Source organism: Cebidichthys violaceus, unplaced genomic scaffold (genome assembly GCF_023349555.1).
Source record: "Cebidichthys violaceus isolate CVI_PGR_0920_01 unplaced genomic scaffold, fCebVio1.0.p SCAF_6, whole genome shotgun sequence".
NCBI classification, from domain to species: domain Eukaryota; kingdom Metazoa; phylum Chordata; class Actinopteri; order Perciformes; family Stichaeidae; genus Cebidichthys; species Cebidichthys violaceus.
In genome coordinates this window covers 15,855,989-15,928,077 of record NW_027176816.1, presented here as the reverse complement: position 1 = coordinate 15,928,077, position 72,089 = coordinate 15,855,989, and the positions used below count along the sequence as shown (strand labels likewise).

The following is a 72,089-nucleotide window of genomic DNA, read 5'->3' as shown; positions in this document are numbered from 1 at the left end:
TCAGTCTGGGTGTGATGTGCCGCTCTTTGAGTAAAGGGGTTCTTCTGGGACGATGGCCCTGAAGCCCACCACGATGGAGAGCCCTCACAACTGTGTTCCTTGAAACATCAACTCCAGAAGAGGCCAGGTCAGCAACAATCATCTTGGCAGATGTCCGGGGCTTCTTGCTGACATCTCTGACTATTTTCCTCTCAAGAGTTCTTGAAATCTTGCGCTTACGACCACGCCCAGGTTTGTTTCTTACAGAATTTGTCTCCTTGTACTTGGCAATGATGCAACATACAACAGGTCTAGACACTATACAATGGCAGTATAGCCTTCCCCCTTATCATGAGCCTTCACTATCTTCTTTCTGAGCTCAAGACTGATTTCCTTTGTCTTTGGCATCGTGAGTAAAAGTAGTCCCTCTCAATAATGTGTTCAAGTGCCCTGTTCCTTGGAGTCTTTTTATGCTGATTGAATGCTCAGGTGTTGTTAGGAAGCTAATTGACTGCACAGGTGTGGCTTGAAAGTTGATTGGTTAATTAGGTGTGTTTGAAAGCAGAAATTCACATGGGGGGGTAATATTATTGACCACCCCATCAGGGGGCTAATATTTTTGACCACCCCGTTTTTCACTATATTTGATATAAAGCAAGCCTAAAAATGTATTTTATATTCCAAAATTTACCAAAAGCTACTAAATAGCACTGGTGAATGTTTGATTATATCAAGTTTTATCAATGCTGCAAACATTGAGGAGAATTTTATGAAAATGTTCCATAATTCCTGGTTGGCTAATAATTTTGGCCTCAACTGTATATCAAATATTTGGAAGTGGTACGTTTCATATGAACCTCCTAGAAGATACAAAGTATAATAATTTATTACATTTTATAGATACGGAAATGAAAAAGACAACACAAGAATAGAATTGTAATGACTCTCTAAACGTATTTCGAACCTCCTTGCCAGAAAAAGGATGTACTGGTGGGACGAAGAAAGTTATGACAACATATATTACCTGCTTTTAATATGGTGTCGAATAACTATTTTTAAATGTTGGTTTTATGAAAGCATCTCTGGTACCTCCCGGTCCACTCTTTCCTAACGTATAATGTATAATATCTGAGGTCTCATTTATAAAACAGTGGCACACTATATGTTGTCATAATGTTGCAGCAAAGTACTGTCCCATTCGTATTTACACAATTTCAAGCCCTCATTCTCTCACACTCAACCAGTTAACAGGTGACGTCAGTAAGTCTCTGAGGGTTCAGGGTTTCAGGCCTTGGGGGGGGGGGGGGTCTTCTGTCTGCACAAGATTAGAAAAAAGCGGTGTGCACGTGTGTTCATGTGATGGCACGAGCCAGACTCCGCCCAAGTGTTTTGGTTCAGCTGTCACGTGGCATTTTTTTTTTTTTAGCAATAATAAGTCCTCATATTCGTAATAAAACACATATTTTGCTCGTGCTCTGTCTCATGCATGAGTATGATTTATTACAATATTATTTCGTCCCTACCTTAATTACCTCTGAGTGCATATTATTTTGAAAGTGCAATGCGGAAATTGTTTTTCCTACTCCAGCAGAGTGTGATTGCAGCCGCGGCGGGGTACTCCAGCAGAGCATGAAGCCGTCTCCCTCCTCTACGGACGGCAATTAAAGATGGAATCGCCCGGTCAGGCAGTCGATGTCGAGGAGGATGCTCCGCCGACCCTCGTGGATGTGGACACTGCGGTGCTGCTGCTGGGAGCGGGAGTAACAGCCTTTACGCACCCGCTGCTGTATGTGAAGCTGCTAATACAGGTAAGTTAGCCGGTGTTAGCTAGCTAACCGCAACTCTTATGACTGTGTCAACGCGTCGACTGCTGTGTCGTTTATGGAGTCCTCCAAATGTCCCCATGTAGTTTTTTTTTTTAATCAACGTATCGGCCAACGACAACCGGCTTGCTGCTCATTACATCCACGGTCGTTAAACGGGCAGAAGAGTCCCGCTGCGGTGCGCTGTTCTTCCGGTAAGAGGAGATGCTGTACGGCAGAGAACCGCCTCTCCGTGGAGCTCCAGTGGGGTTTGAAAGCCCCAGTTTTGCCCTTATTTATAATTTGTCAAACATGAATGCACATTTTCTTCAAAGACTACATAATTGTTCTCATGTCAAATATATCCTCAGTTTTGACTGAGAATCCAGGTGTGTGCTCTGAACCCTTTGGAAAAGATGCTGCATTTAACATTATTGAATACAGAAAACAGTGTCACAGAGAAACAGTGCATGAGATACTACGAGCATGTCTAGGTGTAATGGCTGACTCCATAGCTGCTCCTTTTGCATGTGGATAGACGTTGACACAATGTAGCCAATGTGTATGTCCACATCAGCCCAATGAGGACAGATGTGGCACTACACCTGATCCTGTGTGGTGTGTCATCTGTGAAGCGTCACAGCATCCTGATAAAAAACACTAAGGTGCCAGAATTTCTCGCTGACCAATAGGAGCGCAGAGCACTCAAGTGCAGCAAATCGAAAGAGCAAAGATCCTGCAGCTGTCAGTGGGAACTGGTCCCCGAAAACCTCACCTCACACATGTTGTGAAAGACGGGCGAGCTATTGATTTGTCAGGGTCCAATGTATAGTCGGTCATGTCTCTCAGCCAATTCACAGTGAGATAGTATGACCTTATGATCATCTAATAGGAATAGGACAACATAGTGTACCGGCATACATCTTCTCTGGCCTCTTTTTTTGTTAGCAAACTTATAAAATTGTCGCTCCTAGATTCTGTTAACCATTTATTCCCGAGCTGCTGGGCTCCCCTGATTAATATCATGACTTCATGATCACAACGTCATCTGACAAAAATCATGCAGGCTGGTCTGATAGCTGTGCTGTGTGATCAGCATCTAAAATGATTGATGAGAGGACAGACAGTTGTTGACAGACAGGATACGGTAAAACACTGTTTTTGTTTCAGAAAAGGCCCTACCTTACCACAGATTAAGATAAAATATGATAATCCTTCATTAGTCCCACAGCAGGGACATTTTGCAGGATTACAGCAGCAGAGTGGACAGTGCAACAAGAGACAGCAGTAGGAAACAATACAACAAAAGTAAACAGGTACAAGAAATAAACAGTAAAGGTATAATAAATGAGTAAATCGTAAAAAACAACAAAAGCTAAAAGTACAATATAATCATCGACATTATTGCACATATGAGGTAGGAAATATTGCTCATACATACATTGATATTGTACTTATTTTGCACATGAATGAGTAATTTTCAGTTTTTTAAACTTAATGATGGACACACTGTAAGGGCCGTGGTGTGTTGGCTCAACGTCACCATCACCCTTGTGGCTCGTGTTCAATCTCCGGCTCTGTTGTTTCAGGTGGGACATGAACCGCTCCCCTCAACGGTGGGCACGACTATGTTCGGACGAAGAGTCCTGTACCTGCCCGGCTTCTTCTCCTACGGTGAGCGAGTGAGGCCGGGTTAATCGATGTCGTGTCGCTCGCCGGCGAACAAGTTGACGGCAGTTGACGGTAAATGTACATTGTGCTTCCAGCGCAGCACATCGTGACGGTGGACGGAAAGAGAGGGCTCTTCCGCGGCCTGTCGCCTCGCATCATGTCCAGCGCCATCTCCACTGTGGTCAGGAGCAAAGTTAAACAGGTACACTTTCTGACATGAAGGCTGCTGTGTTTTTGAAAAAATACAATTCTGATTGGATTGTAATTCGATGATTGAAAGGGATGATTGTTTCCTACTCCAATATTTAGGCAATTTTAAGTTAACTTCCCTCGATGTTTTAATTAAAAGCATCTGTAGAGTCTGCAGCCTGCTGGGTGTTAGAGATGGTTGTGGTGGAACAGAATGTCCGCTTTTATCCAAACCACTCTTATCGATTCAGCTCTTTACCGATGTCTGTTCTTTTTCATTACTAAATAACTGCTTTTTAATATATTATTTTTAAAAAACTTACTAAATTAAGAACAGGATTAGAATATGTTTATATTTTAAAAATAACTCAAAATGATTTTAGAGGAGCAACAGTAATGTTTACAACAGCAAAGTCACTATATAAGCTCAATCATGCCTCACTGGAACCAAATGTAGATATTAGATATTTTTAATAAATGTTAATTCAGGTTACTTTAACTGTATTGCTTGCAGAAAGCTTCAGGATTTGATTATTTTAAAGCTCCGTCAATAATATCCCCCAAAACAGCTGTTTTTTAATATATATAATTATAATTAACTTGACTCACACAGGTACGCAATTATTACTCAAATGTCTGTGAGGTTCTCCGACAGCACAGAGCAGCTGTCATCACGCACAGCTGGATATCACGACCTCATCACCTGTAAATCATCATCTGCATGACACAGTCTCTCCATCATTTGGGAAAACGTCAGAAATATCATCAGTGACTGAGTTCATATCAGAATCGTTTATTGTCAATGTATTTTGCACATACAAGGAATTTGTCATGGCGGGTGGTACATAACATTCAACAATCAACACAGTGCGAGAAATAAAAACGTATACAAATTTACAATAGAATATAAAAGAATATAAAATAAAGTGCACAACAAACGGATAACAATACTATAAACAAAGTGTAATGTAAAGTGTCAAGTGTGTTTAAATGAAGGACAGGGGAGTGACCGGTAGGAACTTGTCCTGGGGATGACAGAGTCAGTGGGGGTTCTGGTACTGATGTGTCTCCAGTCAAAACAAACTCTGTAGAGTTCTTCTCAATACAATGAGAAGATTATTTTCACAGATCCGTTCATACAAACACAGTCCTGGTTCTACAGCTCCGCCGGCTAATGTCTACTTTCTGATCAAAGTCTTTTACTGTGAAATTCCCTCTTTTTGTTACCGTGCCTCCATCACACACCAAAAGCACTAGCTGCAGAAAAAAAGGAGGGAATGTTATAACCAAAAGGATTATTATTTACTTGATTTAACAGTGTCATCTTACAGTTTTATTCTATGTTATTTATTTGAGCTTGTTTAACGACCGAACCATTGAGAATCAAGGTATTTGTGTAAATCAAACAACTCTCTCTCAAGAACGAATGGGTTCATATGAGTGGATCTTGAGTTGGGCATAAAAGAAATGTCTTTGGGTAAAAAGGTTGTTTCAAAGATGTGGATATTGTAGAGGGTCGTCACAGTAATGTCACTTCTTTGTTCAGCAGGTGGAGATTCTTTCCAAGAGAGAGGACCTGCAGACTTCACTCAGGAAAGTGGTCAAAGAGGTGAGAGGTCAGCTACTCCTGAGTAACATCCCGACTTATTTCATTCAGAGTCTTAACTGAAGTGACATCCCTGAAGTGACTCGCACTTTCTGTTGGAGTATTTGGTATTTAGCGGGTGTGTTTCCCAGCACCACAGTCCCTTTAAGAAAACTCTAGTTTTGCTGCATCAGGGTCTGACAGTCTGCCCCTCTCAGTCCTGGTTCTGGTTCTCCCGTTGCCTCCCTTCCCTCCAGCGGGCCCAGCGATACGTCCTGGGTCTCTAGCAGCGTGGTGTCGGTGTCGAGAAGCGTCTTCTGAGTGTGTCTGCGGTGGGATGGCCGCTGCTGGAGGCCCCGCTGTTTATAGTGAACCTGCATGCCAAAAATCGCATCATCGGATGTCGCGGTAAATCGTCAGGCATTAAGAATAACGATATAGAAATAACCGATTATCCTTGTTTACTTCTGCAGGTCATATAGAGACATAGAGTCATTGTTAAACAGAGGCTGAATGTTCCATTATGAAATCTATTTGAGTAGCTCTCGAACATGTGCCACATCACGGCTCAAGACCGAGAGTGTAGAAAACTGCAGCAGCAGAAGTTGACAGTATTTGAACAGACGTGTTCTCTTTTCCCATTCTTTGATCTGACACTTTGGGATAAAAAGCAGAAGCTGACATTAGACGGTGTTTTATTTTCTGTACAGTCTCAGCTTGTTAATGTTTTATTCACGTTTACAATTTGAGTTCTTTGGCTTCTGTTGTTAAATGAAAAAAGGGTTTTGTTGAAAACAATGTGTTTATAATCCTCAATGTACCAAAAATGTATATTATGAGGTACTGCATCGGTATCAAAAGATGTGCACTAACTGAAGACACATCAGTCCACCTTAACATAGACAGCTGATGAATCTTCACACCAGGTGGTCTCTTCAAATTGTCTCCTCTCTCCAGACCTCACATGAGATGATCATCCAGTGCCTGTCCAGAGTAGTCACTCATCCGTTTCATGGTACGTCCTCATTACGCCTGTCAAGTAAAACCCAAAGATATTCACTTGAACAGTGACGCATTGCAGAAGGTTCTACTTTTTGTTTTGAAACTATTTGACCATCCGTCCATTTTGGGCTTCCTTCAGTAAATGCCATGTTGTCAGTCCCCTTACAGCTGATCTGGCTGAATGGTAACGTCACAAGAACCAAGTAGTAAACGGCTTGTCGGGCTCATCATCTCTTCTGCTTTCCTTTGGCAGTGATGTCAGTGCGGTGTATGGCCCAGTTTGTTGGCAGAGAGGTGAAGTATGGGTAAGACTTCATACGATGCTGCAGAGATGCCCCAATGCTTTATTTACATTCTCATGACTAAGTAAGCAACCATGAGGTTATTCATAAAATGTATGATCCTCGTAGAGTAACCTCTGTGATAAATACGTTGCATTTCCTGTGGCTGCTTCACAATAAAAGTCCCTCTCTGTAATGTGAAGGAGCAGCAGTGGGAAATGTCTTTTATTTGTCTTTAACAGTAAGTAACCCAGCTCTGATATGTAGCATGTGTGTCGTTAAAAACCACCAAGATCTGAAAAGTGTATCATCATTGAAATGTGGCTTTAAACTGGATAAAAAGTCAAGCAGCTCCTCACAGACAAAATATGTAACAGTTTTTTAAAAAAAATAAAGTTTTCAGAGCTGGTAAAACGTTGTGCCAAACATGAGCTGCTTGCTTGTAGCCGTTTACACTGTAGACATTCTGTTAATGGAGTTTGTGTCACATTTGCAGTGGGATGTTCAGTTGCATGGTCAAGATTTTTAAGGAGGAAGGAGTGGCTGGATTCTATGTGTGAGTCATGACGTCGCTGTTCATCAGTCAAATGTTTTCTACATATTTACCTCGACCTTTGACCTGCATCGGTCTGAGCAGTGTTGTGTGTTGGCAGTGGTCTCATACCCCACGTGGCGGGAGAGCTCCTCTTCCTGTGGGGCTGTAACCTCCTGGCTCACTTCATCAACACCTACGCTGTGGACGAAAGTGTAAGAAAACAAGCTGAGACACTACATCCTATGTTTTTACTCTCTCATTCTTACTGATAAAATGGATTGTATTAATAAGCATTTATAGTTTTAACCTTTTAGAACCATAGGGTTAGAACATATGGGCTGAACCTTTGTGGTCCCAGTTAGCAGACGAGATGTATTCATGTCATATCTGACCCGTTCATTCCTCCCAGAATCTCTTGAATGTATAACGCATATATACATTTTAACTTACTCCTACCTAGAAATACCGGCTTTGAACACATATTTTGGTTTCTTTTCCGACTACATCTCCTCCTGGCTCCATCTGCACTCAAACTCATCTTTACTCCTGGTTCTTCAGAGGGCAGAGCATTATATTCTCTGAAATATGATGTAATTCACTCATTTATTTCTAGTCACTTTGATTTTTGTGGGGTTGCTATCAATTAAATTGAACACTTTTTTTCACAATGAAGCTTTCCAGTAGTCCAAAGGGCATAATTCAGTCTTGTCCTGGAGTGTTTTTAACTTTTTTAAAATTTGACAGAAGTGTTGACTGATGGTAACTTAATGTGTCGTTAGAAAAAAAACTGGAAAAAAACTACCAAGTAGAAGCAACTGGACATGTGTACATGAGTAAATTAAGACAGTACTAGCGTTATAAAGAGTGTTTTTTACACACGTGTAGTATGACATGACTGCTGTAATTGGAATTACTGCTGCAGAAATGGACATTATCTTTCATTAATCTTTAGCATGTTAGCTTTTACAGTACAGGTAGTTCTCAGCCGGCCTCTAGGAGTGAGCAGCTTCTGGTCACCAGCTGTTATTCAACTAAATGATGTCAATCTGATCAGGAAGATTCAAGTTTTTTCTCAGTTTGAATTTGTCAAGCTGCTCTTCTGGATAGTGAAGTTATGCCAGCTATACAGCTATTATAGATGTATCCTTTTTTTAATGTATATATTCCTGTTGCATGCAAACTAATGGAAGTGCTGTTTCACCTCTCTGCTTGTACTTCTGTTGCAGTTCAGTCAGGCCTCAGCCATAAGGAGCTATACTAAGTTTGTGATGGGCGTAAGTTCAACATTGAAACTGTTATTTGAAATGTTTCTCATATGCAACGTTTCTTCATATTCATGGGGCGTGTTCTTCTCTAGATCGCAGTGAGTGTTCTAACATATCCGTTCATGCTGGTGGCAGATCTCATGGCGGTCAACAACTGTGGGTGAGTCATTCTTTCAAACATTGCATTCACGTATTAATAATCAGGGACCAGATGGACATTAACTACGGAAGCCCTGAGAGGCAAGTGAGAAAGCGAAAGCCTGGTGAACCATTTCTGAGTCTGAACTGAATTGGTTTGTTCTCCTGTGTCTCAAGAACAGGTCAAATAAATGTTTTCCCAGGATAATCTATTTTTTAATCAAACATTTTTCTAAGTGAATATTTCTCTGTCACGATCAATTGTTTGTTGTCATATTTATTGTGACCACAATAGGCTCCTCTACCTCCTGTTCTAAATGGGAGTAAAAGTAAGATTAGCGCTGATTTAAAATACATTTTTAGCCAAAAGAAAGACATGACAGTAATGGTATGTAACTTGTTAATACACAATATATAAATATTTATAAACTGCCTTGTATGAAAGCTTTTAGTCCTATTTAGAACATGTGGTAGTGGTGCACTTGAGCCTCTTGTGTTTGAAATGACTATTACAACAAACGCTTGATGCTGACAAAAAAAAACATTTGCGAATTATTTTTACCTGTTTCGCAGATTGTTTTTTAATTTTTTTTTTTAATGAACTTAAAAAGATTATTCTGGCAAAACCATATTTCACCTGTTCTTACATCGTAAACACAGGAGAGAAAACGAGTGAGATCCAACTCAGGAAATGAGTTTTCTCAATTGGCCCTCAGGGCTTCCGTATTTCACTCTCCAGCATGCAGTCAGTTCAGCCTGTTAGCTCGTACCTGAGAGAAACAGGTGGCGTAGTGAACTAAAGGGGGTTTATGTTCTGCAAATAAACTTGGTGGATAGTTTCAAGTTGATACAAGTAGATTTAGAATGGACCTCTTTCAGTTTGACTACGTCTAAGGCTTTGTGCTCGTATCTGTGAAGTCCTGAGGCGGCGGTCTGACTGCTTGTGCTTTGTGTTGTCAGCTTGGCTGCAGGTCTTCCTCCTCGCTCCCCCATCTTCACGTCCTGGCTGCACTGCTGGAATCACCTGAGCAACAAGGTACAGTACAGTCTAGCAAATGCAGTGACAGCACAATGACACAAAAGATCCTCGTAGCTGTAGTTTATTTATCGTGGTTGTGTGCAGCAGTTACAGTACAGGAAGGAGTGCAAAGATGTCCTATAAAATATCAATACGGTGCAAATCCCAAATAGCAAATAAGTTAAAGTAACTTTTGAAAGATTTATTTTTCTGTCTGTCTTGTATCGTCGGCAAAGAGCTGATCGTGTTGCGTTATATAGAGAGGCATGCATGTCTATTGTGTTCAAAGCCGATATTTCTGCACACTAATATTATTATACTCTTTGTACAATTAGATCCCAGTGCTGGCTGCATAGGATTGTGTCCAACTCGTATGATTCAAACATTTCCAATAACTCCAGGGCATTGTAAAGTCTAAATATATTGCAAACAGATGGAGGTAATCATTTCTAAAATTCACACGTTTGTGGCGTTTAGCCCTTAAAAACATTTTCAATGCCGGCACTCCGGCTTGCTGCACACAAAGGTAGGAGTAAGTTAAAGTAACATGTGAAGGATTAGTTTTGTCTCGTATCGTGGACAAACAGCTGATAGTGTTGCTTTATATGTTCGAGAGACAACAACCTCCTTCTAGGGAGGATTAAGACCGAACACCGATCAGATGTGACATGAGTTCTCCTTCCGGTCCTGTCTGCACCGGTTGTTGAGATAAATGGGTTGACCTGTAGTTCAGAACCTCCACATCCACACACAGCCTTTAGCCTGAGCAGGTCTTTTAAAGGCTGATACTCTTCTTGTGTACTGAAGATGTCAGTAGTACGTATTCCAAAGCATTTACAGCTGCTATGTGTCCCCTCCTGTCAGGGACACCTCTTCAGAGGATCCAGCTTCTTCTTCCGCCGGGTTCCTGTGACCTCGCTGCCCGTCATCGAGGACTGACTCGTCATCATCGCCTGCTGTTCCTCCTCCTCCTCCTCCTCCTGCTCACAAACATGTTCCTCCAGATGTAGCAGGAGCAGCAGAGACACAGTTCAAGGAGTGCCAATGAACCTTTCCAGTTAAAACGCAGCTTCTTAAAGCTACAACATCCGTTTTTTGAGTGTGAGGGGAGCAATATTTCCATCTATTTCATCTCCAATCACAGATAACATGACATGAATGCTTTAATGGAGTCTAGTAGCTCTCTGTCCGTGTCCTCTTGACTTGAGCTTTTGGGCGCTCCTCTGAAATGGTTTGTAACACTTATCAGCTGAAACATTAAAATGGATTTATATATATTTACATACATGTATAACTCACTTAAACGGTGCTCTGGTGGTTCTGTGCCTCTGGCAGCAAATATAACCAAATGATTCCAGTGATGACACCAATGCTGTGACACAATATATTACACCCTGAGAAGAATTACGTTTGTCTCCGTCTGGTATCAGAACTTCTGACAGTGATTCTGCTGCTTCCTCTTTATAAAGTAGAGCTATCAGAGCTTTAGTCGGGCCCTGCTAATACAGACATGTGGATTCTACATGTGGCCTGATGTTTTCACTGGGATCAAAGGTTGCTCTTTGCTTTAATATTCATACACTACTGCTTGTTGTGGAGGGAAACGTGTTTGCAGATCAATAGAAGTTTACAGCAGTAATTCCCAAAGACTGGGTCGGGACCCACAGGAGGTTTTATATTATTTATATTAGCAGAATTTCTTTGAATCTTTGATTCAACATTTAAGTCTGCAGTTCACCTTTTGAGCCTGAATATTCAGATTGTTCTGATAATAGCCTACTTCTAACATTGAATCTAATACAAAGACTACATCGTGTTTCCTTTACTGATGAGAGGAAATGAAGAGAATGAGAGAGCCTGTTAACGCTGATAAAGTAACGTGTATATATGCTTTCTATGGAAGCACATTGCATTCATGAAAGAAAAGGATAATTATACACCTTATCTCGTAATGATGAGGTACTAACTAGTAATTACAAGAAAATATCTTATGAGAGATCTCTTTATTATGAGGAGAGACGTCATTATGAGGAGAGATCTCATTATTATGAGGAGAGACGTTATTATGAGGAGAGATGATGTTATTATGAGGAAAGATCTCATTATGAGGAGAGACGTTATGAGGAGAGATGATGTTATTATGAGGAAAGATCTCATTATTATGAGGAGACGTTATAAGGAGAGATGATGTTATTATGAGGAAAGATCTCATTATTATGAGGAGAGACGTTATTATGAGGAAAGATCTCATTATTATGAGGAGAGACGTTATAAGGAGAGATGATGTTATTATGAGGAAAGATCTCATTATTATGAGGAGAGACGTTATTATGAGGAGAGATGATGTTATTATGAGGAAAGATCTCATTATTATGAGGAGAGACATTATGAGGAGAGATGATGTTATTATGAGGAAAGATGTCGTTATGAGAAAAAGGACCTTCTACAAAGTGCAACGTTGAAAGGCACAGTACAAACTCATTCAATAACGTCATTGACATGCAGTGCAGTGCGACCAAATCAGTTCCTATATCAACGGGGACAGAAATAGCCGAACAGAAGCGGATCACATTTGTCCGAAGTGGCCGTGTTTAGGTCCACGAACACAAGGTAAGACTGTCATTCTTTGTTGCTGCTTATAGTGCAACACTTATTTTTGGAAAAATACGCTTTTGGATACTTTTAGTGATTTATAACTTCTCTGTTATAAAATGTAGTCTGACCAAAATCACTTGATGCATCAAACAATGTTTGGAAAGAAAATTAGCTTTAACATGATTTTGGGTCATTTTGCAAAATTATGCAAAAGACAATAATCAAAGGTGGAAATGTCAGTAAAAACGGCCATTTGCGCACTAATTCACTCTCCTCGTGATTTATATACTTTATATAGACTACAGTATAATGTTTATCATCTTTAGAATACTATATTTTTATGATATATTAATTATGAAGAATGATAATGTCGAGATTTAAACGTCATGAAGTGCAGCTGTGTTGACACCGTTCAGTTTGACTTTTAAATTAAATTTAAACCTTGTTTTCAATAACAAAATAAAACCATTAACAGAAATCAAGAAACAATGAATACATAAATATCAAATAATAAGACATATAATATAATAAGATATATTATATATAGAGTGTAAGCTGACGATAGAATGTATAATGAAATGAAATGTGATTTTATAACTGCACCGTTTCCTCTAAAATCAAATCTGAATTTAGACTAATTGTCTCATGAATGTGATTTGAAGTTGGCTCGTGAATGAGATTTTGAAGGGCTTTAATTTTGAAATGCTACATCAGAATGTCCTGGTTCTCTCTGAGTGACACCTTGAGGTCGTCTGCTATTAAACAACAAAGGTTGTACCTCTAGTTCTCTTCATGATGGTGGAACTAGCACGGTGTGCTGTGCACTGTGGAGGCTTCAGGTGCTGCAGGTCCTCAACATGATTCATTACATGCTTAATGACGGTACAATCATCTCGTGCGGGTTAGATACAGATATTATGAACATAATATATTGTCAGTTCAAGATATAAATCTTTTCCGTGCATTTCTGACAGTTTGGAGTCAAAAAAGAAAACCAGAGCCACCACAAAGCTACATGAATAAAAACATTGGATAATTGGCATCATCCATTTGGCAAAATATACATTTACACACACACGCGCCTACATCAGTGAAAGTCATGGCAAGAGGAACATGCAACCGAGGTTACTATCCTCTGTGATATTAATAAAGTCTTCTCTGAGAAGAGGAAAATCGTTTTGAGCATAGGACTCACAACCAGCCTGACTCAGCAGATGTAGAGCGTTCTGCTCCTTCCTCTATGTGCCGATGCTTTGTCACGTCATCACAGAGTGATCAGTGTCACACTGCACACTCTGTCTGTGATTTGATGAACCGATGTGATCGACAAATGTAAATGGTCCTTTTAGTTGCTGTGCGTAAACCGTCCTCCTGATATCTGGTCACACAGAATCCATCCAGCACTGTGTGACTTTGGTTTTGGATGTTCACTTCCAGAGCTGGAAATCCTTCCAACCAGTTTTATTTTGTGACACTTGATCCGTTTTCTATAAATGTTAGAGTCATTTCTGGGTTAAGAATGAATCTGTGCTCCAGACCTCGGTCTGGTTCTGGGGACGCTTCTGTTTTGGTCCCTGTAAATATATATATATATTATATATATAATTATATATATATATATATATATATATATATATTATATATAATTATATATATATATATATATATTATATATAATTATATATATATATATATATATTATATATAATTATATATATATATATATATAAAGGTTTCCTGGCCAAGTCCCCCTATGAGCACAAACATGATGGTTAAATCACCAACAAAACAAACCACACATTTTTATAAAGGGGACAACAAGATGACATCACACAGGACGTCAGCGTTTTATCAACAAGAAACTTTCATAAAAAAAGTTTAATTTAATTTAATTTAATTTTTGGCTTGCTAATAACATCAAATATATATAATATTTTCTTCAAGGTCACAAGGTAGTTATTCGTACTATTCATTGGTTTCTGACTATCAAGGAGGCGGGTCTTATCTAACAAAAGCCAGTCAGGGAAGATGGTCGATGACCCAAGAGGAGTGAGGAGACACAGCGCCGGACGAGCCCAACTAACCGTTCATCCTTCTGGCTGCGGTTCAGTGTAGAGCGGGTCGTCCTTCAACCACAAGGTTGGCCTACGGTCCGCATGTCAAAGTGTCCTCGAGGGAGACACTGAACCCCAATCGGCTTTACATCCGTCCACTGCCCATAAATGCTTAGGATGGGTTGGAGGTTAAAGGACACAGGGAACAATGGGACTTCCATTCGCCATAACAAGAAGTCTCCTCTCCGTTACTACCTGTGCCGTGACAATAATATAACTATATAGCAGATAGATGGGACCCTCCTCTCAGGCCTGGTCTAAGAGGAGACCCCTCTTCCTGATCCAGGCCTGATTTCATCCCTATCACTGCTCCTTTGTGTTGATAGGAGCCAGTGGAGGTATTTGATTGAAATATCTCCACTGGCTCCTACATGTGCCATGTTGCAGGAAGCCCACTGATCACTGATGTGGGATCAGTGGGCTTCCTGCTGATCCCACATCATTTAGGGAAAATGGTGAGTACAATAGTCTAATATATAAAGAGACTAGCTTACATGATATACCTGTTTATTAATTTAATAGCACTCATAAGTTAAAGATCACTCACTCTTTTGTTCTTTGATTTCTTAGGTTTTTTTTACTAAGGTGAAGATATCTTGAGATACAGGTATGGAGATCATTAATAACAGTATCAAAAGTCTAATTATTTGTTGTTAACGCATGAATTATTATTTATGTCACTCACTTTGTTATATGTCTGTACTCAGGCGCAGACGGCCCACCGGAGAGCGAAGACAACGTGGAAGACACAGCTTTTCCACGAGGAAAAAGAAGAACTCACTCCTGACCAGATCAGAAGGACTGAAGACGAGGCAAGATGAAGAGCGTGTGGTGTTTCAGTCAACAAAGTAAGTAGGCTCTTATTTAAGACGACCAAAGTAGCTGACATACAGTGGTGATAAGCTACAGCTAGCGTTTGTAATGGTAATTTTTTACATAGTATATATTTCTACTCAGTATATTGTATTCATGCATAAGTCATTTTGCTCTGGACTTTGTTGAACTTCACCGTGTCTCTGTTGTGCAAAAGAATAATTCTCCCTTGCCTGTTCACAAAGATAACTAACTGTTGTATGAGAATGTTCCATGCTGAGGCCTTGGGACCGCTTGTTTTGGTTGCTGGCCGTTTGTTTTCACTTGTTGTTCCAATCAGTCTGAGACCAAAAGTCTGAGACCGAAACGTCTGTAACATCGGCCATCGGCCCCCACCTTTGCTCATTCTGTATAAAGAAAGCTTGTTCACTTTTTTCTTGGTTCTTCCTCACTGAGACTGTACGCATTCTGTTGTGATGATTGAACCTTCTCTGCGCAGAGAATAAATACTTAAAAGACAACCTGGTTTTTGGTATTATGTATTTCAGCATTAGAAGACTCACGCAAAGCGGGTATAGGATTTTTTTTCCACCACACGTTACATGCTGCATGCTGATGATGTGATAGTTATGAGTTGTGTTTGATGTCAGGCCAGGACTCCTGTGTCTCCAGGGCTGCTGAGGGTGGCTGTCAAGCTACCAATCATCCCAGGAAGCTCCAGCACCACGGCAACACACTGACCACCCTGAACACCTCTCAGCGCCAAACTGTCTTCCAGACCCCCATCAGCTGGATCCCAAAACTACCCAACACCCTACACCCCCCCCCCCCCCCCCCAAACTGGACAGCAGAGCTGTTTCAAAAGTAAGACTCTTATTTGAACTACACATAATGACATAACCGTCAGACCCTGCTGCTGTAAAATTAGAGGTTTTCTGAAAGGAGTCTGGTGCTCGGAAACACTACCACTTTAGTCCACAGGGACCAACAGAATCAACACAACATGAGCAGCTCATTACATCCTGTTTGTAGATTAAATAATAATATTGTAACATAACATCAACATCATCAACATGTTATTAGCTACATCATCTCAACACATATGTATCATAAATATTCATGATCTGTTTTTGGGTGTCAGGGCAGGACTGATGCACTCGACAGTCGATGTCAACCAGCCGAACATCACAGGAAGCTGCAGAACCACAGCAGCCCACCGAACACACCTCTGCACCAAACCTGCTTCCAGACCCCAAAACCAGTGTGTCACCACTGAGACGAAGACGCCAGTCAGGAGGATGAGGAGCACCACAATCTCACCTGTGCAGATGAAGCCGTCACTGCGTGCTTCCTCTGTGGTGGCGGGTTTGTGACGCTCCTCACACACTACTGTTTCCTGTTGAATTCAATTCAATGGTGTGATCCAGTGTTCTGTGAGGTCCTTTACTCGCAGTGACGTTGGGTTAACATGAAGCTTCTTAAAGCTACTTCAAGGAACTTTAAAGGGACAGTGTGTAACATTTAGAGGGGTTTATTGGCAGATATTGAATATAATATTCATAATGTCTTAATCAGTGTACAAAAACCTGAAACTAAGAATCATTGTTTTCCTTAGCTTAGAAAAAAGCCATTCCTATCTACATAGGAGTCCATCATGGAGTCCACCATGTTTCTACAGCAGCCCAGAACGGACTCTGGCTCTAGATGTGAACTTTTTACAGTGTGCTAACTTCTTGTTATGCTTTTGTGATAACACTGTTAGCTTGTCTGTCTGCTAAAATGTAGTGCAACAGTAGAGTCATGAAGTCACTGCACTGGCTGTGTTAGCATTAGCCTCCATGATGTACTCGTCATGTGACAGATGTTTTCATTCCGTCATCAGAAATCAGAGTAACATGATGTGTTCCTGCTGAATGAAGTCAGTCACCACGCCGGCTCATGTGACTGATGAGTGACTGATGCTCACATTTGGACTCCAGTGAAGGGTTTGTGTTCATCGTGTTGGGATTGGTCCGCTCCATAATTCTCACTCAGTCATTGAGCAAATAAATCCTGTGCAACTAAACAGTGTTCAGTTCATAGTCTATATATAAAGGGTTTCTAAGTGTTCAGCCCATTGAAAAGAACAAGGGTGACACTTGCCTTTTGTTTCAGATCTCCAATAAACTGTTTGACCCCTGAGATCTGTTTAACTAATTATCAATAATTACATTTCAGACTGGAATGACTATAAAAACTCTATTAATAATGTATTCAGCTTTACTGTGCAGATTACATTATAGAATAATATTCTATATTGACCTGAGGTTGTAGATCTGCTTTTCAAACAACTTTTGGGTTCTTCTGTCACTATTTATCTCTCACCCAGGGGTTGACACCTCAGGCAGGTGCCAGTTTGACAGTTGCTAGTTTGATTTTTTTCTTTCCCCACCCACACTATGCAAAGACGCCCTCTGCCTCTGATTGGCTGGTACTCATTATCTTAGTTTATTGACGAAGAACGAGACTGGTGGAAGGTTGGTAGGTAAATGATGTTTTCATAATAGCAGCCTTCTCCTTAGTGCTCTCATATATATTCAATCATGTTTACATTTGCCTCTATGGATGGAATATGACAGATCCGTTGGAGATTTAAATATTGATGTGGTGTCATAACTAAATGTTAACTTTAATGTTAAGGCATACTGACTAACTCATTTCTTTCAAATGGCTCTTCATATAAAAAAGGTTGCTGTTGAGACACTTCATTATGATGAAATGTGCAAATGTGCGAAGCAGTCAAGTCACAAGAGTAAAGCAAATTATTATTTTCAGGTCTATGAATTCTAACCATTAGAAAGTATTTTTTAAAAAGACGTAATAGTGAATCGTGCATTTCAAATCAATAGGCTTATTAAATATGTATATACCTGACACGTTCTGTTTCTTGTCAAAGTAATTTAACAGGTGGTCAAAACTTGAGACTTCAAGTCCAGTTTTAGAGAGTCCAGCTCAAGTCCTCACTGTGACCCAGGTCTGACTCCTGATGGAGTCTCAAGTGGACCCAGCAAGCCTCCCTCTGAGGACCACGCCGAGTCCTCATCAGGACGCCGCGTGCTACACGCAGCTGTTCATCCAGATGTTGTGAAGGAGGAAGCGACACAGTAAGTGCAGAGTAATTCATTGTCAAAGAGCAGAAAACAATATAACAGCCACGCGCTACAAAGAGAACAGTGGTTTAAATAATGTACACCCACCTTCCCAGAACACACCCCTCCCTCAGGACTCTGGTCTCAGGTGTCGGCCCGCGATGACACGAGCCGACACGTCAGAGCACCGCCGTACAAAACAACAGACGCATCGCCAAGAAACCCACAATGCATTGTTTCTTTACCGAGCATCCTCTCACACTCTCTCTCACTCAAACACACACCGAGTGGCATCATCAATAAAATAAGTCATTCCATGTGCTCTATTGCTTTAAGCTGACCCATCTGCAGTTTGGTAAAAAACAAAAAAAGAACAATACATGCAGCGCTGCAGCATTCCAATAACATAAAACAGTGACCCTGCCATAGAACAGCTTTTCTACAACGCGTTACACCGGGCTGAGCCTCTCTCTCTCTCTCTCTCTCTCTCTCTCTCTCTCTCTCTCTCTCTCTCTCTCTCTCTCTCTCTCTCTCTCTCTCTCTCACACTCACACTCACACTCACACTCACACTCACACTCACACTCACACTCACACTCACACACACACACACACACACACACACACACACACACACACTCACACACACACACACACACACACTCACACTCACACTCACACTCTCTCACACACTCACACACACACACACACACACACACACACACACACACACACACACACACACACACACACACACACACACACACACACACACACACACACACACACACACACACACACACACACACACACACACACACACAGGAACATTGTGACTGAAGGCTTGCAGATGGAAGCCCATTCCTGCTGGACAACATGATGAAGTCACATCTTTCTAATCTTTAGTTACCAACAAAACACTGAGCAGTTTTTAAAAGTGATCTCTTAAAGTCAAAATATATTTATATATCAGGTTTTCAACATGTCAATCTCAAGATATGTTTTTTGTCAAATCACTAAGTCAGATCACTAAGTCAATAATGTGACATAAGACACACATTTTGACTTCAATTGAAGTAAAAGTTAGTCAAATCTAAAGTATGTCAAGTCAAGATTATGATGAAATCCAATAGTTTCAGATTGACTTCTATACAAATAGAAAGACCAAATAAGACTTATAGTATTGACTAAATCTAAAATGTCAATATTATAAAAGTAAATTTGATCTCTGCTCAATAATTAATTAAATAATAATTTAAATTGACTTTTCTGTTTCTGGGGAATGGACTTCCACAGCTCTACGTCATGTGCTCAGACACAAACATATTAAAAGAAAAAGAAAAACTGTATGATCCAGGCTACATTCACACAAACAGCATTTTGGAATTATTGTGGCAAAAAAAAAAAAAAAAGACTTTTCTCCGTAAGACTTGATTTACATTCATTTTAAATGACAGCATGTTGGATATTGTGTTCACTGGAAGATGTTGAGCCCTGTGCGTCTCTATTTAAAAGGTAAGTCCACTGAATGGTGTTCACAGTGCGACCACACAGGCTGAACACGGTGACTTGAGTTCAGCGGAACGTGTCTGGGATCCATTCACTGCTCTTCTTTAAACAGCTGCTAAAGACTACAAGAATGCATCAGTTTTCATGATGATCCAGACTTCTCCACCATGGTGAGACTAAAAAAAAATAATCTGAGTTTGCATCGTTTTCATTAAAACTGTAGAATGGTGACTTCACCCCCCCCCCCCTGTCAAACCCACATCCAGTCCCATTAAACACAGCCAATCCCAAACACACTGAGGAATGAGCTGGATGGAGCTGGAACAAACATCACATAAGGTGCACAACTTAAGTGGGTCATTGTGAAAAATGTAACGAGACTCTTGTGTTTGTTCCACAAAATGCATCACTCATATGTTCTCTTTTTAAAAGGAGATTATGGACCTAAAAAAATACAATTCTAAGTTACAAGAAGTGACAGATCAAGCAGAAACACCATTCAGCTCACAGTCTTTGGTTAAGGTCAGAAGCCAGCAGCACTTCAGAGAAGACTCAGAGTGAGAAACATTTGGACAGAATCCCTGATTCACTTCAAGTGACGAGTCCACATGACAGAGGGCGAGTGGAGTGGAGGTCCAGGTCCGACAGAGCGGTGCTGGGTTACGGAGAGGGAATGTAATGGTGCTGGTATTAGGATGTAAAGACGTGCCACTGCATCCACTGTTGGATAAAAAAGGCAAGTGGAGAGAGAATCCCAATCGCTTCAATCCCAGTCCAGTCTTCATGTGTGAGCAGGAAGTATAGAAAGGTACCCTTCGGAAGCATCAGAGGAAAGTGAAGACCTGCAGAAATGAAGGCAGCAGTTCCTGGAAGAAGCAACGGGTGAAACTGAGCCCCCTTTTATTATTCACCGAGTCCTGTATGAAGGAGGATCCTCAGAGAACACACAGAGTTCTCCTCTCGGCTGAGGCTCTGAGGACAGTGGGGGTTTGGACGACTCTCTTCAGGTTTGGCGGTGTTGGTTAAAAGCCTGCGAGGAGGCACTCATCTCTTCCCTGACTTCATGTAGGACGGTATAGCTCCTCGAGCGGTCAGGCCTTCGAAGCGTTTGTAGGTGTAGTTGATGAAGACCCAGTCCTTGTTCTTCAGGTCCACCTCGGTCTGGTTGGACACCGGAGCGACTGGAGGAAGAGGAGGAGAAGAGGAGTTTTTATTATTTATTTTTTAAACTACATCACACATCAGAGGCAGAAAACGTGACCCGTGTCACAGAGAAACGTACCTGTTGGAGTGAGGATATCTGAATCGGGGAATTCGTCGAAGTTTGAGGTGTCGTCGATGCTTTTGATCTCGATGGGAATGGCAGCGGGTCTCTCTCTGTGGGCGGGACAGTGAAAGGGAGGAAACTTAGCACGCTGGCTTAGCATGAGACGGACGGACTGGAACACTGGAAACTAGCCTGGTCTGTTGCTATGGTAACATAAGTCACTCTTGTATAAACTGATTGTATGAATAAAGCTGCCCAGTACGAGCAGTCTGATCTGCGATCACTCGACTTACTGGCAGAGACACAAAACAGAGGATCCAGTACGACGGATTTAGAATGCACATGTCTGAGGACTCTTCAAGGCACAAAGACAAAGGTCTAGAAGTGTGTAATCACCGTCCTTTAACATGAACATGAGGTGACGGCCCCCACCTGATATGGTCGTAGTCCACCCCCTCAAAGAAAGGATTGGACTTGATCTCCTCCACACCTGCGGCACCGACCCTGTGCTCCTCCTCACAGCAGAACCTGCTCACAACACGACATCACTTAACATCACACACATTCATGATTCACTCAACACAAACCATTTAGGTGTAGCTGCTCTGAGGGAACTTTAGCATGTTCTAAATGAAACGTTGAGTTGAGAGTGATAAAGACAGAAAAGAGGGGTGTTCCTGCCTGAGGATCAGGTCTTTGGCCTTCTCCGATATAGGCACTTCTGGTGGAAAGGTCAGCGTCTCTCGCCAGTTCATCACTTTCCTGTAGGTCTCCTGAGGCGTCTCTGAGCAGAACGGAGGGTAACCTGAGGACAGCGAGGACAAAACCACATCAGGCCTAGTCTGGTCTGGTCTAAACCCCTGGAGGTAGATAGTGCTCATCGTCGACTCATTTACCTATCAGCATCTCGTACATGATGACACCCAGGCTCCACCAATCGCAGAGCTTGTTGTATCCGTTTTGCATGAAGACCTCTGGAGCGATGTAGTCGGGGGTTCCCACTGTGGAGAAAGCCTGAGGAGGAGGAGGAGGAGGAGGAAGCAAAAGAAAGCCAATTCAATTTTACATTTTCTGGTTACTTCACATGAGACGTCTCTGGACGTTTCTCTCTGTGCTCTTTTTCACCGGTGTGATGTGGGCGGGACTCAGTTGGGAAAAGGTTATGTGTTGTGATTCTGTGCACCAATCGGGATTCAGCGACATTTGAATCTAAATTTAAAGACAGCTGTGCACGGCTTCAGGAGAGTACCAACCCCTCTTAAAGACAGAGCTACTTTCACCGTTCTCTAGAAATAATTACGCAGACAGTTCCACACGTGACAGTTGGCATATTTTAGAGCCTGTGAAGCAACCGTTGAAGTGTTGTGTTGATAACCTGAATCATTTGTGGGGCTGGATATTTACAATAATACTGCAAATATATTAGGGGAGATCGTCCTTCAATCAAAGGATCGGAGCTTTGATCCCCAGCTCCTCTAGTCCATGTTGATGTGTCCTTGAGCAAGACACTTAACCCCAAAATCAGCTCCCGTGGCTGTGCCATCAGTGTGTAAATGGGTGATTGATGACATGTAGTGTTAAAGCGCTTCGAGTGGTCGGAAAGACTAGAAAAGCCAAGAGCTGTGTTACACTGTGTTACACAATGTTTAGGCCTTCAGACCTACCAGCTGCCTCCTGTTCCTCTTCCAGGTCTCTGCTTTCCTCTTGGAGTTCATGTTCTGGAAGGCTGATGGAGAAAAGACAGCTCAGCATTAAAAGCGAGCTGTGACCCTACTGATGCATCAACACCTACATCTAACAGGGGCTGCATCCTACGGCCAATAAATGGGGTCAAACTCTTCAGTAATGTATGGATGCGTAAAAATAATAACTGATTGGCATCATAAAACACAGACAAATGCAAGTTAAGAGTTGGAAGAAATGAAAAGGGTTGCCTGACTTTGCTTACTGAGGTCACTGGGCAGGCTGTGGTTCAGGTTCTTGTAGAACTCGGTGCGGTGAGCCCTCTTCAGCCCCGTGCACAGACCAAAGTCAGACAGCTTCACGTGACCCTGGAACACACAAAACACACTCGAGTTCAAGTGCTGGAAGCTTCAGTCTCCAGCTGGGCACAGTATGGATCAGTGAGAGCAAATAAGCAGACTGCAGAGGGGAAGAAGAGGTCTAGCCTCTGTGAAGCGGATGGATCACAGGAGACAATTTTCCACACATAGTATTCATTAAACTGTTTTCTTCAAGTACCAATCAAAGTACTATTCCTCTTCCCTCTTAAATCAGACAAAATGTAAACCAACATTATGCATCAGCTTAACACAGAAAGGACCAAAACTCCAGCCAAGGCTGATGGAATCATTTCAGCACTAACTCTTAGTATGATTTGAATACTTTTGTATTCATAACAGGGAGCACAGCGGGAGCTCCGTGTGGATTGTGTGGGACATGACGCAAGAATTCAAAATTATTTTCATCAAGTAGCCCCAAAACTCACCCTGGAGTCCAGCAGCAGGTTGTCTGGTTTGATGTCTCTGTGAATGAAGCCCAGCTGGTGGATGGAGTCGATGGCCAGCACCGTCTCAGCGATGTAGAACTGAGTGGCCTCCTCCGTCAGAGTGTCCTTCTTCATCAGCAGGGTCATCATGTCTCCTGCACCGACACAGCACAGACCAGTCACACTCGAGAGGTTCTGCTCTCCCCACAGTATTGTGTTGTAGAGTTAAAGGGGGGGGGGGGGGGTCGTACCTCCAGGCAGGAACTCCATGATGAGGTAGAGATTCATCTTATCCTGGAAGCTGTAGAACATTTTGACCACCCACAGGCTGTCGGCCTCTACCAGAATGTCCCGCTCTGCCCGGATATGACCAACCTAACACACACACACCCACACACACACACACACACACACACACACACACGTTTAAAGATGTCCCAACTGATGTGCCAGCAGCATTCCTGTGTGTGTGTGTGTGTGTGTGGGAGAGCATTTCTCCACCTCACCTGTTCCTTCTCCAGCATGTCAGCTTTGCGGAGGATTTTCATGGCGTAGACGTGGCCGGTGTCTTTCTTCTGCACCAGACGAACCTGGAGGCGCGCACGCACGCACGCACGCACACACACACACACACACACACACAACAATGTTCATCTATCTCAACCATCGGGTAGAAACTGTGAGGCTGTGACTTCATATTTACTGATCAGCTCAGAGTGTTAATGGTGTCGGTGTGCTCAGATATAGAACACTAACTCCGTACAGACTGACAGTCACACTGATCTACTGGATACTCTGAAAGCCATGAAGAACAACACCGACACTGTCGTGCTTACTTATTGTGAGAGCGTTCTGGGCCAGCCACACTTTCATATGTGGATATAGTAGAGCGCTGGGCGGTATACCGGTTCAACCGGTATACCAGTTTTAATTTTCCATATGATATGAATTTTTCACACACCGTCATACGGTGCATAGCCGAAACAACTGCTGTCACTCTTCAACAGGCAGCTAAATATATTGTTATTATATTATTATATATATAATAGACAGACCGGAGATGCACCAATAGAGTCTGTGCCTAAGAGAGGAGCTGTGTCTGCTTTTTGGAAGTGTTTTGGTTTTAAAAAATCTGACGTTTTGCGAGTTTGGAGCCACTGTTGTTGCTGCTGGAGGTAACACGAGCAACTTACGTCACCTCAGCAGAAAACGTGAGTTATTTTCATGTGTGTAATAGATTCAAGATCAAGATCAAGTTTTTGTGTTTGGGTATTTTGGTTAGACAAATATGCAACGCTGATTAGACTGTAATATGTGTGGTATTTGTTATAAATGTACGTTGGTACATAGAGGGTGATAAGAAGCTGTACAGGGAGGGACATAGGACCCAGGGGAATGTAGGTGAAGGAAGCAGGAAGAGACGGAAGACACACAAACAGCTGTTCACCGCTCGCTGTTAAAAATGTCCGCTTAATAATTTAAACACGCGATAAAATAATTTTCGGCGTTAATTAGTTAATGCGGAAAAAAAATACTGTGAAACCGGTAGAATCTTAAAAAATACCGTAATACAAATTTTTGGTCATACCGCCCAGCACTAATATAGTATGTTCTCCTCTTTGTGACATTGAGTTATTGATGGTGTGGATGTATGCAAAAGGGTTTTACCTCTCCAAAAGCTCCTCGGCCAATCACCTTCAGGGACTCGAAGTCCTCCAGACCCAGTCGAGTCCGCTTCAGACGCAAAAACTCGGTCTCTTTCCTCGCATGCTGAGAACGCCGGATACGTTTCTGAAGAGCACAGGCGTCACTTTTTAAACACAGCATTAAGTGGGATGCAAACGTGCTACTTAACATCTGGATATTTTTTAAACAATAACTGAAATGCACATTTATACACTTGTGAGGACAAGCATAGAGAAATGCTTAATGTACACTCAAAAGGAAATAAACAACAACCCTTCATAGTGTTCCAGGAGATCTAAGACAGGGACCAAGAACAACTTTGAGTGAATTCTCCCATACCGCCGCTGCTGCCGCATGCTGGGAAAACACGGCACATGTGTGTTTGGAACTCACCTCTTCATCTGCCAAGCCCTCCTGATCCATCACCTTCTCCAGCTTCTGCTGCCTGAAGAGACAATCTGACCATTACTATCGTTTTATAGCCACAGCGTCGTGTATGCACTGCACATCATATCCGTTACGTTGACAAGGAGGCGCAAACAATACCAAGAAAAACTACTGCCATGTTTGGAAATGATGCACAGTGTTTACAACATACACTCAAAGATATCAGCTGCATGTCAATCAAAATGAAAAATGTAAATCCCTAGACTCACTATACTCAAAAAGGATCTGGAACTATTTGATTGCATCCCAACACATCTTTATCTGAGCGTGTGCTCAGAGACAACAAACTTATAACAGAAAGCCGGTGTTAACAGCCGGGGGTTTGGACTTTGAATTTCTGCTGATTAGCCGCTCATTCATGTTATTGTTAATGTCATCTTTTGGGCTCTCCTAACCCTCAAACCAACATATACTGAACAATGGATTTTGTTTCCTATCTTTATCATAATCAGGTGATTAAAATCTGTATTTAAAATAATGAATGACTAATAGTAAATCCCCCAGCCTCCATACTAAACCAACCAGGACAGTGAGGAGTACACTCTGATGAAACTCGTCACAACAGGAAGTGGCGTTGCTTCAACTAAATCCTGACATAAACCACATGGTGGGATGAAATAATTTGTGTATAAACCACTGGCAGAAGAATCATGTTTGCATTTCACCGTGAGTCAAATGGTCAGAACGGTTTAGCCTGGAATTACAAGATCGTGGCACCAAAAAAATCTGTGTGCGTCACAAAGTGCTTGCAAAAGATCATTGTGCAGCCCCCGAAAAATGACATGTGGATGTTACCTCATCTCTCTCTCCTCGTGCTGGGCGATGAGGTTACTGTAGAAGTTCTCCAGGGTCACTTTGGCCATAGTGACCCGCTCCTTGGTGTGGTTACTCATGGAGGAGCACGAGCTCGGGCCGGTCATCGCCATGCTTTACCTGGAAACACACACACAGACGATGTAGCGGCACAATGCATGCCGTCAGTCCACGCTGCTGGAAACACATTCAGGACGCTGGCACATAGCTAACAAGACAAACACTGCACCACTGAGGAGTACAAGGTGGGCTGGGATAATAGAAGGCTTAACGAAGCAGCGATGCTAGATTATACGACGATGAGTTGAGCTCTAAAAAAAAACTGAGCTATGAAATGAGATGACTGTTGGCCCAGAAAAAGAGGAAGGAAAGCAGCTGGCTCTGCTGTCTGAGCAGAGCCGTGTTGATAACATTGTGCAGTTATGAAGAAATGATGAGGAAATCTGATTTGTGCAAGCACTGATGGTGGAGTCCCTCTGTGAGGCAGAAAGAGTTTTGAGGCAAGTTGGGCCCTAAAAAGTTGTTAGTTGACTTAATGCATATTTAAACATAATCATAAAACAAAATACTTCAGATAAATGTATACTAGCACTAATTTGTACACTGTACGTTTTGCAATGGTAGACTGACAATGGTCAAATAACAAGAAAATGCTAAAATGATTGCACACTAGGTGCATTCACACCTGCAGCCTGTGCTGTTCATTCAACATGAAATATGGCGCCAACACGATTGTAAATCAGTAACAGCTTTATTTGACCAACCAAGACTGCTGAAAATCAGTTTCTTCATGCAGTATGCATATCTGACCATGCGTATTCAGACATGATGCATGTGGAATAACTAGAGGCTATTAAGTTCAAACAGACATTTTGACTTCTTGATGAGAAATATGTGGTGCTGTTATTGGCCAGCTAGCCTACATTACAGATCATTAAATGAATTACACTTCAAGAGGCATTGATATTTTCAAGGCAATACAAGGTAGAACTCTCCATACAAAATACTTCAGCCATAGATAGCATTGACGTTAGCATGTGTTTGTACGATACAAAAAGGCTCAAAAGACCTCACAACTAGTTTGTATTGGTCTAAAACATTCTGGGAATGAAGGCAATGTGCATTTCAAAAGTTTCTGTTTGAATTAACTTGGGCTGTCTCGTTATACGCCAAAATAACTGAAGTTTTAGCCAACACGCAGGCGAAAATGTAGAACTGGAAAGTACTTACTTACTGTTGAAAATATCAAACGTATTACGCGTTAAAGTTAGCTACGTGTAATGTCGCCTTACGTTACATTTGTAACGTCACAGACTTAAATCGACAGCTCGTCGTGTTGTCCTGCATCAAAAACAACAAGACATAACCTCCACAACATAACGTTCGGCTAACGTTAGTTTTATTCTGCTCTTGACTAAAACAGACTGATCTGTCCAGTGTCAACAACGTGTAGCTAACGTTAGCTACCAAAGTTGTTAGTTTCGGTTGCAACGTAGCCATACGTGCATTTACAAAGCTACATTAAGTGTACACCATTATAAATAGAGAGCAATGCAACTCAAAACTTAACGTACTTAGACGTACCCCTGGTTCAACTATATTTTGTAATTTTAAAGTTCGCGTAGTTTCCTTTAACCGATAGCAAACAAATGCTTTAACCTGCTAACATTAGTTAGCTAGCTAGTTAGCTATTAAAGTTCCTTTCTTCATCAAGTCACCCAGATAGTGTATGAATAACACCGGATATTTCCTTCAAAATAAAACTCACGTTTATAGGAACGACTGTTTCAGTCCATATTCGTTCGTCTGAGTTTTATTTTGAAAGCTACAACTAGAAAATCTCTATTTGCATTAACACGAACTTGACAATTTGAAGTTACCCAAAGCCAATGGCTAAGGGAAAGTTAGCTAGTAAACGTTAGCTACTTATCTACTAAAATAGATTGAGTCCTTTGTTTTCAAATAGAACATCGTAGCACATAGCACGTCCACAATCCATTTAGTAAGATAAATAACTAAAGAAAAAGTTCAACATACTGTCTTCTAGTCCTCTCATTTCGTATTTTGATAGTTGGTCTTTGTTCACTTACCTTGGTTGAAGGTGCGGTATCTGCCGTCCTCTCGTCCTCTCTTCCTCTCCTTCGCTGAGGGTTGCGTCACCAAATCAGTTTGAACTAGCATGACACCTAGTGGCCAGGGTTCAATTTAGGAAGTACATCTAAACGAATTATTAACAGGACATTTTAGGATTCAGGAAGTCTTTTTTAAATCATTTAATTTTATTACCTACCCTTTCCATTTGTTGTCTTTTTCACTACAGCTATCTTATTCCTCTACGATGTTGAATGTATCACCCAACTGAGAGTGGAGTCCTGCTTGTTATGTTATCCTTATTTAATTATAATGCTAAACGTTTTCTGTTGTCTCTAAATGTTGAGTTCTACAATAGAGAGGGGAAAAGACAGCTGTGGCCAAGCGGTCGGAGAGGCGATGATGTCCGAATGAGACTGGGCCGGTTGGTATTTATGTTGCAGGATGCGTTCAGAAGTCCTAAGCATTTTGTTAATCTATTTGTCGAAAAAAGTCATAGTATAGTATGTCGAAAAAGTGATACATAAGTCATAGTGTTGTATGTTGGTAACAATTTATATAAACGAGTCGGTATGGTTGGTTAAAAAAAAAGTCATAGTGTAGTATGTCAAAAAGTAATAAAATAGTATGTTGAAAAAAGCCGAAAGTGGCCACCTAGCTGTGGATTGGTTGTTTCTTGCAGCAATCTTCTCTGGGACTTGTAGTTGACTCCTACGTGTGTGTATTTGACTTTTTTAGAGAGACAGGAAAGGGGAAGAGAACGTTCATCCAACTGTTGAGTCACTGCAGACTCTTGTAAGTCTGTTTTTCAGCGGCACTCTTGACTCAAACAGTTCTCCTTGTTGCATACACCAGTTCCTGACGTCAAAGGTTATTACAGCAATAATAACAATTATGAATTTCATTTATACAGCACTTCTTCTCAACTAAAACCTACGATAGAATAAAATGCAAACAGTCTGATCTCAATAGGAGGAGCGTTCCAGTCTTCAAACAGAAGAAGAAGTGGTGAGTGAAGAAACTGAAACTCTGCTCTCATCTGGGGAGAAGAGAAGGACAACATAAGAATTTAAAGTTCACAGCATACTACACGATGACTTATTTTGTGGCACACTATTGTATGACATACTATTCTATGACTTCATGACAATTTAGAGCACTTATATAACTATCTTGAAAATTTGTTTTGAAAAGAAAGTTGTAACTTAATTATGTTCAGGTTTTTTTCTTTGCTATGTTGCAGTGTGCACAATAAGGATTGTTAATATTCTGCAACTGTTTCATGCATTCTGCATTTTTTTTATGGCATACTATCCTATGACATGTTTATGTTGTATAGCATTATTTACTAGGACATTGTTAGGCATACTAAGCTATGACATTTTTATGATTTATTATATTACCTTTTTTATGGCATACTATACTATGTCATTTTAATGACACACCATACAATGGCATTTCTATTGGAATACCAAAACGATGACATTTCTATAGAATAAATACTCACATTTATATGACATACTATACTATAACATATTTTATGACTTGATGATATATATGATATTTGTATGGCATACCTTACAATTACTTTTAAGACATTCCTATGACATAATATATATTTTTACATACTATTCCTATTACTATTATGCATACTACATTATTTTGTCATAGCATACTATATTATGCCATTTGTATGGCATAATATACTATGAGATTTTTTTATAACTTCCTTTTATGACATACTATACCGTGACAATTGAATGTTTTATTTATTCATAATTTACTATTTCTATGAAAATGTTATGGCATTTTAATGACATACTATAGATTTACTTGTTTATGACTACTACAACTAAAACAATTACTAACATTATTACAATAGCTACTACTACAACAACAACAACAACAACAACAACAACTGCTAGTAATACTAGTAGTACAACAACAATAACTTCAACAACTATTACAACAACTACCGCCACTTGTAGGTTTGATAATAACCAAATGTTTGTTCCATGCTCTCCACTTCTCGTCTCCTCGGGTCCTTTAAGTCTCTTTGTTCATTCAGCAGTCTGGATGAACAGGAAACAGACAGTTACACCAACATTATAAAACATATAAAGTCTCTCCTGCTCCGATAACAGACCCTGGTTCACCACTTTTAATACAGACTTGTTGCATCAGTTTTCATGGAACATAGATAAAAGCCTTGCTAAACACAAAACACAGGGAGGTATGTTGGGTCGCTTATTGATGATGTAATCATGACATCACAATGTGACGTATGTCAGCTACTCTCAAGGTGGGCCTCAGAGCAGTGGAGGAACTGCCAAATAGTTAGATTAAATGTGCTAAAAAAAATATGAATATTAAAAACATTCAATCAAAGCATAATCTCAAAGACCAGTTATGTTTAAATATGCACGTCCAGGTAGTCAAGTGGTTTACCACAGACTATGTAATGGCCCTGGTTCAATACAAAAGCCTAAAATGCTGGATAAATATAATAAAAACAATCTTCAACTATAAATAAAAAAGTGAAGAGAGAATATTTTGCTTTACTGGTGTTTCCTTACTCTGAGTTCGTCCAGCATCAATCTCATCTCAGAGGAGGCTGAGCTGCTTCTCCAGCTGCTGCTCCAACGTTTTCTGAAGGACGGAGACACAAAAAATAAATCACATTTCAGACACACAATCATTCAAATACAACAATCAAGCTGTGTACAGACTGTAGTGTTTTCCTCTCTTCACCTTGATGTCCTTCATCTCCATCCAGTCTGCTGCTCCTCCTCCAACAAAGAAGATAAACAAGCTCCTAAACCATTTCAGCTTCAGGTATTCTGAAGTTGTGGACATTAGAGACGAGGATATTCTCAGGAAGTGTAAATCACACTGAATGACGTCTGAATGTCTATTACAGAACATATGGTATAATTTCATGAATACGAAGCTCAAAAGAAGCTTAAATGGTAACTGAATTTAAAATGTTTTGTATGCTTTTAATATTTAACAGCATTAAACACAGCGCAGCTGGTAATGAGAAAAAGACATCATACCTCAGATCTTCATTCAGAGAAGACGTTGTCTCATCGGGGCCACATATCTGTGTGTGACAAAGAAAAACACCTGTTTTAACATGCAACACAACTGACAGTTTAAGTAAAAAAAACATACAACAATAACACTTTAATATAACTTATGGATATTCACGGTTAGCACTGACACTGGAAAGTGTATTACAGATCCTGTTCTACATAATTCGGTACAGTAGGTGGCGCTATGCACCTAAAAGTTGGCACAAAGAAGAATACCACAGAGGGAAATGGAGGATTGCAGAATGTTCATGAAGACTCCTCCATAGTTCCCACAGACTGTACACATCAGTCCACCTGCACCCTTCTATGCCATTAAACGAAAGAAGTTGTGAGTCGTGAGTTTCAAGTTGAACCATGTTGCTCACATTCAAACAAACCTTGGTGTGTAAAAAATAAAAAGTGGATATTTGCTCTGATATGTGATCTTTAATTTCCATTCCAAAGATTTCCAAAATCTTACTTTGCCCTTTTGTGCTCCTCCTCTGCTGACCTGATAGTTTCTATTCTTTTTCGTTGCTTTTTTAAGTATTAAATACATATATTTAATATTCGCTTGGTCTTCAGTGTGATAACTATTTATTTACAGTTTGTGTTGCAGCATAATACGTTGATTGTGCTTTATTTGCTTTTTTTAGTGCTAATCTCCTGTCTTGTTTTGTACATTTTCCTTTTGCCAAATTAAATTTCCCAGAGTCATTGTGAAGAAATGGTGCCTGTTAACAGAATTCTGTAATATTAAAAACTGACTGAATCCAGTTCACCGTAGTGAGACGATCCGTGAGACACACCCATGTATCCCATCCCCTCCTGTGGCTGCGGTAGTGGGCGTGTCAGCGGGCTGCTGTCGCTGCACACCTGGCTCTCATCAATTTTGTTGAAATTGGACCATGTATAGTGTCAATCATAAACAGTGTCTGTTTTCTGGTTCAGTCCCAGTCTATTTTTAACATGCAACAGTAATTCCTCTCATCAAGAAACCTAATCTGGAACTCTCTGACCCATCAAATTACAGACCAACATCCACCTTGCCTTTTCTGTCAAAGATCTTTGAGAAAGTTGTATTTCAACAGCTTCAATCTTTTATCAGCTTGAACGGCATCTGTGATGTTTTTCAATCTGGTTTTAGAACGTCTCACAGCACTGAATCTCTTCTTCTTCTTTAACGACCTTTTAATCATTGCTGATGCTGGAGATCCCGCCATTTTTCTCTGCTGCTTTTGACACTGTGGACCATGACATTTTAATCTCCTGATTTGAGCACTCCGTCAGCATCCGAGGTACTGCCCTACAATGTTTTAAGTCCTACCTGACCGACAGATCACATGGGCAACTGTTCCTCTCAACCTTGGCCCCATGACAACCCACTGCAAATTCCATGTAAAAAATCTAGGTGTGATTTTGGATCTCCAAGTTGCGTCCGTGGTCAAAGTCAGCTTCATCCAGCTAAGACTCTTAGCTAAAGTCAAAGCCGTTCTATCCTCAAAAGACCTGGAGAAAGTTATTCATGCTTTTATCACCTCCAGGCTGGACTGTTGTAATTCTTTGTATGCTGGAATCGACAAAAAACTTCTGTCACGCCTTCAGTTGGTGCAGAACTCTGCAGCGAGACTTTTAACTGGTACATGCAGGCGTGAACACATTTCACTGATTTTAAAATCCCTTCATTGGCTACCTGTAGAGTACAGAATTCATTTTAAAATGTTGTTATTGGTTTTTAAGTGTTTAAATGGTGCCGCCCCAGTCTATCTGTCTGACCTGCTGCAGCCCTATACCCCACCTCGCTCAATAAGATCTCTCGGCCAACGGCTTTTAGTTGTTCCGAAAACTAAAAAGACAACCGGAGCCGACCGGTCCTTCGCTGTCGCTGCCCCTGAACTCTGGAACAACCTTCCCCGTCATATTAGGTTGTCATCCACCTTACCGATGTTTAAAAACCTATTTCTTTTCCCTGGCCTATCACCTTTCATCCCAACATGGCACTTTTGTGTGATTTGTGTCAGTTTGTCTTTTGAAATTATTGTTACTTACTGTTATTAATCCAGTCTTTGTTTGTATAACTGCTTATCTACTGTACGTGCAGCACTTTGGGCAACCTTTGTTGTATTTTAAAATGTGCCATACAAATACATTTTGATTGATTATAGAAAAGCACATTGCCACCGCCAGATAATCCTCCTATCACAGCACAGCAGTACTTGCCACTAGCCAATCAGCTCAGTAGGGCGAGACTAGGTGGAACACTGTGTTGCGCTTTTCTCAATTCATATGTTAAATACAGTATACCAAAAAAACAAACAGGATGTCCTACTGCATCTAGTTGCATTTTCCAGTGTGCAAGCCAGCATGCTTTTCTGTCTATTCTGACCCACAATCCTGTGCAGCAAATAGACGAGCGAGGGGGTCAAAGTTCAAGGTGCAATATTATATTTTAATATTAAGTAGCATGTCCCCAATTGAGTAGCTAATTGTAGGTTGTATTAATTCAAACACACAACACAGCAGTGGTCACTGCAGACACACCTGGAGGAGATTTGTCCTCTATTAAGTGCACCTATCTAGTTGTTCCTTTTTTTTAAAGCCGCATGTCTGTGTATGTACATTGAGAGCAACAAAATAAACACTTACACACTTACTTGGCCGTTAAAGCTGATTCTGATCATCTAATTGACAATATCCATAGTCTCCTCAAACTGTAGGATGAATCTTGCAGCAGAGGACTTAGTTATTTTTAGTAAGACACAAAAAACGTCCAGCCATTGGGGCCCGGGTGCCTTAAGAAATCAGAGACTGTAATTGCTTAAAAAAACAAATCTTTATGTGAAATGATTTCCCTGCTCATCAGGCCACAGGCTGAGAACCAACACATTCTGCCAGTGTTTCACAGAGTAGCAGCGACATAGCCATACAGTAATACACACATTGGTACACGCTTGTTTAAAACCAAAACTGACATGGGACATCAAACACACAGTGCAACATTCACATGGTTTCCTATGAACTCCCCTATATACACCCAGGGTCTCCCGCTGAGAGCTAGTGTTTCTTTGTCTTTTCCTTTTTCTTCTTCTCCTTCTCCTTTTCTTGGTATTCAAGGATCTTTTTGTGAAATATTCCTGCAGGACAAAAGGACCAGAGCTTGAATCAGTGCACTGGAAAAAAAAACATGATGGTAAAACACGATATTGTTCCGAATATGATAACTAGGCTACATACAGCTAGCTAGCCGAGTTGATTAATTCAATGATGAGCTATTTTTATGTAGGTGTACATTGTTCAAGTTAGGATTTTCAAAGTAATTGTTGAATGCTAACCAAGAGCAGCAACCTTTAGTAGCTTTGAAGCTATGTTTTGTCCAATGAAGTCTAATTCACTGACAATAACACATGGCTAAGCCCCGCCCAACCCTGTTACTCCTCAAGCTGTCAGCGTTACCATGGAGACCACACCAACACTAACTAAACTCTCTGAAATATTATCCAATTCTTGGAAAAACAGAGAGAACCGTCAACGGTTTGTTTTCCAGCTGTGAGCAGCTCCTCCGTTTCCTTTGTCCACTGCATTGTGGGACAATAGTGTCCACCACCAGCACACTCAAAATGAACATTATTTTAGTCTGCATACTGACTGTTTTCAGTTTACTTCATTTCTGTGACTTTTCCAGAGTGAATACACTACTTTGTCAAAACTAGGGATGGGTATCGTTTGGGTTTTTTCCGATACCGGTGCTAAAACGATACTTTTAAAACGATACCGGTGCCTAAACGGTGCCTGAACCGATACTTTAAAAAAACAAACACACAAAACGACGATTGACGACATTAAAGAAAGGCTTTTTTTTATTGCCAAGGCAATTTGTTTTCTTCAAATTGAACAATATATTAACTGTTTGAAGTATACTATAAATATAAATAAATACAAAACACTTGGCTTCAAACTACAGCTTCAAACTTTTTAACTTCAAACTATGAACAATATATTAACTGTTAACAACAGTTTACAGTATACTTAAATAAATATAAATAAACTTCAGGAATTCTTTTGCAGAAATATGAGCATATTTGCCTTGGCACCGAAAGGCACCGAAAGGAAGCACCGAACGTATTTCAGTCGGCTCAGGCACCGAAAGGAAGCACCGAAATCTATCCATTTTGGCACCGGTTTTCGGTACCCAACCCTAGTCAAAACCTGATTAGAATGAGGGTGGATTTGGGACACAGCTATTATTATATATGATACAGCTATCAGACCTTGCTGCTGCGCTGCCACTTCTCTAGTCAGTTTTAATCCTTATTAATAAGGATTTGGAGAAGCGGTGAGTGTCGCAATGGCCTAAATGTCATGATTAGTTCATGTTTTGAGAAGAGAGGTGCAGTGAGGCTGTGAGAAGCCAGTTTTTTGAAAGTCCAGTCCCTGCAGAGAGATCCGACAGCAGGCCTACATTGAATCTGAACCTAAATCCTATCTTTGAGTCAAATGATTTGTTGCCAGTCCTCACCTTGCTGCGGTCCAGGCTGCTGCTGCTCCACCTCCTGGATAAACAGGTCAAACGTCTGCGTCTGGATAAACTTCTTGACAAAGTGTCGAGTGGTCTTGGAATCAATGGCCTTGTAGAAACTCCTCTTTTCAAACACCCCCGGCTCTCCGGCTCGGCCGTATTTCACGTACGAGCCGTAATGGCCGACTGTTTTCACAAAGAAATGCAGGAAGGCTTCGGACACGACCCGATTCATCTCCTCCACCGCTGAAACAAAGGACAGAAAACTACACTTCTGCTCCTTACTGATACACCTGTGTTTGATTTGGGTTGCACTTGACTCACTTGATGTTTTTTTTCTGTTTCTTAGTGCCTCTAGTATTTCAGTCTGGAGCTTCGGGGGCAGAATTGAGCTTTCATCACCAATCTGGAAAACAATTTCACACAAAAGTTTTAATTGAATTTCAAAATTACAATTCATAACAAATAGATTATGTACATTTTTGTTGATGCAACACTTACTGAAGCAATGAAGGTCACCTCTTTATCCTCAGACAAGTCGACCACCAGAAGCTGTCACAGACAGAAGAAAAAAGACAGAATAAGTCTTTCACCAGCAATGCTGTTCTAATACACAAACCCTGTATCTGTACAAATCAAGCAGCGCTTTGGTTGTGTTCTCCATCACAACTCACGTCACTCTGGTCGGTGACCTGGTCCAGCAGACATTTCTGGACTCCCAGCAGGTAGGGGGTTGGCGCACACACTACGTCGATCAGGATCTGCGGAACGATGGAGATCAAGGTGTGCTGCCAGATGAAGGGGTAAAGGAGGGCTGCTACAGCATGGATGACTTGGGATAATGTGCTGCGGGGAGACAAGGGAGCTGATATCACAACTGATTCTAACCAACTGTCCAGGTTTGAGTCAGTCCGTTTCATCATAAACCCAAGTCACTTCAGTTATTCTCTGTATTTGAGCTGCAATGTAATTACAAGCACGGGTTCCTTCAATAACAATGCCGTGCCAGTGTCACCAGATCAGCCAATCGGCTTCCAAAACTAATCATATTCCAACCTAGTACAAACCATCATACCATTTCTGAGAAAAGCCAGTATTTGAATAATGTCAAACTGTGAAATGATAGAGGCTAATAAAACATTGAAATGGTTGGATAACTGTGCTGTAACAACTCAAATTCTATGTAATGTCCATTTACATCAGTAAGACACGCATGCACAAACAGGAACCACACACAGGCCTTAATGGAGAGATGTCAGAGTGACATGGACAGGCGCCCAAGCGGTTGGGGGTTCAGTGCCTTGCTCAAGGGCAAGAGGAGGCAAACTGGCACCTCACCACTACCGTTCCACACTTTGTAGTCCATACGGGGACGTGTGTACATTCAGTAGCTAGCATAGCATAGAGGTGCTAACACTGGTTAATGATGTGCTAATGTAATCTAAAATGTTAGCTTCACAGGTTTTTAAGTAGAAACGCAGCGTTTTAGAAACATATGTCTCCTTCCAAGCCCTCAGGGTAACAAGTATCACTATTACACAACGTTTAACCATGACAAGCTCCAAATCCACTAAACCAGCCTGAAAATGAAGACAATCTGAAACTATTGATGAGAGTCAATGGAGCAGAGCTGGAGACTTGTCTGAGCCTGGTCAGAGCTGGGCGATGCTGCGCTATGATTGGCCAGTCTGCATTTGAGAACTCAGCGAAGGGTCAGTTAAACGTCACAGAGAGACTGCAAAATGTCTTCCCAAAGATTTAACCGTTATTTTTGGTTTACAAGCCACACTGCACAGTTTGTTTTCCAGCTGTGAGCAGCTCCTCCGTTTCCTTTGTGCATTGATAGTGTCCACCACCAGCACACTGAAATATCAATGTTTTGTAGCCTGCATACTGACTAATCAAAGGGCAGGAGGAGGCAAACTGGCACTGTGTTTTGAAGAGAGCATAGATAGATATCACAGCTTCAGTTCCCAGTCTGAAAGGTCTGTCTGGCGGCAAGGTAAAGTGGTAAAAATACTATAAATATACCCTTAAACTGATATAGATATTTTAGGTGTCTAAAATACGGCCACAGTGGTGGTACTCCAGCTACTGTAGTAATACACGACTATGGAAAAGAACTTCATACAACTCCACTTCAACAGATCCAAACTATCCCTTTCGAGCGATGCATGGATGAGGTTGATCAGGCCTCCACGGCATCCATATCTGTGTGAGTGTGTCATACCCCAGTTCATCAGCGATGAAGACGATCCGTCTCTCCAGGACGGCGGCGGCAAACACCAGCAACACCTCCTCGTCCGTCAGGCAGCTGAACAAGGTGTGGAAGTTCACGTGCTCCAGCCAGGAATCCAACGGCCGGGTCAGACTGATGATCTGGTGGAGAGTCACCACTACTGTCACAAATATGTCATCACTCAACTGGCAAGTCGCTGACTTTCAACTCTGACGCCCGTCTGATTGTCAAGGCACTAAAGCTTAGCTCTAAAGGACGAGATGAGATGCATCTCATCCAGAACCATGTCTTTGTCCTCACTTCACCCCGAGGGCTGGCCACAGTAACTGCAGCACTGACAATGATCAGCATCAGTAAAAACTTGTGATGGCTGCTGAAACATGCTATGTGGCCTGATGGGGGAAGTGTTTCTGTTTCAGCTCTCTGACGGCAGGTAAAGCGGTGAACATATTCTAAATATATTGTACCCTTAAACTGATGTTGTCCAAAATAGGTTACTGCTTCCCCCCGTCAACAGCAGTCCAATACTTTGCTTCCATGCTGGTGCTCCTGTCTGTTTCTCCAAACTCCATCTACCGTAGTAAAATACTGACTATGGAGAAGTGCCTCACATTACCCCGCTTCAAAACATCCAAACTATCCCTTTTATACCTTATAAGGCCTTTTTAGGAGGAAAATGAATTCAATGCTTTTCAAGAGCGGCAGATATCCTGAGTACTGACCATCGGTTCTATCACTTCTGACATCTCAGAACTGGTGACATGGCAAAAAAAAAAGAAACACGAGCAGTCAGACAATCAGACAGGTTGGAAACAAGCTGATAGTGGAGACAAATTATAGCTAAAGCATTGTATTTGGATTATCTGACAGCTCGTGTTTCTTCTTCTTAGAGATGTAGACTCATCAATAATATCAGAGAACTAATGGTCAGAGATGTGAAAATAAAACACTAGTTTTAATAAAACATCGGTTGTCTTTGAATCTCTTCATCTGACTGGGTGCGATGCCAAACACAAAAAGCGGGCCCCTTTAAATATCAATGGGCTGATTATGCAATTGTGTTGCGTACGCCAGATTGGATGCATTTTGTTCTCTCCTAAATAAAACAAGGATATGCACTCCATCAGAATGATGGAGTGTTAATTATCTAATAATTATGTTGCACCAGAAATAGTATTAAAACTTCGGTCAAGCTGAACCTTTCAAGTTAAACTTGAAGAGAGCAAACAGTCTGTTGATTATCTAGGAGTATAAGGAGGGGTGATGGTCTGACCTCAGTGCCCGACTCAGGAATGAAGCTCTTAATCTCCACAGTGTTTCCCGGAGCTGGGAATGGAGCCTCCCTCAGCTTCTGCATGAATGGGTAGATCATGGCCATGGAGATCTGCCGCCGCTTCTCCACCTCGTCAAATATCTGCACACACAGTCATGATACGGTACGGATGAATACTAATATAATCCAAACTTCTTTAACTCTCAGGCTTTACAAATAAAGTCTCATTAGAGTTTTTTAACAAGACTAGGTGACTGGTTGTTTACTGCTATATTAATGCTCTGAATATCAGATAGAGGAACTTAAGTCAAATAAAAAGTGTCCTATGTGATCACAGCCTGATGCTGATTTTTCCAGATATTTAAGTATAAAGGTTAAGTAAATGTAAACTTGCAACAACCCAGCAAGTCACTGAGTGCTAATGGTGCATGAATGCATATAATAAATGGGATCAGCTTTACATTTCAGAAAACACAAACACAGTTCTGTTAGTCTTTTTGTTTTCTATTGCCACTACCAAATTGTCGATTCATTAAAAAAATCTGTGCACATGTTGAAAATGGAGCCACCAGATGATGAACCACTCTTTGTTTTCCTGTTATTGTCCTCCCAAGTTCTACTGCTCAACCTCTGCACTGCAGTTTCTGACAGTATCACAATACATTTGCCCAAATCAAGTTTCTGTTTTGTTTTATTATTCTGACCTGCTGTTTCTGATTTATAATACATTGATTACCATATTTCCACACAAAGTACAAGTCTAAGACATCAGCACAAAACCAGGAAGTAATTCAATCTTTTAGTTTGGTTTCCTCCAGCAAACAATGCCATGTGTGTACTAGAAAAAAAAAAAATGCCAGCATTGTGTTGTTTCTATTGACATTTTGCTGTCAAAAATGAATGTTTCCATAACATTCCAAAATGTAAGACAAGGTGCTAGCATATATTTTTCCTTGTTCTCAATCTACCTAGCCCAAATTATATTAAGCAAACTTATCTAAGTCACAAGATATAAGTAAACTACATTTTAGGGAGGAATAGCCAAAACCACAACTTTTTTTCCTTCCTCCGTTCATGTGAATGAGAAGGAGGCTGGACCGAGGGCTGGGAGGCGGGGCTAAAGGAAACGCCAGTGCGCTTTGTCTATGGACTCATGGATGATGAATATCACCAGAAGATTCAGGTCATTTTATCAGACTTCTGTACTTGCAATTCAATATTTGTTTGCCTCATGTGCCACTGAGCAACTTTCATAGGAAAGAGCGGGGCGCCGCCTCCAACGCTGTATCCAGTTCTCTTTACACACCCATGAAGCAGACAGACCCCACTCACCTAGTTTGGCAAGATGCCATTTCCCTAACTCTCAATAGCCAACGATCGTTCGTGATCAAAGGCTCTCCATTCTGGAAACACATTACTCAGAATGACTGAACCGGGTGATAAATAAAGCATGAACAGCTGTTGATCTTGGAGCTTAAGGTAAGGCCACTGACACGATACACCTACTTGGTTACAAATTCACAATTTTCCAGTTTCCTATAGTTTTTAAGTGACTGGTTGCTATTTTGGAAATTCATGATGTTTGGAGAGAAGTACGGCCGAGTTAAGTCACAGTGGGAAACAAGCTGAAAGACTTAGAAAAGTTCAGTTGAACACACCTTGGAGAAGAGGCCGAAACAAGCCAGCGAGCTGATGATACAGTAAGCCTCCGGAGGTCGAGCTCCTTTCCCTCCAGGCTGCAGATTGGAGAAAGAAAGGAGAGGTTCATTAAGTGAACACTGGAGAATGAGATCCAAATGGTGACACAGTGAAGACAACCTCAGTCTGCACACTGACCAGTAACCTCCTGCAGTATCCGTTTCTTCTGCTGCCATCGACTTCAGTCAGAATGAAGGAGAACGTCTCACTGGAAAACATAAAGGGAAAGGTGATAAACACTGAAGTGAACCATGGACACAGGAATCAAAGTTATCAAAGTGACGAAGCAGCTGACAGAGGAGCAGTTGTACCTGTGGTATTCTGTTAAAGGAGCCCAGTTGATGCCCTCTGGGAAACAAAAGAGAGTGATCGCCTTTAGCGTCTTCTCCTCCTCCTCCTTCTGAAACTTCGCCATCCCATCTCTCTGAAAGCAAACAACCACACACGTCTGTTAAAAAACTTTTAGGGTTTCTCATAATATGAACATCTCTTGATTTATTTTCCACGCAAAGTTCCCCAAGAAACCTCAGTTCAAGTGGCTGTATGTGATTTTACACTCATCACTAAGTTGATGATTTAGGTATTTTTGGCCTGGGCTAGGACACAGGTAACAGACAATGGAGGTTCCTTTTAAATTCTGCGTCCTGTAATGATTACATCAGCTTGCAGTCTTCTTCTCCTCTATAACTTGTTGTGCTGCTGTATTTTATGGATACAAACCACTCAAAATATCCACACTGTACCTTCAAAGCAATATGATACCATAGCAACAGACCAACCTCCTGTAGGTTACTCACATCTGGAGCTTCCTTTGGTCAGCTTGAATTATGCCACATGAATTATGGTGGATGAATCCAAGCTGACCTCTGTGGAAAACCATTGTGACCGATCAACCCAGGCCCACAGGTCACAATGACAACATTTTGAATCAGAAAAAACAAAGGGCAGTTCACCCTAAAAATCTAAAATATGTTTCCTCTTCCCTGTGGTGGTGCTTATCAGTCTAGATAGTTTTGGTGTGAGTTCCTAGTGTTGGAGATATCGGCCGTAGAGATGTCTGCCTTTTATTCAGTATAATGGGACTAGATGGCTTGTGGTGCTCAAAGCACCAAAACAATACATTTTAAAAACTCAACAGCAATGTCTCCTTCAGGAAATAATGACTTGGTTACTGAAGATAATCCACAGAACTTTTTTGGGAGCAGTTTCGCGGAGGAACTATTTTCTCTCTTCCCAACTACACCAGCCAACCGTATCAACGCGCAGAAGGAAGCGTTCATCTACTCATGGACGAGAGACTCGTGACAGTACGAGACGTAAACATTAATGGCAAGAGAAGGCAGACATCTCTACGTCTAGAGTTTTATTTTTAGTTCTGAGAAACAATCCGATCTTTATCTTAATTTGTTTGTTGAAGTTTAAACCACCTCTCACGGCCACCAATTTAAATGACCCTCTGCAACTCCAGGGAATATATAAAGAACAGAGCGCACAGCTTTGCCTTTTCCATCTGGACAGTGTATAACTGTAACCCCTCTCACTCCTAAAAACACTCCAGGTTTCACCTACTGGATGTTCCACCGTCAAACTGACCTTGGGAAACTGGTAGGTGATCTGAGGTTCGTAGCTGCTGCCATCTTTGGTCTTCTTGAGGCTGACCACCACCAGATACTCAAAGAAGTACTGACCACTGACGTAGCGGTGCTGCCTGGATGTGTCTGCCACCACGGGGTCCAGCGGCTCTGTCAGCTCAGGGTTTTTGACTTCTACACAGAAATGTGGAAATACATTCAGGGTTACCACTGTGATGCAGATGGTGAGGTTTACAGGCCCCTTGGATCGGCACCTGATCGGATAGTGATCAGACACATTTAGGGGTCAAAGGAGCGGCTGTAAAACGGTGGATGAACACATTTTGTTTCCTTTAAATTCAACATTACTTTTGCTGCTTTGTCCTCCTCCCTGCAGTATCAGTAGACTAGTTTTTATTGAAGAATAGCAGAATAGCTGTCAAAGTATCCACTGAAATTCTGCACAATAAAAGTCCCCTATTATTTTGTGATTTAAAAGCTTTTATTTTGAAGCAGCTGGGTCAGGAAATGTTGGGTTTTCATCAGCGGTATCTTAAAAGGACTCTGCCGGTCTCAGCTATGCTCTAGCCCCGGTGTTCGTCCTCTCCGCCCTTTGCTCTCCCCGGGAGAAAAGACCAGTGTAACCACAGTCTAAATTATTATAAACATATCCTCAAAGAAAGGACGCAACAATACTTCTCCACTTGCTCACCGTCTTTCTTTTTCTTTTCAAGTAATAGTTCAACAATTTTGGAATTGGATTTCTGTACAGGCATGATGGAACCAAACCTGACACACTGTGACAAAACGACTCCAGGATGTTGTTCACCAAGAAACAGCTCCAGCACGCAATCCCCCCTGATAAGTGTACTTCCCGTAATGTTGAACTATTCCTTTAAATTAATTCTTCATACTCCAGAGATGATTTTTCCTCATCGACCAATCGGTTGCAGAGCAGGTAAAATTTCAGTCGACCAAGATTTTCTTTGGTTGGCTGCAGCCCAAGAGGCTGGATGTCTAAATATCCACGATACCAACTGTTGGATATAATTATATTTATCCTGGAATTTCTTATTCTACTCCATCATTTATTTCCAGTGTCTGCAACAATTGCTATGGCAACGGCGACGACGCATGTACATGCTGCAGATGGGAGCTCCCATGAATTGCTACATTTTTGTCTATTTGTTGTTTTTTACGTGTTTATCACTAATGACAGAATATATTCATCAACATCTGAAAAAGAAGAGTGGGGATGAAGATCAGGGGACTTTAAGACGATCACTGCTCCACGGCCGACCGAACAGACCTGCCGGACCAAACTGCCCCATGGAGGAGAGGGAGGAGAGCCCAGATGGAAGCTAAGCTAATCCAGCTAGGACCTGAGGCTACTCCACTACCCAGAATGCTTCTGGGACTCTGTGTTTACATCATGATGTTTGACGCTCAAACACAGTCAAAGTTGATGGACAATGTTTTTTTCCTCATGTCGAGTTTTGAATGTGAAGATGTCGGCCATATAATCTGACTAGAGAATCGTTTTGTTTTTTTATTTCTGCTGTTTACATTCCTTTTGATGCAAATTAAAAGAATGCACTACAGGAATGTTCTACTGTTATAGTTTAGTTTCTCATGTGTTTGTTGTGTTACAAATGGGCTACAACTGACTTTGGTTGTGCATCACTGTCTTGCATAATGACAATAAATGACTCTTGAATCCTTGAACTAATGTTTGCTTACAGACGTTGGCCCAGACAACTCTACTGATCCCGGCTCTGCTCAGAGACCAGTATCCAGCCTATTCCAACAGCCCGGCCTCATCCTGTCTTCTCCACTGGCTGCCAGCCTGTTCACGTGTTCTCTGCTACATTCCTCCCTTTTTGTCGAAAATAAAAGAGCCCCAGCAAGGGGCTTTTATTCTCAGGCTGGCAGCCTTGTGTCTGTGTGTTTTTAGGCCCGCTGAAGCATCTCCTACCACACTTGCACATGCACAAACACTCCCAAATTTGGCCTACGTTTAGTTTTATGATCAGTAGGATGATTTGCCTTACAAAATGTTTGAGGTGTGCAGTGATGATAAGTTCCAGAAAAATCTGTTCCTTTGAAGTGAGTCTGTCGGGCTGTTAGCTTATCACGAGTGCAGTTTTGGTAAAACAGCAACAGCAGTTCATCAATCTTTTTAGATTTGCTTGGTGGGGAATAACATTGTAGTTTGTTTTGTTTTCATTTCCCTCAGTATCAAACCTAAACCAGAGAGATTCTCTGAGGGAAATGAGGAGCCAGATGGAAATCCCCCAGGGTCTGCAGCAGTACTCTGATCACAACAGCTCAACACTGTTTGTCATGTCTGTTCAGTATGTGTTCAGAATGGCTACTCTACTCTACTCTACTCTACTCTACTCTACTCTACACCCCACTAGAAAACATCACACGTGTTTAACCCCCACCCACAGCGTGATCAACCGCCCAGCACCTCCTCCTCCACTCTCTGGTCTGACACTCAGGGCACTGAGGTAACAGTGAACAAGAAAGTGGAAGTACTTGCAATGCAAAAAAAAAAAAAAAAAAAAGAGAGAGAGAAAAAAAGTTTTGTTTTTGTTTCTCTCTGATGTGTCAATGTAATGTAATACTCACTATCTCTTTTGCCCTTGCCGAAGGAGGACCACATGGCACTGAACCTCTTGCGGGCCCCTTGTCGTCCACCTTCATCTTCACCTGATGGGAGGGCTGCTGCAGAAAACAGAAGCAGAAGCTGCTCAGTGCTGAGAGCCTTCACACAGCATTCACTCCCGCTGAGAGTTTAAAGCCAAGCAACTAAAGGGTTTGGAGTGGCCTGGCTGATTGCTCAGGTTGGAGTCAAGTGAATCTGGTACTAGGGCAGAAGAGAAAATCCATTATTGCAATATTTTTCACCAAATACAGTATCAATATTGCAACTATTGTAGGGTTGATGGTTAAGTGGTAAAGGCAAATTGAGCAGCTAGAAAAGTCTGGCGAGTTCACAGAATTACATCTCTTTACTGTAATGCAGCTTTTAAAACCAGGAAAAAACAATACTTATGCCCTATTACAATATCAAGTTTCATTTCACAACATAGATATATTATCCAGCCATAACTAGTGCCTGTAAATGTTTTTTTCTTGTCACTAGAATCTACTGTAACAGCTGCTCTCCTCTTCAAGCCTACGGGGAGTAAATACTCCAAAGCAGGACAATATGATGACAATATAAATATGTCTATTGTATATATATTTTTTTCTTTTGGCTTGGTCTATATTTATTCATTTTTTTCTTCATAATTCACTTGAAACTGTTGATTTGCACTAAAGTTCTAAATAAAATGAGAAAATATAGTGCTTCTCATTAGTCGAGTATTTAATTCACACACGAGTAAAGAAACTCCAAAGACAGTTTTTGTGGACTATTTGCGCTACACTCTTTACTATCATATCAGACTAACTGTTATATTAATGAACATTACACTAGCCACTTTGTCTTGTTTTTATCACTTGTCATGGTATATATTCTGCTTTCATTTGTATTTGTTGTTTGGCTTTATTTACTTGTACATTTAATGTAGCAGAAGAACCACTAAACAGATCTTTATTGTCATTGTTCTAAGCACAATGACAATAAAGATCTATTCTAGTTCTCGAGGAGTGATTGGACCTAAAACCTTTTGTTTGACTATCCAGGGTAAATTGATTAAAGAAACTCTTATCTGTACAGTCAAAAGAAAAGTCTCTCCAGCTACTGTACTCACTGTGTTTCCCAGCCACATCAGAGATGAGGTTATCTTTGGGCTGCTCACCTGGACAACACAGACAAGAGAAACCGTCAGTTTGATAAATACCGTTACGTCACTAACAAATACCAATTTCATGTTCTGTTTGCGTTCACTTGTACTTTCAACCAAAGTGGAGGAAAACACATCTGGAGGAGCATTTCAGGAAGACTTTGAGAAGCCAAACAAACTGACCCAGGAAGTGTTTGTTTCATAAAGAACACGAGGTCAGACTAAGTCCAGTTTGGTTCCAGCGCTGCTCATTCCTGACTGAAAAGTTTCCTTTCTGTCACAAATGGGGTGAATCCCCAAGCATGACATCGAACAACTTTCACGTATGAAAAATGAGCCCAGCCAGGTGGTTTATGGGTATTTCACAGGAACTTATTTTACCATTTCATTTGGACAAGTGACATAACGTCGCCATGGAAATGCTGTTCAATTACCTTCTTCATAAAAATATTTCTGGGTGTCAATAACATACACACTTATATTTACTTCACATTGAGATTTTGGGGAAATTTACTCATTTGTTTTAATCTAAGACACTTGAATGTGGGGTTTGAATGAGCAGTGACTGATACAATACGCAGTGCTAAGTGTCTCATGTGCTCTGAGGGACTACTGAGGTTGACCTTCTGTACCGAACATTGTGTTTCCATGCAGCAGACTGACTGAATCGTCGGTTGAGTCTTAGTCTGGTTGTTGTGGAGCATATGATATTAGTAAGTGCTGTAGATGAAGATGTAAAGAACAAGTGCAGTCTTATCAATTGTACTAGAACAACCATCATCAACAACACAGCTCTTCCATAATGTTCGGTGTATACTGCAGCTCTAACAGTGCTGAATCATTTGTTTACTTCAGACTCTGAGGAAAGAATTTTCATACTTGTGCTGCATTCAGGCCCTATGGGAAAAAAAAAACAGCTTTTACAAGACAACTCTGTCCATGTCAGATGGTAAATAAACCGCATTTGGAAAAAAAGCTGGTAAATGCCCTTCATAATTTACAGTTAGTGTCGGGCATCCGTGTTTTTGATTCACTATTTCACCTGTCGATCAACTATTTGAAGAAAATATTCTTCAGTTCAACCTCACTTGGGAAACTCCAAGAGTCCATCACCACACTCTGACTTCCCACTGCAAAAAGGGAAATCCCTCAAGTGTATGAAATGAAATCATGACAAATAAAGAGCAAATCTCCCAACTCGTCTCATCTGAAAGAGAGAACGGAGAGAAAGAGAACCATACCTCGAAAGAAAAAGGCCCAAATAAAAGTCAATATGGCAGCTCATGTTACATGAACTCATCATCAAGTAAGACGCGCATTTGTATTCCACATTGAAGAGAGAAATTATTCTTTATGAAGCCATTGTCTGGAGATGTGTTACTGTTGAAATGAAGAGCAAACAATTATTGTTTGCAACATGAAACCATCCACAGAGTAGACCTGTGTTTCTGGATTAATTTGAAAGCAAGGAATGTCATACCAGAATTGTACCGATTGTTAATTTTACTTTCATATGGTGAAGTAAAAATGAATGTATTCTATTGTATTGTATTGGAATAAAGGCACAATTTAGGGCTGTGTATTGCCAAAAATCTGGCGATACGATACACATCATGATACAGGGGTTACCATTCAATATGTCGGGTATATTGCAAATGTTTAAATTCTAGTGTTGGGACAACTGTCGTAGTATAAAGTGCACATAATAAACATAAAACATAATATTGTGATACTCCAGTGTATCAATATGTTCTTACACACCTAGAATTTCACAGGTTGATATCTCCAAACCAATCTATAAATAGGATCATTTGTTTGCAAAGAAACCAAAGCCCATTTATAATTGTCTCGACACAAGACATTGCAGTTCAACCAGTGTTCTATAAAAAGGAACCGCACAGCTCAGCCCAGTGAGGGCAGATATGGGTAGGACATGCGCCCTTCTTTGGAAAAAGAAGTTGTTAGATCCGGCTTAACGTGTTGAACTGTGCTGGTGAAGAGAAGGCCGCCGCACACAAACAGAAGCTCTGATCTCAAGTGGATCACCCGATGACGAAACCAGTAACACTGGACCACAAACTGCATTCTTGTTGGTGGGCGGTTGTGTCACTGCAATGTCTGGTTTGCCGATGAATATGTCCTTGCGTTTATCACTGACTTGGACAAACCCGTATGCGTTCGGTTAAAAAGCTGAATGAGTGCAGTACATGATGAATGAGTACAGTGCATGATGAATGAGTACAGCTGCACGTGCCCTGGACGAGATTAAATAAAGACATTGTCCAGGTTTCACTTTCAATCTGGGTCCTGACAACAACAACCTTTAATCTAAGCCTAAAGTCCGCTTTACACAACCTCAGACTGTTTGCACTGTGTCAATAGCAACGCCAGTGTATCCCCACCCAACGCCTTGCAGTTGAACAGGTTTGCACTCAATCAGCTACCAAGAAACATACTAAATATTGAGCTAAATCTATATTAGATTACTCTTGACACTGACAATGACATCAGAGCAAACTTGTCTTCAGCTACATGCTACACTACTGCTAGATGTGCTGCTGCTGTTCAGCTATGATGAGGGTGTAAACAAAATTGGTTCAACAGCCTGCCGCCCTCAGGCTCCTGAACATGTTCCAACCAATTCTATAAGAAAAGGAATGGGGCCGTCACTAAAGCATGACCCAAAAACTGCCTGAATCCTGTTCAAATTCTATTTCTCCTTCAGAAAACCTGCAACCTGTAGATTTCCAATACAATCTGTCCACTTATTTATCAGTCCAGTCCTAAAAAAAACCTCCCAAATTCAGACAGTAGCCCCCAAAATTCTGTTTCATCACCAGTAGGGATCTTTTTCAGTGTCAACAGCCACATTCCTGGCTTAATATGAAGCCAGCCATGAAGAGCCTCACACAGGCTATGCTGAGAGAATAGGTGTTGGACTTCAGATGTGAACGGTGGCTTGGTATCCTTCTGATTACACCAGGCGATTCAAACGGACTGCAACAAGAGAGACGTGTGACTGCCATGTCAGCTCCCCGGGCTTCACACCCACTTTATCAGATTGAATCCATTAAATAACTAAGAGTTAGTGGAATAAAACATCAAGATTCAAGGCACAGAGTTAGGCACCATTCTGAAGTAACTTTATAGGTCCAATCCCAATCTCCACACTCACAGACTTTGGGGCGTGGTCCCGCAAAGTAGGTGAGGGTCTAGTTCTGTCCCACTTTCAAATGGTCGAGTGTTTGAGGGCTCTCTCACAGACATTTTGAGCTATTTATGAACACTTTCCGTTAATTAGGTTAAACACGCAGGTTACCAGTGGGAAATATTGAAGCCTGAGATGTTTAAAAAAAAAGGTAAACAAAGAGGAGGGCACATGGGTGCTCAGCCTTAGGCAAAAACATTATGGACTAAAGATGGTACATAAAAACATGTGAAAGCAGAGACTATACTACACAGATTTATTCATCAAACATTTCATTTTGTCATTGAAGCTGTTTTGAAAAAAATGATTTGACAAAAACCTCTCATCTAGTGAGGCGAAAGCCTGGAAGACGTTCAAATCAGGAAGTACAAAGTACTAAATAAATACCCAATATTGTACATAACATGTGATGACGTTGTTAAGGTAAAGTGATACGTCACAGCAAAGAGCTGTCCCATTCTTATTTACACCATTTCAGTCTCTCCCACTCAACCATTTAACAGATGACGTCAGTAAATCCATGAGGGTTCAGGGTTTAAGGCTTTAGGGGACATTGGGATTGGGCCCTAGTGTGCACTTGTCATGGCCAGAAGTCTGGTTTTGGATTGACACAGTGAACGACTAAAGCGTTGTTTTACGGAAAATAAAACGTCTATTTAAATTCCAGTATCAGCCAGCTGCCAAATCATACCAAGCTGAGTTTAGAAAGAGGCGGATTCAGCGTCTGAGATATAAACTCGCTGCATAACATTGGAATCCATAATTCATTCAGCGTGTTTATACATTATTTCAGCATGCTTTATGCACTTTATTTCACTCTATTTGTCCACCGTATTTACCTAGTGGTTGACAACTTAACACACGGATATAACGTTACAACTTGCGCGAGACATGTCAACATCGCACGCTCCAACAGGTTGGCTATGCTACGATACGTGTTAACGTTGTCGGTGAACAAAACACCGTTTAACAGTAAGGTAAGTCATTATTTTGTAAACTTCTCCCGTGGGTTTTTTAATCTGTTTCTCACATAATAGGTCCTATCTACGTAGACTACGTCAGTCATATAATTCATAGTGGATCGTGTCCAGTACTCACTCCATCTGCTCCTGAAGTTCGTCAGTCGACCCCCCTTTCTTCTCTTTACTACCGCTTCACTCATGTCTGCTTCACTCCGCAAACACACCGCAGTCCTCTCGGCTGTTTTTGTCCGCAAACTCAGTAGTACAGCAGCGGCACTCTACCGTCTCCATTCCCGCACATACACCGCATCCCGGCTCGCGCTCACCGCCCCTGTCCGCGTGCTTCACAGGCTGAAACAGCTTCTGCTGCTTGGAGCGTGCCCAAGCGCTGTTGTGCTCTGTTGTGTTGCGTTCAAGTCAGGTCCGCAAAAACGCCCCTTAACGCGTTCATTAATGTTGACCGCTACTACAGCAGTTATTTTTCTTACTCTGTCCGTATGGTAAATCGCGACGCGTAAACTAATTCAAGTTAGTCACACGTCAAGTTAAAACAACTACAAGGTGTCATAGAAGCTCGACAGGCCGACAGAAACAAACAGGTACGCATGTTGTTCTTTAAGTCCCTCCAGCTGCAACCGTGAAGCAACAACCAGCAGACAGTGACTCAAGCCCCTTGAGTAAGAGCAGGTCAGAATATATTAACTTCATACGAACCCGGTAAATGTCAGGGAGCTTAATCAGACCTACTTTCATGACTTTTCCTCCACTTTGACAAGACTGTAAAAACACTTGAAAATGCTGTTTACTATACGTTCAGGCTGTAAATAGAGAAATACCCACAGCAGTAAAATAAAGTTCCCATCCGCCAAGTAGCCTTCAAATACCTTATCACATCGCTTTCCAAAGGGTTAATAGCTTGCATATTTTCCAACTAACTTCATGATGTTCTCCATAGTACTGGGAGGAAACGATGTGGTCTGGACTCCAGGGTACTGTAGTAATGCCCTCTAATAAAGTTCGGGGACTTGCGAAGGCAGATCTGAAAATGAATGGTCACAACACTTCCTACACTTCCCATAATGTACTCAGTATACTCACTGTATATAACATAATTTAGGAAACTAAGCTTCATCTATATGACTAGTAAAAAGACCATGCCATGTCAAATTGTGAATGCCCCTTTACCAATTCATCATTTGCAATACTACTTTGTATGAAGCCTGTATTGGATTTCTGTGATTAATCTCGGTCATCTGTAAAGATGCAAGTTCATGGATTCATACCTTTAATCTCAAAAAAATTTTTATTTATTATTCTCTCCAACTCCTTTTCAAATGGATCAATATGTCATTCCATGTTGATAATGTCGCAGGCACTTTGCCAATTTTTATTCTTATTACCTTACAAAATTGTCCTTTCTGAAACCCCTGACATCTTTAATCAAATGCTTTAATTAAGTTGCTTTTAGCTTCTGCAAGCGGAGACAAATTAAATACTTTTTACTGAATGCTTTGATAGACAGTGGGACAGTCCTGACCCCCTCCCCCAGCTCAACAGGGGCCCATGCCTCTCAACCACCCATCCGGGATGAGTCCGCCTACAGGTGGGAGATTGACCATCAGGTGACCTGGTCTGAACAACTTAGAGCTCAACGCTCTAAAGACAGTGGAGATGGTTGTGAATTTCAGGAAGAATGCAGCCCGTCAGGAAGAATGCAGCCCATCGACGCTGTGGAGTACTTCCGCTTCCTGGGCTCCATCATAACCCAGGACCTCAAGTGGGAGCTTAACATCAGCTCCATCACCAGGAAGGCTCAGCAGAGGATGTACTTCCCGAGGCAGTTGAAGAAATTCAACCTGCCAAAGACAATGATGGTGCACTTCTACACAGCCATCATTGAGTCCATCCTCTGCTCCTCTATCACGGTCTGGTACTCTGCAGCCACAGCCGAGGACAAGGGCAGACTGCAGCCCATCATTCGCTCTGCTTAGAGAGTGATTGTCTGCAATCTGCCGTCCCTCCAAGACTTGTTCGCTTCAAGAACCCTGAAGCGAGCAATAAAGATTGTAGCCGAGCGCTCTCACCCTGGACATGAACTGTTCCAGCCCCAGCCCTCTGGCAGGAGGCTGCGGTCCATCAGGACCAAGACCTCAAAGAAGGAGGGTGGGATGGTGAGCTGACAGCATGCTTTCACACTGTGTCTAAAATCCATTTTGCATTAACTCGAGCAGCTGGTGAATGAGCAAGTGATTGTAAAGCCTGAATGAAACAGTTGATGCCGATTAGCTAAGGCCCCATTTAGCATTCCACACTTTGCCATGTCCACTCAATGCTCATGTTGTCCCTTCGTACATACCTGTCTGCTTCATCTGGTCCTGGGTACGTTTCTGCTGCGAGGCACCATCTTCATCTGGGACTGACTCTAGGATTAGAAATGAAAAAGAACCCACAAGGTTTGACCAGTCTGTGTTCTTCATAAGGAAACTGATCTGTCACGTTTTTGTTTGTGATAATTTTTTAGATCGATTGACTGTAGGGGAACTACGAAAGTGCATCACTTACCCTTTCTTGATGTCTGCCGTACTGATGAAAATGACAGCAACCCTCTCCGCCTTGTAAATGCACCGTCATCAGAACTGTTGCTCCTTTCTGTGGAGGTTCACGTCGACACAGTGACGAGTCATCAATGAGTAAAGGGCTAATTGAGATGCAAGTGTTGTCTGTATAATATGCATTTTATGATCCGCTGTCTTACTTTTTACACGGAAGGATGAGAAGCTGAAACTCTTTCTGGTGTTCGGCGACAGTTGCTGCTCCAAATTCTGACAGAAAGAGGAATAAAGATACATTTGAATTAAGTATTAAACTAAGAGGCAAAGTATACAATCAATTAGTGGTCTAGTTTTCCACCTTCCTCGTAAAAGAAAGAAGCATGTTACATGTCTATCTGTATCCCAACAGCTACTGATCCTAATGATTTTGGTGACCTCTTGACCTTTCATCTAGTGCTACTGTCGGGTCACAATCTTCACTCTTGATCCAATGTGTCTTAACTAATGGTTTCAAAGACATTTTCAATAGGCGTCTTTTGGTCTCCTGAGGACAAACCATGTTGGATTTCGGTTTTGTCCTCCTCAGACGGCAACCTCCGGTTCTGCAAAGTGTTTTAAAACTTTAATTTTCTCTACTGACCAGAGAGTCCTCCAGTTGCAAAAAGAAGTCAGATTGTGTGGAAGTCTATGAGAAAATGACTCTACTTCTCTCTTGATTTATTACCTCAGTAAACATTGTAAACATGGGGTCATGGTCTCAATCTCTAGTTTCAAGTCTTCTTTAATACAGCATGATGTTCATTTAGTAAATGGTCTATTTAGAGTCAAATAGACCATAAAGCAGAGTATGCTTTAGGGCGGGGCTACTGTGATTGACAGGTCGCTGCCGCTACCAGAGCCGTATACAGCGTCTCTATGTCACTCCTCCAAATATGGTAACTTCTGTTCATTGGTTAAAAAACAACAACATGGTGATGGCTGTAATCCAAGATGGCAACAGGGAAATTGCCGAACTCGAGGCTTCAAAATGTCAGTCCACAAACCAATGGGTGAAGTCATGATGACTACGTCCACTTCTTATATACAGTCTATGGTCCTCCTATAGTAAGTCTAAACAAGTAGCAAAAATAATAAGTGAAGCTTTAAACTTGCGTAATGTGTTTTAATTGCATTACTATACATTCCCACTTATTTTTGTATGACTTAGAAAGTGAGGGCATTTCATGTAAACAGTTGGTGGTCAGGCTGATGCTGTCTAGTTTTAACATGGCTTAGTCAGCGTGATCACTGACACTGATACCACTATGCAGACACCATTCCTTTACTGCCACTGAGCCACTGTTGTTGCTTGGTTTGAATACTCAACTGCATGAACTTTATATAAGCATTATCGGTTCTGCATGGGAAGACACGGACGCTATTTATAGCCGACCAAAATGACAGGACATGATGGTCCCCTATGGGAAAACTCCCCGGCAATATAAACCACCAGTGTACAAGTGGAATGCATCGATGCAGGGTTAGTGGAGCGTGTCATAAAGTAAAGTATTTGTAATATCAGTTTGTTATAGTTGTAAAACATTGTCAGTTTTCTGCTCTTGGCAATAGCGGAATTTGCAGTTTCTGTAAGCTTTAACATTTGCTCTTCAGTCAGTCATTGATTTTTTCCTGTGGAAAAATCCCGTGGCACAGGAAGTGATGAGTTTTATGTTTCGTGTTTGTTTTGAATGAACTGGGTATAGTGAACATGGCCCTGGAAGTATTTAGCATTTTCATTAAGTATCATCTCCCGAGCAGTGCTCAAATTAAGTTCTAGGAATTGTCCAGTATCCATCCACCCAGCACTTCAGTCAGGCTGTTCTTTGACAAGAAATAGTTCCAGCACGTAGCTCCCCTAACCACAAATTGTGTTTTTTTTTACCATGCTTGTGTAAGGATTAAATAAGCATGATACAGAGATGCCTCAGAGGTGTTGACTGAACTTTGGACAGAGCCAGGCTAGCTTTTTCCCTTTCCACCAGTGCTTGGCCTAGTTTAGCATAAGCTAAACTAGGCCAAGCATTGCCTGACTCCAGATCTGTACTAAACATCAATATTGATCTTCATCTTCAATTTACTCTCAAAAACAAAGCAAATAAGTATATTTCTCCTTCAAAGTCTCCATGTGAAGAGTTGGAAACAAGTTATTTTGGGGCCTTCCAGTGGTAGTATAGAAAAAGACAAACAAATGAAGGCTCCCTTAACATGAAGCCCTGAAAAAGCACATCAGACCACTAAAATGCAAATTTTATTTGAGACCTCTGGCTAGTGGCCGTTGGAGTGCTTTTAGACCTGTGCACACTTGCCCTTCCTCTGGCTTATCATTCACTTCAAAGAACAGATGGCCTCAGTCGCCATAGTGACCACGCCTGTAACTACACAATACGGGAGGTGATTTCTACACTGACTGCATCACAAACACACTCTTTTATGACAGAATTGCAGTGTTTTTCCTCGGCTTATCGCTTCCAGTTCAATAAAGCAGGTCATTGTATTCTTTGCTATATCATCACTCACATTAGTCCTTGCTATAAATGTTCTTACCAGTGATGTAATAAATATCAATAAACACTCACACAGTCCATTTATCTGCAGAATGAGTACTTTTATTTTTACTTACATAAAGCAAGGAATTTTAAATTTGTGTTGATTTTGGCGGTCCCTGTGGACAAAAGTGGCATAGTTCCCGAAAACCTCTCACTTTACTGCAGCAGGGTCTGGGAGTCTATCCCGCTCAGACCTGGTTCTGGTTCTGCCGTGCCTCAGTTAGCAGGGCCAGCAATATTGCCTGGGTCTCTAGCAGCGTGAAGTCAGTGTTGGATCCCAGCGGATCAATCAAGGAGAAGCTTTGTTCCTGGAGGAGGAGACGCTGCTGCTGGGAGCTGAGATCTCCTCCTCCGACTGCAGGTCAGACCTGGGTTTGTCCACGATGGGTTGGCTGCTGCTAAAGGCCCTGCTGGATTCTTCTGGTGAACTTGATGGATTCGTTTGATTTTGCCTTAATTGGACCAGGTGGTACCGATGACCAGAATTAAGAATAACTATATAGAAATAGACAATCTTCTTGTTTACTTATGTAGGTCATAAAGAGGCATCAGTATTAAATTGAGACGGTTTCATAACCAGTTCAAAGTTCCTCCAATTAACTTTAAAATTATAATTGCGCTTTTACTTCAGTGAAATTTTTAATGCAGGACATTTATTTGACAGTATATATACTGCACATTGGTGTGTTGGTACTTTTCAAAATTTAAAAGTAAATAATATGAGTAGCGGTGTGCTGTGCCCATGCTTTGCCAGGTCATTGCCGCTCCATAGGAGGACTAGCTACGAGCTAACTAGCCAGCCATCCGTCTCCGGAGCTGCATCTGCTCTCTTCCTGGCTGCAGCAACACTTTACAGCCCTGCTGACGTGTGTTGTCACCATGACAACTAACAACAGTCACCATTTTTCTTTCATACCTGTCAACTGACCACGGAAAAGTTTGTTGTGCTCTTCTATTTCTATGATATTAACCAAAACCTATTCTCATTTAATTAGGTTGGCTCCTTGTAAATGCTGAATCAGACATCAAGATCCTGCACCATTCTACTTTTTACCTCTAGTCACTCCTCATGCCTGCTAGGGCTTTTAAACTGCCAATGTCTCCTGACTATTCCAAAAACAAAAGGTGGTACCAAGCCCCCTTCTTAGGAATCGTCTTCCTACTCAAGTTTGAGAGGCTGCCTCAGTCGACTACTTCAAAAGTAAACTCAAAACACATCAGCCTTCAACCTGACTTAGTCTGCCCTAAAATACTCAATTACAGTTATCCAGCCTTCCCTTTTGTATACCGCATGTACTGTGTGTGTCCAATTATTACGTTTGCAATGCGCTATATCCCACTTCTATACATTTTAGTGTGTTTTGCTCATGTTACTCATTACTGTTTTTATCATAAGTACAGCCGTTTGACACATGCTTTGTGATATTATATAAACTTTGACTTTATCGGACTAGTTTGTGTGATCAAGTTATCACAAAGTGATGACTGACTGCTAACTAATGTTTGGACAATGTAGAGGAAGTGGGAGAAGTACCTAAAGGGTTGATCAGCACTTCGGTCTGCGCCTGTTCTAATGCTGAAACTCCATTGTGGAAGGATACCATAGAATCATATGATCAAACTTGTTTCACGCTACAATAAATACCATATAAAGTAGATAATTTGTCAATGGAAGCCAGTAAAGCCTGGACAGATCAAGAAAGACTTTGCTAGCTGAGACAGGTGTGCAGGAAGTTGCAATCGCTGATAGTCGAGCGATATGTTTGTGGGTACATTTCATGTCTTTACACATGACATTACCCTCAAGTCAAGAAATGCACGCACACCCTTCCCCTAGACGCAATACTAAAGTGGTGTGCACTTGTCATATAGTTCTTACCACAGGAAGTAAAAGTGAAGTTGTTAACATCAAAGTTCTCCATTCCTCCTGTCATGTGACATTCACAGGAAATATCTCAGATGTTTTAACATAAAATTTCACCGTGCTGTTTCTTTTTTCTTCTGGTTTCCTAATTGCTACCTTCATTTATGATATTGTTCAGATACTAATTTCAATAAATATGTAAAGTGAGCATACGAGTGGCAAGTTAATCACATCTGAGCCTAATGAAACAAGTGAAGCAGCCTTGAAGTGAAAACACAGAGAGCATGGTTTATGGAAGGAGCTCACTCACCTCCTGCGCTTGCTGTGATGTCTTGTCCATTTGTCTCGGTTGAGCTGGATCCGGTTCTAATGTTCTGATTTTGTCATAACTTTGATTTTTTTATTCCTTCAACTGAAAAATACCAGCGTTAAATGTTCTCCTGCTCAGCATACACGGGCAGTGTAAACAACTGCTGTTGGTGACGATGAAGCAGCAAGTGCACCGTAAGAGGAAGTGCACTAGTTGAAGTGCGGTCGACGGACTTCTCTCTCAGGCTGGGATTTCCTCATTCAATGTCAAACCAAAGTACAATGACGTTGGCTTCACAATGTGGGTGTGTGTGTGTGTGTGGGTGTGTATTGTGCAGTGAAACCTGTTCATCGGCTTTTGGAACCAGTTAGTGCACTGGATAACGATTATTATTGTTTATGCACTCTACAAACCTGAGTGTGCTTGTGCTGGCAGACACAAAAGAGTTACAAGGAAGAAGACATCTGCTATCTTTTTTAATCTGTCTTTTAAAACTGATCATCATGACAGTCTTTAAGCTGTGTAATGCTAAATCAGTGGCGTACTCTTAAGTCCTGGTCACCCCAGCAGAGTTCAAAGTCATCCACAAGTATTCACTAAATCAATATAGGGACTGCTCACAGGGCTAGCTTAAAGCATCTTGAAGCAACTTTGTGATATTGGGCTATATGCTATATGAATACAACTGACTTGACTAAAAGTTGTCACAAGGACTCTCTTGTCTTTGTTGTGTTGCCTGGGCTGGCTCCCTGTCTTTGTCTCCATCTCCAGCTCACTTCCCCCAGGCCATGTCCTCTCCTCTCCCCAAACCTGCCGTCCTCGAACCATCCACTAGATGCCCTCAGACTCTAGTCCTGTTCACCTGACACCAACAAATGTATTTAACAACAAGAAGTGGCCCTTAGAAATTGGTTCCTTTTATAAAGGGCCCTCACATTGTCTCCTCCTACCTGTGTAAATGGTATTAGTTGATAGGACATTACTGGGGTAGACTTTTCAGTGATGTCGGTGTTCATGATTCACTTCAGGCCATTGTTACTTTCAGGCATCCCGTGCTCTGGACTGCTTAGGTCCACAACTTCACCATATGAAGAGAAATTTACCCCCAAAGCCATCTCTGAGTACATTAGCGGAAGTCTCATCGTTGCGCTCCTGCATGAAGCAGATTCCACACATCAGCAAACATTGATAAGAGTACATGACAACTTGTTGACAGTTCCCTTTGAGTGGTGAGGGTGTGTGCTGGCAGCTCAACCACTTCTACTGTACATGTAGATGACAGTGTGAATGTAAGGTCAGTGCGAGTGTTTTGACATTATGTTCTTAAAGCGGATCTGTTAGCAGAACAGATGAAAATTATACAAATCAGCAGCTGTCCTGCAAACTGTGACCTGTGTGTGTGTACAGGCAGGTGTATAGTAGGTGCGATTGTCTTATCTGAGCAGCAGGGTCGAACTCGAACAAAACACCGGCCTCGCTCGAGTTGGACAGAACGTGTTGAGGAGTGCCGCCGCTGGACGGAGAGTAGAGCTGCAGTGTGTGTGTGTGTGTGGCAGAACTGTCCATGGGGGTGTTCTTCCTCAGCAGGTCGGGCTGTCAGCAGAGGTCAGTAAAGTGGAGCCAGAGCTGAAACGCAGGAGGAGTTCAGAAACTTTGTTTGACTTTTACTGACAAAGAAAAGAGAAGCTACTCTTAAGATACTTTGCTTTGAGTGTGGCTGCATCAGGCTTAAAGAACAATACTGCAGGCATCCAGACAAACAAGGCTGTGGGTGTCAATACACGAGCAGGAGAGCCAACATATCTCCTGCTGCTGTTATAGACTCTAATTTGACACTTTTATATTTCCATTATTAAGTGAACCCCATACAGTTAATTTGGTGTTCCTGCAAAGTTGGTAAGGAGCGTTGCAGTTCTGAGAGAAACTGCACACATTCTGGATTAAACGTGAATTTATTTGGCTTATTGACAGTCTGTTGTATATGTTCTCTGTTCTGTTATTCATTGTTCTCTTTTTTCCAAACATTTTTCTTCTCTTTTTTTAAATGAAAAATAAAACATTCAATAAAATAAAAATCACAGAATCACCGACAGAGAGAGGCCTATACAGACTTATCTCATCTAACCAAGATACATAATACCATGATCAGATGAATGAACACTGTATCAAACTTCCAGATGTAATACCAAGGAAAAGATCGTCTCTGTAGCCCACGTTGACAATTACTTTTACTTTTGTGTGATTATTTCTCTTTTTGTCATGCTTCAGATGAGACGTGACAAAAGCATCATTGTCATCATTTGAAAATAAGAATGTAAAGATAAGAAATATATGCTGACAGTATGGACATTGCCACATATGACACAGTCCAGGTTTAATAAACCCTGAGATCTAAAACTATGAATACATCATACAGTAGGAAATATGGTTGAAAGAAAATAGTTCCTACATGAAACTGCTCCCAACAAGGTCTGTGGATTATCTTGAGTAACCGGGTCATGATTTCTGGAAAGAGACATTGCTGTTGAGTTTTTCAAATGTATTTTGGTGCTTTGAGCATCACAAGGCGAGTGACATCTAGTTCCATTATATAAGAGAGGAGGCAGACATCTCTATGGCTCATATCTCCAAATCTAGGCAACTCACACCAAAACACTGATAAATAGCACAATTATGGTATAAATAATTTTGGTGGGGCCACACAATATTCATACAAGAAAATGTGATGATGTAATCCATACATATAGATATATCATATTGAACCATGCTCTCACAACCAATAAACTGCACGCCAGTGAGAGAGGGGAGACACTGTGATTGCTGGGACCAATGTACTAACAGCAGAGATGACACAATTCAAGAAGAATAATGCCTTCTAAAATCACACAGTGAAGATCTGACGACATCTCTTACCATAGCAACATATAGGACCACCAAAGGACAACATTAAAGATCTCTCAACATCAAATAGTCTACTCATGACCAGCAACTAAAGGTGCATTTGTCATCTGTTGAGTAACCGCATCCTTGTAAATATTGTACATGCAATCCAAAAGTTTGTTTTGAGTAACGGCTGCAGTGCCCTTAAAACGGGGTTGAGCATCGTAATGGTTCCTTAGCCTGGAGTCTCCCTCGCACATAGTCTCAAATAGGCATCTAAAAATGCCTGAGCCGGCAGACTCATGATGTTCACATAAGGCACTCTGCACTTTCCACAAAGTTTGTACAGGTTTTAATTCTACAGTTCTAAATCATACTGTAGTTATATTGTCCACACGAGTCATCACTACTTTTGTAACGTTAATGTAAGTACAATATCAGACCCTTTTTAGCTAGCTAGCAAGTCGTGTACACCCTTGCACTATTAAAATTAACCAATGGGATGCTTCTAGGGGCCCTGGCCATCAGGCCACACTCAAGATGAACACACACATACATGCGTAGATGGATTGTCGGTCCAGATCTACAGGTGCAGTAGGGCCGGGTCTGCGGTGCCCCACCAGGCGGAAAAGGGCAAGCAGCATCAGGCACAAAGACTCATTTACACACATTTCAAAGCAGTATGTTTCTAGAGAAGAGATCAGAATATGGTGGAAAATTGCAAAAATGTTATGAAGTAGACAAAGTTGAGTGTCTGAAATAGAGAAAAGCCTATAACTTGTTCTGTATAACAGCGCCCTCTGGTGGGACCGTGCCCCACGGGCCCCTCATGCAAAAACGCTGATGCAGGTAAGAAAAATATGTTTTTGTTTTAGGGGTGAACTATCCCTTTAATATGTCTTCTTCAGGGTTCAGTTGTACTTAGCTCCACCCTCTTGTGTCACTTCTGATTGCAAAAAAAACCAACATGGCGACGGGGAAAAACCAGTCCACTTCTCATATTCAGTCTATGGAGTAAACACAGGGGCCAGCAACTGAAGATAGAAAATATAGGTCAAGATATAAAAACACATATATTGATCAAAGACAGAGACATGATTGTAAGCTCACAGTCTGATCCATTAATAATGTGTTTGGTCATTTAACCCTCCTGTTATGTTCCGGGTCAAATTGACCCGTTTCAAAGTTTGAAAATCTAGAAAAAATATTTTAAAGTACTTTTTCTGTATGAAACTTCTTCTGCTTGCCTTAATTAGTGTAATCAACGTTTACAAAAAAATGTATCATGCATTTACAACAACCCTCTGCAGGTTTATATAACAGAGATGATGTTATATAACACACACACACACACACACACACGCACACACACATGCACACACACTCTTTCTCACTACCTGTGCGAGAAATACAGATACTATTTTGACTTTGACGGGAACCTTTTATTTTCCCGCGGGAAAACTCCGCCCACACTTAGCAGGGGAGGGTTGCTTGGGAGTCCTACCAACATTACACTCTGCAGATGCATACAACACAGCAGCTTACCGTAGGACAACATGAGCAACAGAAACAAAGGATGACAGCCCTGGAGGCTCTGGAGCACATCCTTGATCACAACAGTGAAATAGAGGAGGATGTGTCTGAAGATGAAGACCATCTTGAGGTCAATTCAGATTATAATGGTGCTGATTATGAACCATCAGATGAGGAAACTGATATACCTGTTCCTCTAAGTGAGACATTCATGTCATAAATTGTGAAATACAGTGGTCATCCTCACCCAATACAGGTCAGCCAAGACTGTCTGCCTAAAATATTATAAAGACAAAATGTATTTGAACAAAGCACACCGTGACGACATGTCAATCGTGTGCTGTGTAGACACAGATACACAGACACACACACACACACACACACACACACACACACACACACACACACACACACCACGTTCATTGTGCTCATCTCTTGTTCATTTGTGTAAATGTCTGTTTCTTAACACTATAAATGAACATAAATGAAGTTTACTTTCAATACAAATCCTTATGACTCATTTGTCTTGATTTTGAGTGAGCGGGTCAATATGACCCTGAACAGCAGAGGTGTCTCATCTCTATTTATCTACATCACCCTATGAAAAAAAGAAAGTTTCAAAATGTAAACATTTTTTTGAAATAAATGCTTAAATGTTCTAGTTGGTTTCTGACTCAACAGCATTCACTGGCTTTGTTTTAGCTACTTCAAGAAGTGTAAATTGAAACAGTTATTGAAAATAAGTTGACCATTTCACTATGTTAGCTACACACAGTTGGCGCTATAGGGGAGCTGAGAAAAAGGAGACTTTAATGTCACATCCCTTGGATTTACCCAGAAAAATTGTTCTTCACATAGAAATCAGTCCATAGGCAACCAAGCTTTTAAGTTACATAACAATCTGTTCACACATTGGCAATGCAAAGCAATTAATAGATGTGAAATTGTTAAATATACAGTAGCAGGATACCTTTAAGTACATTGTGCTTTTGTTCTTTCTTCTCAGTAATACTTTGAATGCAGGACTTTTACTCGTAACAGAGTATTTCTGCACTGCTGTAGTACTGCATGGTTAACTTAGCACGGTCTCCTAACAGCGTGTCTACCTGGACTTTGCATGTTCTACCCATGTCTCTGGGTTCTCTGGCTTCCCCCGGACCAAACACGTGCAGCTTAGGTTAATTGTTCACCCTAACTTACCTGTAGGGGTGAATGTGAGCATCAATGGTTGTCTGTGTATGATTGCTTTGCAACAACAGGAGAAGTTAGCCTTTCAAAATAAAACAGGAAACGCACACAGAAACAGGAATGTTACACTTATGACTCTTCTGTACCTGTACTACTATCACACTAAGTGTTAGCATGTCACTGATAAATATTGAAATGTTTTCTATCACTGAAGTAAAACAAGAAGTAAACACGTATCATATTGTTTATTGTTTCCTGAGGAGCCCAATTTAAACACCTTTATTATTTCAACTGAGACAGAATTATCCTTGTATGGCATGTAGTGTGAAATGAAGTTGCAAATATCATTCTGATTTATACAGGCAAACCTGGTACTTTGTTTTGAGATTTAACATTTCTTATACACACACACACACACACACACACACACACACACACGCACACACACACACACACACACAAAGAGATCCACGTTGATGTACTTCTCATCAATAAATCAAAACCAAACAGATTCACAGCCAACATTGTACACATCTTTGAAAGTTGACATACGTAGATGATATGAACACACCATGTCCTCTCTGATAAGCCTCACAAACCAAATTAGGTCACACCAGCCATATAATCTTTACATGATGGCCAGCCTGATATCACCTCGCTATCTGATACTATTTATTTGTCTTTCGCGAGGATACGGATAGACCTTCAATATGATAGCACAGCTGCCAGTGAATTCCAGCCAAGTTATTCCAATTTATTAATGTTAGAGTTTTAATATCGAGTAGTAACATTTATATAGGGCTACTTCTGACATAATGTTAAAGTGAATGCTACAGTAAAAAGAGCAAAGGAAGACGCAGTAATCAAACTGAGGACAGGTCTTAGTGGTGGTGATATGCTCACATTATCTGCTGGGGAGATGCAGCCATTCACTACAGGTTACATATTGTACACAACATAATATACTGCCTTGTCTGTACAGTACTTTTTGATATGCCGTGTGTGCATTCAAAGAGTTATTGCTCAATGTAGTAACTCCTCAATGTATCGCTTTCCTCAAAACTGCTATATATGCAGATATGTCACTCCATTGAAACAAAACTATCATCCTCAAACTCCCCTCTTGCACCCCCCAGACACCGCTCGTAACATTTATGTCCGAGTCACATCTCTTCAGACTGGTGTGTTCCTGCTGTCACTCCTCCTGTGCTGTCAAAGGCGATAGTGGACAGACTAGATGAGGACGTCACTCAGAGCCACACAGTCTGGACACATTAGAGAAACGAGTCACAGACAAGGACTAATCACAAAGTCCTTGTCCCACATATGAGATCTGTTACATTATGCTTGTCCAAGTTCAAACATCAGATCCCATCAGACGGCTCGGCTACACTTAAAAGCAGCTCCTGAAGGAAAAGAGATTTTGTTCCTTTTCTGCTTTTATTTTCTATTTGCTGCATTATCTCGACTTGATACCTGTTTAGACTTCTCCAAATTAAAAATCTTAATTAAATTGAATGACAAAATACATTGTCACTGCCCTTCAGAACAACATCACTTGTCTGTGTCTTTCTTATGTTACAAAATATCTCTCACAACACAATGGTTAAGGTTTGGATAGGTTCAGGCACAAAAAACAACTTGGTTAGTATTCAAATTACTTTGCTAAGGTCAGAGGAGCTTTGTCGTCGTGGTAACAACAATGACCCCGTGGTTCAGGTCATGGTTAAAAGAAGCTGGAACCAGAACGTGAGGAGGGGTCGACCCATCCATCCACCCCGACCATGCATGTATGAAGAGAGCTGGATTCAGCGCCACCATGGAGGTTTAATATGATCAGTTTTACGTGTGTGATGTCATCCTAATAGTCTGTAGGCCAAGTGGGAACGAGTGGCCAGCTGGAAAAACACCAATGCACATGTGCAGTACATGGAGTATAGACCCGGAAGTTATAAGACTTTTTGGGCACCACCTTTGAGTCCATTTTCTAGTTCAAAAAGTAATTCCATCCACCCAAACATCACCTGACTTCCTCCTTTGTGTCAAAATTATGTCCACTACAGGCTTTTGTAAACAACTGATGTGGCCGTCCTTCTCTCAGTAAGTAATTGGAAACAACAACATTATTAGTAGCTTCAGCTCCCACAGGACTCTGACAGGCAGTGACCCTTTACATGAGTCTTGCATTGTTATTATCAGTAGAAAACCTGGTGTCTACAATTAACTGATGAACACACCTCTACATGTTTGGTGGTTTCTGATTCTTTTATTGTTGAATACAAAACTTTCACCCAGGAAACCGCTGTTTGTGTCCCGTGTGAAACCAAAACGTTGAGCTAGTTTAACTTATGTATGTAAGGTAACATACTTAACTTACTTAATCCAATCCATGATCTTTTCCTGAACCAAAACAAGTTGTTTGAATCCACAATGTTAACCACATGTTGAAGTCTACTGGACTGCTTGTTGAAAAGTTACGCTTAAGGGTCACCCAGTGGGCTCAAAAGAACCAAGCGTCTGTGATTGGCGAGTTGGGAGTAAGAACGTGTTGCATGAGTGATTTAAGAGAATTTGATGATATATCAACAGTTTTCTTCTTCTGCACATACAAAATTCAAGACCCAAGAAAAACGACGGCATCAGTTCTTTCAGCAAATGCACCACACAGTGTCTGTTTAAGTTCAAATGAGGGCGCCCTCTAAATAAAAAAGGAGGAAGTAAGATGAGGTTTTTATACAGCGACAAAATCCTCAGAGGCAGGAAGTCAGGGTGGACATATAGGTCAACAGAACATTGGACGTTAATATGGGAGACGACTAGGTGCATGTGGTTATATTTGTAACCATGACAAAAAGTTATGAATCTTCTCTACCTGTAGTACTATCATACCGAGCGTTAGCATGTCACTGTTAAATATTCCAATGGTCTTATCACTGAAGTAAAACAAGAAGTGTTTACTTCTTGAATAAATATAAATAGGATTGACTGCAGACTTTGAAGATGTTTGACAAAAAGTTCCTCTAATTTGAACTATTGTATCTGAAACCTCTTGAACAAACCAAACCAGGTCGTGTTGGTGCCTAAAACTAAGCCAACCTTAACACAGTGTTGTCACATTGTAAAAAGACAATCATTTTCTAACAGTTCATGAAGGCACAGACAGATGAAGCGGTCCTGCTGATAGCGCAGATCACTAAACTGTTCTAAAGGCAGTTATAGACGACGTAGATTAGATTAGTTTCTGTGCATCCCAGTCCATCAGAACATCTTCCTCACAGTGTAACATCCCCCGTGATGGAACGTATTCCCTCATGTATTTCTGTGGCTGTCATGTCAGCCCTGATTGCCTCCCTCTTCAGTCATAGACTGCTTTGCTTTAGCACAATGCTTCTTAACATCTCTCTTCATATCATTTACCGTTCTCTCTTTATTTCTGTCACAACATGTCTCTATGATGACCCACGGGATCAAGCTTTCTACACGTAATTTTTGTGAATGAAACTCGCAAAACTCACCAACAGCTGGCATTCATCAGGTTTAAACAAGCGGTTTATGACAAGTTGAGAGAGTTTGCTGAATCTGGTACGGTCAAGCCTCACAGGAAGAAGGCTGTCATCTCCATTTTTTTACAGGCAGAAGTTATGCAAGCAGCAGATAAAAGAAAGGTCAAAAGACTTGAGTGACAAACTGCTGCAAAATGTTTCTGTGGACGATACTCTCTCTCCTAGTCACATTCAGTAATCATCTGTGTATTTACATCCCTACTAATCTTAACAGTGTACCCAAACACTTATTACAATCTACTTGTCTCTCATTGTTATATTCACACTGTGCAGCACAACCAAAGGAGATCAGGAGACAATGAACAGCTTGATAAGTAAAGTGAAGAACTCATACATGTTGTGCAAGTCTAAAAACTGTACTGACGCCTGCATGTCTCTGCAGCGCCAGGCCACAGAGGATTTACTGAAGTCAGACATTTAGACACCGCGAGTACTTTGAAATGTAGTCAGTTATTGAATACAAATTATATGGCAATTTTTAAAATTAGTAATATTACTGGATAAAAAAATATATACAGTATATCTAATCGGAATACTTTTGGATAATTAAGGATTAAAGATTGAAAAAAAGCCACAACAAATTGAGTTCCACAAATAGTCAAATTTCACTTCCAATGCAAATAAATGCATTTAGTGTATTCAGAATTTACAGTTGGTCAAATAAACTGACCCTTACAAAAACCATGCCAACAAATTGAGGGATGCTGGGATGACAGGATTTTGTAAGCTAACCAGGAAGTTAGCATAGCATTGGTTCCCTTGACAAAAAGCCAATGGGATTCCCCTTTGGATGTTGGATTATTGAAGAAAATAAATTATTTGGCAAACAAACTTTTCTTTTATCCCAGAATGGATAATATGAAAACTTGAGGAGATTACTCCATGTGTCATGAGCTTATTAAATTGCTTCTACAGTATGAAAGCAACAATTCTCCAATAGACAACATAAGCTCACCATTACCAACCAATATGAACACAGCTAAACTTAGAAGAAATAGACGTTTAAACATGTGTTCCACCCCTCTGGCTGAACCCAGTGGATATGTATACAGACAGGTATGTAGGGGGGGGGGGGGGGGGGGGGGGGGGGGGGAATGTCATCTGAATTATTTTGAAACTTATTTAATAATTCTGATGCTTTAAGAATAAAGGCTGTTTTGATTATCACAGTATACAATGATACATCAATATCATACCCAGTGGCCAACAGTATTACACAGACCATCATATAACTTGACTGAGATGTTATTTAAAGTATAAAAATTGGTCGTCATTAATCTTTTTTTTTTTCAGGATTATTTTTTGATCATTTTCACTTTCATTGGAGCTGAAAGAGAAGAGGTCGACTGGAAACGGAGTGACATTGAGTTATGTGGAATGTGCTTTGGCTACCAAGGAGCTCTGTCAAAAATCTATTACTCTATAGAATAAGAAATCATGTATAACTTTGATGGGCCCCAAGAGCAATCTCTAGTTATCTTAACTATAAGACATTTTTTTAAATTTCTCTACCTAATTCAGAGCATTTCTAATCCCTCCACAGATCTCAACATTTCCTCCACTGGAGGGCACCCAAGTGGTACTTCATCATGTTTTCTCCCCCTTCACTCTCCTCTTTATCTGAAAATTAGATTTTCCTTGTCTGCAATTAGTATAACTATATTGTAATTATTTTCTGTGATAGTAAACATCATTCACTGATCATGATGTAATTTTTATTATGGTGGTATTGACATCCATGCAATCCCACTTACTCCTGTAATATGTTCTCACCAGGCAATGCATAGCAAGTGAAACAATAAAATGATATTAGAAACGTTGTTATTGCCATGCCACAATGTTGATGGTGATGTTTTGGTACAGCATATAGCTCAGAGCAAAATAAAGAGAGGGAGAAAAGAAACACCATAAACCATCACAACAACGCATGCAAAAGGGAAACACATCGATGTGAATATATGTATAAAGAAAATATATGATATGTCATTTAGCAGACGCTTTTATCCAAAGCAACCAACAATAAGTGTATTCAACATAGGTATTCAAGAGAACTACTAGTCACTAGAAGTCATAAGTGCGGGGTTGTAGGGCTTGACCATGGCCTGGAGATAGGAAGGAGCTGTTCCTTTCACTGCCCTGTAGGCTAGCACCAGAGTCTTAAACTGGATGTGAGCTCTTACAGGTAGCCAGTGTAGAGAACGGTGAAGGGAAGTTGTGTGTATCTGTACAGTTCAGTTCCCCAGAAAACCTACTGGAAAAAAGCACAATGATTGATGTACCAGTACAAATAAGTCCAGTTTGAGATCAGTCCAGTGCCTGGAGCTTGTGGCAAGGGGGGCTAGCAACAGGAGGTGAGTGTTGTGACTGCTGTATGAACCAAACACTGCATGATAAAAGCCTACAAGCTAAACAGAGATATGGAAAACAATAATGAAAGAGTTAAATTAGGGAATCAGGGAATAGTTCATGGGCAGTTCAAAGTACTCTGCATGACCAGTTTGATGGCAAATGCTGTCAGCTGTTGATACTTTCACATGCATGATGTATCATTGGTCCAGGTTGAGGGCTGTTAGCCTGGCCGCTCGTCTTTGTGTTTGCAGCTGCTCTGCTGCAGATACCAGCCTGCTGATAGGACGGCAGAAAAAAGAAAAGGATAGATCCTCCAGCAGCCTTGACAGAGACTCGGTGAACTCCTGCAGTTAGTCACAGGTGGACCTGTTGACAGTCTATTCACCAAACAGGCCCTGTACACAAAACAATCCGTCTGGCGTTTTGTGCCAATTTTGTGCACACAGAGCAGAAATGTCTGTGAGAGTGTGAAGTCAAGCCTGTGTCAGTATTTCTGTCATCCGTTTCCCAGAGGAGTGAGCTCTATGGCCGGACAAACAGGTGTCACTGAAGTAATACCACTTTACATTACAAAATGTTACTTACATCTACTGCACTGAACCAGACAGAAATGACTTAATAACTGTGAGGAATGAGCCAGGCTAAACTTCACTGGCTCCTATATTAAAATGGCCCTTTTCCATAACCTCTTTTATATTATGAAAATGGAGGAATCAAAGTTAGTGACTTAGTTGAATATGTTATTGAAACATGAAACTATGGTAGTTTTTGGACAAAAAGACTTGTTTGTCTTATTGACAGTGAACGTTGGTTTGTTAATCATGAATCATTAACCAAGAATTTTTTGGTAAACCAACCACACCCTAACCCAGTGTTGGATGGATGAATTATATTCATCCCCCCCAGTTTGGAAACCAGTGCCTTAACCATATATAACCATAAAGGCAAAGCTAGGCAGGTAACAGGCTAAATAGTTAGCTCGGTTCAAAACATGTTGCCATTTGGAAGCATGAATATGCTGCCTCCTAGCCCCTGTTAACCACCTTCAACAATATTGGAGAATGTAGTTATAAAACAAGTCAAGTTCAATATTATTTATACAATATTATTACACATTAAATGAAATAGGGGCCCACAGCCTGGGGCCTCCTAAAGGATAATCCAGCCCTGCAGAGAGGTGGCAGATCAGAAAGCAAGCACTCATGTGAATCGTTATTATAAGTCATTTGTAACAGTTCTGGAAAGCACTACAAAAATGCTGATTGAGGCAGGAGGGAAACAACAAGTATCATATTTTGTCCATTAGATTGGAGGACTTGTTGCATATATCCCAACCTTAACACATCTTACACCCACATGTTGTGTGTGGTGTGATGTATAGGGCTTATTATCTCACAGTCACAGGTGTGCAGGGCATTGTTTTTATGAAACGCCTTGAATTCATGCATATATCATTCTGTATATGATAACAGACTCGCATATTGGTCACAATGCATGACAGGTGGAATGTCATGTCACGAAGTCTGAAGTCTTAAAAGGTTAAAGGTATATTTGTACATTTTTATGAGATTTGGTGTAAAAAGAAATTGGAACAGAACACCAAAAAGGGCAACAGTGTTCGTTCATCATAGATCTGTTAAGATTGTAAAGAAATATAATCTGACCAAAAATGTTACCAGTCCAACCAATAGCCTACTCATGGCCATGAGAATCCGATGTGAGGGGGGCTATCTATATTAGAATAGCTCCGTATGGGAAGAGATGGGAGTAAATATCACTATCTGGCTGTGACGCAGGCAGCCACAAGGAGAAAGCGCTGCCCTCCTGCCTTATCAAGCCCACGGTGAACAGCTGTTACTATGTTGTGGAGACAAAAGAAGCACCTTCTTGCCTGAGAAATCTTTTCAAAGAGCCTGTTAACTTTGAACCAGATTGATAGCGGTGTAGGTGAGATTCAATGAGGATTGCAATCTGTGATGAAATGTAGTCCTGCTATCCTATCTACCTATTTAACACATTTGTATTTTTATGTAATTGTTTGAAATGCTGCATTCATTTCTGAATTATCAATGCACTTACTCTTCTGAATGTCACCTTACTTCGTAACTTGTTACAGTAACTAGCTGTCACTAGCCGGCTTGGGTTTTCTCCGGGTCCTCCAGCTTCTCCCTTCCTCTTTTTCAAGATTTCATGATACATTTCAGCGTAGCCTGTTGCATTTCATAATTATACTGAACTGTGGGTTTGGAGCTAGTCCTGGTTGAACGTTGTGTAATAGTGATACTCGTTACCAGGAGAGGTTGGAAGGAGGGATATGTTTCTGAAACGTAAGGTTTCCACATAAAAACCTGTGGCGCTAACATAAGCGGAGTACGTTACAACTTAACCAGCTAGCGGTAGCACTTCTATGCTATGCTAGCTACTGAATGTATACTGGACATAAATATATGCTGCTTTTGCTTTTTAATGATTGTAACAGTGAATAAAGACCTATCGGCTTTGTTTTTCCTTA

At 41.1% G+C, this 72,089-nt stretch overlaps 3 protein-coding genes across 6 annotated transcripts; 1 reads left to right on the top strand and 2 right to left on the bottom strand.

The window, feature by feature from the left end:
- The first annotated feature begins 1,448 nt into the window (after window positions 1-1,448).
- Window positions 1,449-10,746, top strand: LOC137889533 (mitochondrial carrier homolog 1-like). 2 transcript variants are annotated; one of them, XM_068733424.1, is made up of 12 exons: window positions 1,449-1,787; window positions 3,371-3,455; window positions 3,548-3,654; window positions 5,191-5,250; window positions 6,184-6,241; window positions 6,482-6,533; window positions 7,006-7,065; window positions 7,163-7,256; window positions 8,271-8,318; window positions 8,402-8,469; window positions 9,408-9,483; window positions 10,330-10,746. In XM_068733424.1, exons 1-12 carry the CDS (start codon window positions 1,647-1,649, stop codon window positions 10,402-10,404), a joined length of 924 nt encoding a protein of 307 aa, XP_068589525.1. In that variant the 5' UTR covers window positions 1,449-1,646; the 3' UTR covers window positions 10,405-10,746. The 2 variants fall into 2 exon arrangements, with proteins under 2 accessions (XP_068589525.1, XP_068589524.1); XM_068733423.1 differs by having other exon boundaries at window positions 1,450-1,787; window positions 5,188-5,250.
- A 7,384-nt stretch (window positions 10,747-18,130) lies between these two features.
- Window positions 18,131-28,480, bottom strand: stk38a (serine/threonine kinase 38a). Of its 2 annotated transcripts, none has more exons than XM_068733202.1 (14): window positions 28,415-28,480; window positions 26,307-26,444; window positions 25,458-25,509; window positions 25,047-25,169; window positions 23,885-23,968; window positions 23,630-23,753; window positions 23,379-23,533; window positions 22,830-22,941; window positions 22,555-22,616; window positions 21,787-21,904; window positions 21,572-21,695; window positions 21,323-21,418; window positions 20,906-21,000; window positions 18,131-20,804 (listed from the first exon to the last, which is right to left on the bottom strand). In XM_068733202.1, the coding sequence occupies exons 2-14, from the start codon at window positions 26,435-26,437 to the stop codon at window positions 20,668-20,670; spliced, it is 1,413 nt and encodes a 470-aa protein (XP_068589303.1). In that variant the 5' UTR covers window positions 26,438-26,444; window positions 28,415-28,480; the 3' UTR covers window positions 18,131-20,667. The 2 variants fall into 2 exon arrangements, with proteins under 2 accessions (XP_068589303.1, XP_068589304.1); XM_068733203.1 differs by having other exon boundaries at window positions 22,839-22,941.
- Window positions 28,481-34,303: 5,823 nt separating this feature from the next.
- Window positions 34,304-58,299, bottom strand: dennd2da (DENN/MADD domain containing 2Da). Of its 2 annotated transcripts, XM_068733320.1 has the most exons (17): window positions 58,065-58,299; window positions 53,509-53,575; window positions 53,316-53,402; window positions 53,110-53,175; window positions 46,551-46,598; window positions 45,421-45,516; window positions 42,809-42,981; window positions 41,527-41,639; window positions 41,354-41,423; window positions 41,176-41,253; window positions 39,518-39,658; window positions 38,236-38,384; window positions 36,680-36,851; window positions 36,507-36,557; window positions 36,330-36,411; window positions 36,006-36,251; window positions 34,304-34,623 (listed from the first exon to the last, which is right to left on the bottom strand). In XM_068733320.1, exons 1-17 carry the CDS (start codon window positions 58,092-58,094, stop codon window positions 34,544-34,546), a joined length of 1,749 nt encoding a protein of 582 aa, XP_068589421.1. In that variant the 5' UTR covers window positions 58,095-58,299; the 3' UTR covers window positions 34,304-34,543. The 2 variants fall into 2 exon arrangements, with proteins under 2 accessions (XP_068589421.1, XP_068589423.1); XM_068733322.1 differs by lacking the exons at window positions 53,110-53,175; window positions 53,316-53,402; window positions 53,509-53,575; window positions 58,065-58,299 and adding an exon at window positions 50,890-51,125.
- Window positions 58,300-72,089: the final 13,790 nt, after the last annotated feature.

Bases quoted from the DNA above. Each gene is read 5' to 3' on its own strand.
- stk38a (XM_068733202.1), bottom strand. From the start codon at position 26,437: ATGGCGATGACCGGCCCGAGCTCGTGCTCCTCCATGAGTAACCACACC. The intron at 23,754-23,884 runs GTGAGGTGGAGA...TGTGTGTGTTAG, and splicing joins ACATGCTGGAGAAGGAACAG to GTTGGTCATATCCGGGCAGA. The intron at 21,419-21,571 runs GCAGGAACACCC...TGTTGTGAGCAG, and splicing joins GCCAAAGACCTGATCCTCAG to GTTCTGCTGTGAGGAGGAGC.
- dennd2da (XM_068733320.1), bottom strand. From the start codon at position 58,094: ATGGACAAGACATCACAGCAAGCGCAGGAG. The intron at 53,576-58,064 runs GTGAGTGAGCTC...TCTTTCTGTCAG, and splicing joins CATCACAGCAAGCGCAGGAG to AATTTGGAGCAGCAACTGTC. The intron at 41,254-41,353 runs GTCAGTGTGCAG...TCCAATCTGCAG, and splicing joins GATACTGCAGGAGGTTACTG to CCTGGAGGGAAAGGAGCTCG.
- LOC137889533 (XM_068733423.1), top strand. From the start codon at position 1,647: ATGGAATCGCCCGGTCAGGCAGTCGATGTCGAGGAGGATGCTCCGCCG. The intron at 3,456-3,547 runs GTGAGCGAGTGA...TTGTGCTTCCAG, and splicing joins GCCCGGCTTCTTCTCCTACG to CGCAGCACATCGTGACGGTG. The intron at 3,655-5,187 runs GTACACTTTCTG...TTCTTTGTTCAG, and splicing joins TCAGGAGCAAAGTTAAACAG to CAGGTGGAGATTCTTTCCAA.